The sequence below is a fragment of the Lepidochelys olivacea genome (assembly GCF_965140295.1).
Source record: "Lepidochelys olivacea isolate rLepOli2 genome assembly, chromosome: 24".
In the NCBI taxonomy this organism is placed as follows: domain Eukaryota; kingdom Metazoa; phylum Chordata; order Testudines; family Cheloniidae; genus Lepidochelys; species Lepidochelys olivacea.
The window spans coordinates 18132520-18203238 of record NC_140434.1 but is presented as its reverse complement, the minus strand read 5'-3'; the positions used below and the strand labels follow the sequence as shown (position 1 = coordinate 18203238).

Below are 70719 nucleotides of genomic sequence, written 5' to 3'. Positions count from 1 at the left end.
TGACAACAGGTGAAAGTGTTTTGCCACTGGCCATGAGGGATTTTAGAGCTTCAGGGACAGAAAGGTGGTTCCCCTTCCCTTTATATTTATGACAAGTCCGTTCTTATGTTATTTTAAAAATATATAAAAGTGTCACGGCCACACTGTGACTGACAAATAGCTGCCTTTCTCATTTCCACTGTGTAATTATAAGATAACTCCACTGGGATATAAATATTGTTCTTACAGTTCAGTGGATAGTACATAGAGCTGCACAAACAAGTCATTGTGTCAGGAAATTTTAGCTCGTACTGACTTCACTAGTGCTTTTTATCTGGCCTGTAGTAAAATGAGGCAAACATCAAGATAAGCTGATGTATCACCGTGGAAGACCTGTGTGTACCCCTGGGGTACACGGACCCCTGGCTGAGAACCACTGGTCTCCACGAATACACAAGGAAATTGGCTTCAAGACACATTGGCATCACCTGATCAGCCAGTGTCACATGCAGGGTTGTGAAATCTCCCATCTCCGGTCCCACCAGGATGTCACGGGGCAGCCCCAGCCCATCCCTTAGGGTAGGTATTTGCCAACCTTTCCGCAGAGAAGGACCTGGGGATTACAGTGGATGAGAAGCTGGCAATGAGTCAGCAGGGTGGCCTTGTTGCCAAGAAGGCCAACGGCATTTTGAGCTGCATCAGTAGGAGCGTTGCCAGCAGATGGAGGGAAGAGATTGTTCCCCTCTATTCGGCACTGGTGAGGCCACATCTGGAGTACTGGGTCCAGTTTTGGGCCCCCCACTACAGAAGGGATGTGGACAAATTGGAGAGAGTCCAGCGGAGGACAACGAAAATGATTAGGGGGCTGGAGCACGTGACTTAGGAGGGGAGGCTGAGGGAACTGGGCTTCTTTCGTCTGCAGAAGAGAAGAGTGAGGGGGAATTTGATAGCAGCCTTCAACTACCTGAGGGGGGTTCCAAAGAGGATGGAGCTCGGCAGTTCTCAGTGGTGGCAGATGACAGAACGAGGAGCAATGGTCTCCAGTTGCAGTTGGGGAGGTCTAGGTTGGAGGTCGAGGGGAGGGACGGCATCCACAGGACAGCAACCGGGACCCCAGGGCAGGTCACAGCGGTGAGAGCTCAGCTGCCCGGCCCTGGGGAGCAGCTGGCCGCACGCTGCATGGTGGACGTCTCTTTTTCTTCCATCGGTGGCGGTTGCTACTTCAGGCTGATGGTGGCCAGTGAGGAGCTGGGAAGGCTGGGCTGTGCAGGCCCTGGGGCCCGCCCGCCCCTTCTGTCTGCAGTCCCACCCCTGTTCTGCTCCTTCCCCAGTGGCCCTGCCCCGGTTCCCCCCACAGTCCTGTCCCAGTCCACCCACCCCCTTGCAGCCCCCCCGCTCACGGCCCCAAGACCAGGAAAGATCTGTCCCGCCGCCAACTGGGGGTGAGAGCTCTTCCAGTCCCCGGGCCACAGCCGCAGCTGGGATCCGGGCGCTGGGGCTTCCCCCGCCACCTGGCACTTCTGCCAGGCACCGGGCTTGGGGTGCAGGGGTGCCCATTTTGCAGGGGCCCCCAATGGGCTGAGGCTGCTGGGCACAGGCCCTGGCGGCCCATTGGCTAATCTGCCACCGGTGCACTGCGGGTAGGGGTGCAGGCTCCCCTGGCTGAGCTGCCCTGGCAGGGCAGGGCAGGTGGGGGCAGGGGGCAGGGGGCTCTGTGTGTGGACGGAGCGGGGTTTGGGTTTAAACACGGGTCAGAGCCATGTCCACAGGGAGAGGGGGAAGCCGGCTGGCTTTGAAACAGGGGAGCGTGGCTCCGAACTCGCTTGCAAAGCCACAGGGTGTGACAAGAGGCTCTGGCCCCATAGGGAGCCTGGGGCTGAGCTTTGCCTAGAGCTGGGCCAAGGGCATAGCCAGGTAAAGCGGGAACTCCCGGGAGGCTGCGGGGGCCTGTCCCACTGGAAATCCCGGCCCGGGTCTCCCTTTGTCCTAGTGCCTATGGGCCCTGAGAGCCAGGGCTGGAAAGAATCCGGGACAGGCGCTCACCTTCCCAGATCTGCCCGCTGATGGAAATGCACTGGCTGGCACGGCCCTCGCACTGCAGGGTCTCCGTGCTGGAACAGCTGCTCCGACCAGGGGCAATGCAGATCGGGCACCGGCCTCCCGTCTAGATGGTGTTGATGATCGGCCCTGCAAGACCCCCAAAGAGAGGGTCGGTGGGGGTTGACGGGCAGGGCTGAGGACAGGTGCCTTCTCTACTTTGTTACCACTTATTTCTAGCACTGCAATAACTGAGATCAGGGACCTCCTTGTGCCAAGAGCTGCACAGACTCCCCAGAGCAGGGGCCCTGATTGCACTGGGCACTGCATAGATCCCCCCCAGCCTGCTACTGGGGGCCCCCATTGTGCCAGGCACTGCACGCCTCCCTCCCCTGAGATCAGGGTCCCCCCTATGGCACCAGGTGCTACACGGGACCCCACCCTTCTCCAGAAAAGAACCTTTTCCGAACCAGTTTGACACTCAGTCGGAGCCTGGGCCACTGGGAAGAAGCAGGGAGGGATGCAGAGACGTACAGACAGGAGAGAACCGGGTATTGCAGCTGTTCGTACAGCAGGTCCGGGATTGAATCTTCACAAAGACCCCGTTCCCGAAGAAGAGGGAGATATTCCTGGGCGTGGCGGAGGATACACAGGACAAGGAATAGCCTGCATTTTCCTTCGCTTCTGGTTAGAAGCAAAACAGTCACAAAAATTATTTACAGATGAAACCAGTGCCCGAGGGCTGGTGATTCCTGGGAGCCACCTCGCCCCTTTTCCTGGCGTCCCAGGCCAGAAGGGCCCATTCCCAGCATCTACTCTGACCTGCCGCACAGCCCAGGCTGGAGAAGTCCTCCCTACATTGTGCCCGATCACGTGTATTTGATGAAAGCATCTTCCAGGAGGGCAGCCAGCCTGGCCTGGGGGATGCCGATGGATGCTGCATCCACCACATCCCTAAGGAGCTTGTTAACCACCCTCCCCAGCATGTCTCGCTAAATACTTGTCTGGCACGCATCATCATGGCATCTGAACCTTGCGTCATCTTTAATGTATTATCCTCACAGCCACCTTGTGGGATGAGCAGGGCTGTCACCCCCATTGAACAGATGGGGGAAACTGAGGCACAGATCCTCAGCAGGACCTAACTCTTTGAAGCTCTGGGCCTAAGCGGTGTGTCCCAGGTCACACAGGGCGGCTGGCAGAGAGGGGCCTGGAGCCCAGGTGTGCTAAGCCCTTGGCGCGCGTGTCCCGCCCACAGCCAGCAAACGGTCGGTGCGGAGAATGATGGTGGAAAGTCAGCGCCACCCACCCTTGACCAGTGCGTTTGCCTCCCAGACACCGAGGCAGGTGCTGTGACCAGCGGGGCAGGGCTGGGGCTGAGCACGACAGTTGCTCACAGAATTTCTCCTACACTGGTAACAGGATCTGGTGAGGAGGGAAATAAAGCAGGATTTCCATTTTAATTTCTGGTGCCAGCGTCCCCCCTTTCTCGTCCGACAACAATGTCATTGTGTCAGGAAATTTTAGCTCGTACTGACTTCACTAGTGCTTTATATCTGGCCTGTTGTAAAACGAGGCAAACATCAAGATAAGCTGATGTACCCCCTGGAAGACCTGTGTGTACCCTGGAGTACACGGACCCCTGGCTGAGAACCACAGATCTCCACTAACGCACAAGGGAATTGGCCTCAAGACACATTGCATCACCTGATCAGCCAAAGTCACATGCAGGGTTGTGAAATCTCCCATCTCCGGGTCCACCAGGATGTCATGGGGCAGCCCCAGCCGATCCCCCAGGGGGCAGGTATTTGCCAACCTGCCGGATAAAACCACAGCCAGATGCTTCCTTGCTGTTCTGCTCACTGCAGCTAACATCCAGGCACCATGTGGGTGGCTCTGCCCCTCTGTCTGCTGTCCGCTCTCCTGGCCACAGGTGAATCCCGTCCGTCCCCGGGCACAGGGAGCCGGGTGGTGGGGTCGGGAATTCACTTGGGGAACGTGCCGCTGTGGATGGCGGATTCTGGGGTCAGGATGGAATTTGTGGGTAAAACCAGCAAGAGGAAAACCCGGAGCCACGTCCCCCGGCTGACTTGGGGAGAGCAGGGATTGGAGCCTGGGACTCCCACAGCCCACGCTAGGGGCCTGGCCAGCGGGTCTGAGTCCGTCTGTCCTTCCTTCTTCTCGTTCCTCCTCCATCTCTCGCCCAGGCTTGGGGTCATCCCGATGAGGAGCAGCACCCCCGTCCACATGTCGTCCTGCCTAGAAATGTTCCCCTGCCTGTCAGCGCTGAGATTCCTGCCAGGACTCCTGGCTTCATTCCCCGGGTTTGAAAGGGGAATGGGGGTGCAACGGGTCGGGGCTGGGAGCCAGGACTTCTGGGCTCATTCCCCAGCTGTAGAAGCGGGCTGGGGTGTAGTGAGTTTGAGCAGAGATGGCTGCAAATCAGGACTCCCGGGCTCTGTCCGTGGCTGTGAAAGAGGAGTGGGATCTCGTGGGTTAGAGTGGGCTGGGAGTCAGGAGTGAGGACTTCTCAGCTGTCTTCTTGGTTTTAACCCTGAATTGAAGACATCTTTTTTCTACCTCAGTTTCCATATTTCTTTGATAGGGATAATATAACTTTGCAACCATCTAGGGGCATAGAAGGGGCGGGGAAGGTGTTCTGAGGTTTAATTGATGTTTCCACATGAAAGCTCTAAAAAAACCAAAGTGGGAAAATCTTCCTTTCTTTCTTTCTTAAAACTACCTTATGCTCACATAATGAATTTAAAGGCCCCCATGCTCTGGAGAGGAAAGAGTTGATGCTCCTGGGATCGCTGGCTGGAGATGAACAGCCATTAATCCAGGGGCTTAACAAGCGTGAATTGTATTCTGAAGAAGAGAATTGGCAGGATCAGTGATGAAAAGTGGGCTGAAGTCGAGTGTGGCTCAGCTGATGTAACTCTGAGAGGCAGAGGCCTGGAGCAGAGAGTGACGGCGGGGTGTGTGTGTGTGTGTGTGTGAGAAAGGTTCACCGCAAAGCCAGAAAGAAACCCCTCTTCAGAACAGCCGAATTCTTGTTTTTCTGTCTACACAGATGTCTGGGGTTTGTTCGCAGGCACAAGCTGCACCCCAGATAGCCACGTCAGCAGGTGAAAATGTATTCTAGCCACAGACACTCAGGCAACAAACTGACTTGTCTGTGGTTTTGAGTAAGATACAAATGACCAGCTAGCAAGATGCCTTTCCCCCTCCGGAGCGTTAAATGGAACTGGGCAGAACTGCTGCAAAAGCAGGTGGCATTTCTCCAAGATCTGCCTGCCCACACGTTCAGTGAGGAGGCATTGGTGGTAACAACTCCCACAGCGCCACCTCTTGGTTGCTGGTGGTATTTCGTCCACAGGCACTGCCTGGGAGGGGTGGGGAGCCGGGGTTTGTACTGAGAAGGGATTTTTCCAACCTCCAGGGAGCGCTCTGCAATGCGAGGTGTGTGCGTCCAGAGAGCAATCGTGCTCCGGCCCCCTGCAGCCCTGCGCCCCCTGGGAAGGGACCTGCGTCACCGTCGTGGCAGAGATCAGGCTGGGTGAGTGAAAGAAGATTTCTACTAAGTGTAGACACCATTGTCCTCCTGAAGCCACGGGTCAAACCCAGGAATCCTGGCTCCCAGCCCCTCCCCCTACTCTAACCAATAGTCTCCGCTCCTCTCCAGGAGCAGGGACTGCTCAGTCTGGAATGATAATGTCATTGACGGGGGATGGGATGAGATGGGGTATTGCAGTGGGTGGCTGTGGGGCCTGGATCAGACAGAAGAGAGGATTTTATCACGGGGGGTGGGGAGATGAGATTAGTTGGGGGTGGGGTGGATGGAACAAAAGGGGAGGATGGAGCAGCTGGGGGTCCATTGTGGAGTTCATAGGTGATGCTCTATTTCTCTTCCACAGAGGGATCCTCCATGTCCTACACGGGTAAATTGTGCCTGGAGCCCAAGAACTGTGAGCCCGGCCCCTTCTCACTGACCTTCCCGCACAATGTCACCGTGCGGGCGAACATCGCCTGCTGTGACACCGACGGCTGCAACGCCGGGGCCATCCCAGGTGTGTGTCTGCTGCAAACCTAGAGCCCTGCTCCGGCCATACCTGCCTGGAGAGAACCCAGGAGTCCTGGCTGCCAGCCCAATGCCCCCATCCCTAACCACTAGACCCCACTCCCTTCCCCGAGATGGGATTGAGCCCAATGTGTGGTGACTCCCCACCCTTGGCTGACTATGTGTGTCTGACTGTTCTCAGTGCCAACTGTGAGCTCCGTCCCCAACGGCCGTCAGTGCCCGTCGATCCTCAGAGCGGGGCCATATCACTGGAACGAGAAGGATGTCTTGGCCTGCACCGGCACCGAGGACCATTGTGTTGTGGAATCTGGGATATTTTTTTTTGGTAAGTCCTCCAGATGCGGGCGGGGTCTGAACACAGAGCACGAGGTGGAGCCCAGGTGTCCCGGCTCAGTCCCAGACCCCCTTGCTCTGACCCACTAGACTCCACTCCCCTGGCAGAGTTGCAGAGAGAACCCAGGAGTCCTACTTGCCGAGATGCCAAAGGAGCACCCAAGGAGGATAAGGCCACTGCGGAGAAACTAAATGAATTCTCTGCATCAGTCTTCACGGCTGAGGCTGGGAGGGAGATTCCCGAATCGGAGCCATTCTGTTTTGGTGACAAATCTGAGGAACTGTCCCAGATTGAGGAGACATTACAGGAGTTTTTGCAACAAATTGATAAATTAAACAGTAATAAGTCACCAGGACCAGATGGGATTCGCCCAAGAGTTCGGAAGGAACTCAAATTTCAAATTACAGAACTACGAACTGTGGTTTGTAACCTACTTTTTAAATCAGCTTCTGTTCCAGCTGGCTGGAGGATGGCTGATGACACGCCAATTTCTAAAAAGGGCTCCAGAGGTGATCCCGGCAGCTGCAGGCCAATAAGTCCGACTTCAGTACTGGGCAAACTCATTGAAACTATAGGAAAGAAGAGAACTGTCAGACACATAGATGAACATAATTTGTTGGGGAACGGTCAACATGGTTTCGGTAAAGGGAAATCACGCCTCACCAATCCACTAGAATTGTCTGAAGGGGTCAACAAGCGTGTGGACAAGGGGGATCCCATGGATATAGTGTACTTAGATTTTCAGAAAGCATCCCTCACCAAAGGCTCTTAAGCAAAGTGAGCTGTCATGCGATAAAATCCTCTCATGGCTCAAAAAGAAAAGGAGGACTTGTGGCACCTTAGAGACTAACCAATTTATTTGAGCCTGAGCTTTCGTGAGCTACAGGTCACTTCATCGGATGCATACCGTGGAAACTGCAGCAGACTTTATATACACACAGAGAATATGAAACAATACCTCCTCCCACCCCACTGTCCTGCTGGTAATAGCTTATCTAAAGTGATCATCAAGTTGGGCCATTTCCAGCACAAATCCAGGTTTTCTCACCCTCCATCCCCCCACACAAATTCACTCTCCTGCTGGTGATAGGCCATCCAAAGTGACAACTCTCCACACAATGAATGTCACGGCTAACCTGGTGGCTGAACTTTGTGACTTTGTCCTTACCCATAACTATTTTACTTTTGGGGACAATGTATACCTTCAGATCAGCGGCACTGCTGTGGGTACCCGCATGGCCCCACAGTATGCCAACTTTTTTATGGCTGACTTAGAACAACACTTCCTCAGCTCTCGTCCCCTAAAGCCCCTACTCTACTTGCGCTATATTGATGACATCTTCATCATCTGGACCCATGGAAAAGAAGCCCTTGAGGAATTCCACCATGATTTCAACAATTTCCATCCCACCATCAACCTCAGCCTGGTCCAGTCCACACAAGAGATCCACTTCCTGGACACTACAGTGCTCATAAACAACGGTCACATAAACACCACCCTATACCGGAAACCTACTGACCACTATTCCTACCTGCATGCCTCCAGCTTTCACCCTGACCACACCACACGATCCATCATCTACAGCCAGGCTCTGCGATACAACCGCATTTGCTCCAACCCCTCAGACAGAGACAAACACCTACAAGATTTCTGTCAAGCTTTCTTACAACTACAATACCCACCTGCGGAAGTGAAGAAACAGATTGATAGAGCCAGAAGAGTTCCCAGAAGTCACCTACTACAGGACAGGCCTAACAAAGAAAATAACAGAACGCCTGCACATCCACCAATGTGATCTATGCCATCATGTGCCAGCAATGCCCCTCTGCCATGTACCTTGGTCAAACTGGACAGTCTCTACGTAAAAGAATAAATGGACACAAATCAGATGTCAAGAATTATAAGATTCATAAACCAGTCGGAGAACACTTCAATCTCTCTGGTCACGCAATCACAGACATGAAGGTCACTATCTTAAAACAAAAAAACTTCAAATCCAGACTCCAGCGAGAAACTGCTGAATTGGAATTCATTTGCAAATTGGATACTATTAATTTAGACTTAAATAGAGACTGGGAGTGGCTAAGTCATTATGCAAGGTAGCCTATTTCCCCTTGTTTTTTCCTACCCCCCCTCCCCCCAGATGTTCTGGTTTAACTTGGATTTAAACTTTGAGAGTGGTCAGTTTGGATGAGCTATTGCCAGCAGGAGAGTGAGTTTGTGTGTGTATGGAGGTGGGGGGGGGGTGAGAAGGCCTGGATTTGTGCTGGGGGTGGCCCACCTTGATTATCATGCGCATTGTGGGGAGAGTGGTCACTTTGGATGAGTTATTACCAGCGGGATAGTGAGTTTGTGTGTGGGGTTTTTGGGAGGGGGTGGGGGGGTGAGAGAACCTGGATTTGTGCAGGAAATGGCCCAACTTGATTGTCATGCACATTGTGTGGAGAGTTGTCACTTTGGATGGCCTATCACCAGCAGGAGAGTGAATTTGTGTGGGGGGGTGGAGGGCGAGAAAACCTGGATTTGTGCTGGAAATGGCCCAACTTGATGATCACTTTAGATAAGCTATTACCAGCAGGACAGTGGGGTGGGAGGAGGTTTTGTTTCATATTCTCTGTGTGTATATAAAGTCTGCTGCAGTTTCCACGGTATGCATCCGATGCAGTGAGCTGTAGCTCACGAAAGCTCATGCTCAAATAAATTGGTTAATCTAAGGTGCCACAAGTCCTCCTTTTCTTTTTGCGAATACAGACTAACACAGCTGTTACTCTGAAACCTGTCTCATGGCTCAGTAACTGGTTAAAAGATAGGGAAAAAAGGGTAGGAAGAAATGGTCAGTTTTCAGAAGGGAGAGAGGTAAATAGTGGGAGTCCCCCAGGGATCTGCACTGGGCCCAGTGCTATTCACCAAATTCCGAAATGTTCTGGAAAAAAGGTAAATAGTGAGGTGGCAAAATTTGCAGAAGATACAAAGCTACTCAAGATAGTGAAGTCCAAAGCAGACTGTGAAGAGGTACTAAAGGGTCTCTCAGAACTGGATGACTGGGCAACAAAATGGCAGAGGAAATTCAGTGTTGATAAATGCAAAGTAATGCACATGGGCAAACGTAATCCCAAGTAGACATACACAATAATGGGTCAAATTTACCACTCAAGAAAGATCTTGGAGTCACTGTGGAGAGTTCTCTGAAATCATCCACTCCATGTGCAGCGGCCGTCAAAAAAGCAAACAAATGCTGGGAATCATTCATAAAGGGACAGAGAATAGGACAGAGATCTAACCCCAAAGATCGTGTTGCCTCAATATAAATCCATGGGACACCCACAGCTTGAACACTGCGGACGGATGTGGTCGCCCTGTCTCAAAAAAGATCTATTGGAATTGGAAAGGCTTCAGAAAATGCCAACCAAAATGATGAGGGGGATGGATTGGCTGCCATATGAGGAGAGATTAATAAGAGTGGGACTCTTCAGCTTGGAAATGAAACGGCTAAGGGGGGATATGATCGAGGTCTAAAGAAGGTTGAAGCGTGTGGAGGAAGTAAAGAAGGAAGTGTTATTTACTCCTCCTAACATAAGAACGAGGGGTCACCACAGGCAGCAGGTATAAAACAAACCAAAGGAAGTACTGCTTCACACAACGCACAAGAAACCTGTGGAACTCATTGCCGGGGGAAGTTGTGAAGGCGCAGACTACAACAGGGTTCAAACAGGAACTAGAGAAGTTCCTGGAGGACAGGTCCATCTGCGGCTATTAGCCAGGATGGGCAGGGAAGGTGGCCCTAGCCTCTGTTTGCCAGAAGCTGGGAATGGGAGACAGGGTATGGATCACTGGATGATTCCCTGTTCTGTTCATTCCCGCTGGGGCACCTGGCATTGGCCAGAGGATACTGGGCTAGATGGACCTTTGGGGTGACCCAGGAGGGCCATTCCTCTTCTGTTCTCATGTTGTTCCAGGCTCCCTGCTCTGAGCACTAGACCCCAGTCTGCCTGCAGAGCCGGGTGCAGTCCTGCTGGGAGGGGAGTGTGTGAGAGACCTCATGAGGGTCGCGGGGGGGGGAATTGGGAACCCCCGATCACGTCTCTCCCCCTGTCCAGGTCACATCAAAATGAGGAATACTGCGGCTGGATGTGGCTCCCCTGGCGCCTGCGTGAAGAGAGTGTTGGTGAAGAAATACGCCCAGGGCTTGCCGGAGATCCTGAGCCACGCCAAGTGCTTCCCAGCTCCCAGGGCCAGCGGAGGCATCGGGGAGCCCTGAGCCCCGGCCTGGCATCCTCCCCTTCTGCTGCGTGCCGGGCTGCAGTGAACCTCCCTTCAGCAGCAACTGGCTGCTGCTTGTCTTTGGGGGGGATTGCGGATTCCTTTTGTGCATTGGCTGAATAAAGCGAGTTGTGGGGAAAGCACCCCCCTAGCTCCTTGTCCCCTGATCGTCCCGTACCAGCTCCCCGCCCCCAACCCCTGTCTGTGCACAAGTGATGCTGGCAGGAAGAGAACCCGGGAGTCCTGACTCCCAGTACCCCACCCTTTAACCCACCAGACCCCACTCCCTTCTGAAAGACAGGGATAGAGCCCAGGAGTCCTGGCTCCCAAGCCCCCTGCTCTAACCACTGGACCCCTCTCCCCTTCCAGGGCCAGGGAATGGAACCCAGGAGTCCTGCCTGGACCCCCTCCCGGAAGGCAAGGCCCATGGCTGGGGGAAAGGCACCGGCTGGCTGAGCTCCCCTGGGGAAGGAGGGCTGTGGGAAGGAGAGGCCGTGGCTCACCCAGCTGTCCAGGCGGGCGGGAAAGCCCTGGAGGGGAGAAATGTCCTTCTAGGTTGATTTTGCAGGGCTCAGTTCGTCCCGCTCTCTGGAGCGGCTCCACTGGGAGTGCCGGGCTCAGGGAAGGTGTCAGGAAACAGGGCAGATCCCCCCAACCGGTGGTGCTCGGTGAGCAGATTTCACCCAGTGTGAACTCCTGGATCGCTGCCCCCGTCTGACCCCGGAGTCACAGCCAGTCCCCTCAGAGACTCTCAGACAAGCCGGACTTTGTGAGGAAAGGTCACGTACACCCCAAACCAGCCCACCCAGGTTGTTCCCAGCCCCAGGAGACCGGTCACTTACCCCAGAGCCACGGGACCCCAGATCCTCCACCAAAGGCAACGCTGGCAGCCAGGTCTGTAGGAAACTCGCTAAAGGTTTGTGAGCTAAGGAAAGGGAATGAGGGTCACAAGGGGTTAAAGGCGGTAAAATTCATGCCCAGATGAGTCGCATTCTGTAATTCCAGACGGTGGCGGTGATGGAAGAACCTGCCATTCTCCCAAGTCTTTTCAGGTGCCCCCAGACCGTCTCCGGGGATCCCTGCTTTGCATCTGGTTCTGGTCCCTGTAAGAGTCCAGCCAGCCTAGCGAGGCAGGATCCTTCCCTGAATCCATCCTTACAGCTTCTTCTCCCAGAGAACAAGCTGGCAGGGCCCCCACCCACTTGGGCTTTGCCTTCGATGAGGGAGGGAGGAACGCGGCAGTCAGCACACACGATGGCCCCTGCCTTTGGACTCAGCACTTTCCTGGTGCTAAAGTTCCTCCTTAGCATCCCTCCACTGTCTCTGCTGGGTCAGTGAGTCCCAGGGCTGTGCTCAGGGTGAATGGTTGTTACTCCGCGAAAACAGCAGACGGGGAAGGGAAAACCATACCACGGCCCATTGGTTTTCATGAAATTGAAACTCCAAACACACTGGTCTACCTTCGCCATGCCTTTGATCTAGGCCAGGGGCTCTCGACCTTTCCAGACCGCTGTACCCCTTGTGGCAGTCTGATGTGTCTTGCATAGCCCAAGTTTCCCCTCACTTAAAGCTACTTGCTTCCAAAACCAGACATGGAGTCTAAATTAGCTGTTCCCAGTCAAGAAAGAGATCTTGGAGTCACAGTGGATAGTTCACAGTACGCAGTGCATGTCAAAAAAGAGAACAGAATGTTGGGAATCATCAAGAAAGGGAGAGATAATGAGACAGTAAATGTCATCATATTGCCCCTATATAAATCCATGCTACTCCCATTCTTGAAAACTGTGTGGAGATGTGGTCAACCCAGCATATAAAAGAGATATCGGAATTGGAAAATCATAGAATCATAGAATATCAGGATTGGAAGGGACCCCAGAAGGTCATCTAGTCCAACCCCCTTCTTGAAGCAGGACCAATTCCCAGTTAAATCATCCCAGCCAGGGCTTTGTCAAGCCTGATCTTAAAAACCTCTAAGGAAGGAGATTCTACCACCTCCCTAGGTAACGCATTCCAGTGTTTCACCACCCTCTTAGTGAAAAAGATTTTCCTAATATCCAATCTAAACCTCCCCCACTGCAACTTGAGACCATTACTCCTCGTTCTGTCATCTGCTACCATTGAGAACAGTCTAGAGCCATCCTCTTTGGAACCCCCTTTCAGGTAGTTGAAAGCAGCTGTCAAATCCCCCCTCATTCTTCTCTTCTGCAGGCTAAACAATCCCAGCTCCCTCAGCCTCTCCTCATAAGTCATGTGTTCCAGACCCCTAATCATTTTTGTTGCCCTTCGCTGGACTCTCTCCAATTTATCCACATCCTTCTTGAAGTGTGGGGCCCAAAACTGGACACAGTATTCCAGATGAGGCCTCACCAATGTCGAATAGAGGGGAACGATCACGTCCCTCGATCTGCTCGCTATGCCCCTACTTATACATCCCACAATGCCATTGGCCTTCTTGGCAACAAGGGCACACTGCTGACTCATATCCAGCTTCTCATCCACTGTCACCCCTAGGTCCTTTTCCGCAGAACTGCTGCCTAGCCATTCGGTCCCTAGTCTGTAGCAGTGCACTGGATTCTTCCATCCTAAGTGCAGGACCCTGCACTTATCCTTATTGAACCTCATCAGATTTCTTTTGGCCCAATCCTCCAATTTGTCTAGGTCCTTCTGTATCCTATCCCTCCCCTCCAGCGTATCTACCACTCCTCCCAGTTTAGTATCATCCGCAAATTTGCTGAGAGTGCAATCCACACCATCCTCCAGATCATTTATGAAGATATTGAACAAAACTGGCCCCAGGACCGACCCCTGGGGCACTCCACTTGATACCGGCTGCCAACTAGACATGGAGCCATTGATCACTACCCGTTGAGCCCGACAATCTAGCCAGCTTTCTACCCACCTTATAGTGCATTCATCCAGCCCATACTTCCTTAACTTGCTGACAAGAATACTGTGGGAGACCGTGTCAAAAGCTTTGCTGAAGTCAAGAAAGAATACATCCACTGTATTCAGAAATTTTCAGAAAAGGGTCATAAAATTATTAGGGGGATGGAACAGCTTCCGTGAGGAGAGATTCATAAGAGTGGGAATTTTCAGCTTAGAAAAGAGACGGACAAGGGGGGATAGGAGAGAGGTCTAGAAAATCATGAGTGGTGTGGAGAAAGTAGATAAGGAAGTGTTATTTACTCCTTCTCATAACACAAGAACTAGGGGCCACCAAATGAAATTAAGAGGCAGTAGGTTTAAAAAAACAAAGGAAGTGTTTTTTCACATAATGCACCATCAACCTGTGGAACTCCTTGCCAGAGGAATGTGCAAATTCCAAAAGTAAACTGGGTTCAAAAAAGAGCTAGATAAATTCATGGAGGATAGGGCCATCAATGGCTATTAGCCAGGCTGGGTAGGGATGGTGTCCTTAGCCTCTGTTTGCCAGAAGCTGGGAATGGATGACAGGGGATGGAACACTTGATGTTTGATTACCTGTTCTGTTCATTCCCTCTGGGCACCTGGCATTGGCCACTGTCGGAAGACAGGATACTGGGTTAGATGGACCTTTGGTCTGACCCAGTGTGGCCCTGTCAGGGTTCCTTCCCCACTCTGAACTCGAGGGTACAGATGTGGGGACCTGCAGGAAAGACCCCCTCAGCTTATTCTTACCAGCTTAGGTTAAAAACTTCCCCAAGGTACAAACTTTGCCTTGTCCTTGAACCGTACGCTGCCACCACCAAGCGTCTTACACGAAGACCAGGGAAAGAGCCCACTTGGAGACGTCTTCCCCCAAAATATCACCCCAAGTCCTACACCCCCTTTCCTGGGGAAGGCTTGATAAGAATCCTCCCCAATTTGTACAAGTGAACACAGACCCAAACCCTTGGATCTTCAGAACAATGAAAAAGCAAACAGGTTCTTAAAAGAAGAATTTGAATGAAAGAAAAGGTGAAAGAATCACCCCTGTAAAATCAGGATGGTAAATACCTTCCAGGGTAATCAAATTCAAAACATAGAGAATCCTCTAGGCAAAACCTTAAGTTACAAAAAGACACCAAACCAGGAATATTCATTCCCTCCAGCACAGCTTATTTTACCAGCCATTAAACAAAAGGAAATCTAACACATTTCTAGCTAGATTACTTACTAACTAACAGAAGTTCTGAGACTCCATTCCTGAGCTGTTCCAGCAAAAGATCACACAGACAAGCAGTCCCTTTGTTTCCCTCACTCCCGATTTGAAAGTATCTTGTCTCCTCATTGGTCATTTTGGGTCAGGTGCCAGCAAGGTTGCCTTAGCTTCTTAACCCTTTACAGGTGAAAGTGTTTTGCCTCTGGCCACGAGGGATTTTACAGCACCGGGGACAGAAAGGTGGTTCCCCTTCCCTTTATATTTATGACAGGTCCTTTCTTATGTTATTCTAAAAATACATAAGTGTCACGGCCACATCGTGACTGACAAATAGCTTCCTTTCTCAGTTCCACCATGTAATTATAAAATAACTCCACTGGGATATAAATATTGCACTTACATTTCAGTGGACAGTACATAGAGCTGCACAAACAAGTCATTGTGTCCGGAAATTTTAGCTTGTGTTGACTTCACTAGTGCTTTATATCTGGCCTGTTGTAAAACGAGGCAAACATCAAGATGAGCTGATGTTCCCCCCGGAAGACCTGTGTGTACCCCTGGGGTACACGGACCCCTGGCTGAGAACCACTGATCTCCATGAATGCAAAAGGAAATGGCCTCAAGACACATTGGCATCATCTGATCAGCCAGTGTCACATGCAGGGCTGTGAAATCTCTCATCTCCGGGTCCACCAGGATGTCTTGGGGCTGCCCCAGCTGATCCCGCAGGGGGCAGGTATTTGCCAACCCTTCTGCAGAGAAGGACCTGGGGATTACAGTGGATGAGAAGCTGGCTATGAGACAGCAGGGTGGCCTTGTTGCCAAGAAGGCCAACGGCATATTGGGCTGTATTAGTAGGAGCGTTGCCAGCAGATGGAGGGAAGTGATTATTCCCCTCTATTCGGCATTGGTGAGGCCACATCTGGAGTACTGGGTCCAGTTTTGGGCCCCCCACTACAGAAGGGATGTGGACAAATTGGAGAGAGTCCAGCAGAGGACAACGAAAATGATTAGGGGGCTGGAGCACGTGACTTAGGAGGGGAGGCTGAGAGAACTGGGCTTCTTTCGTCTGCAGAAGAGAAGAGTGAGGAGGAATTTGATAGCATCCTTCAACTACCTGAGGGGGTTCCAAAGAGGGTGGAGCTCGGCTGTTCTCAGTGGTGGCAGATGACAGAACGAGGAGCAATGGTCTCAAGTTGCAGTGGGGGAGGTCTAGGGTGGAGATCAGGAAACACTATTTCAATAGGAGGGTGGTGAAGCGCTGCATTGGGTTCCCTAGGGAGGGGGTGGAATCTCCATCCTTTGAGGTGTTTAAGGCCTACTTGACACAGGCCTGGCCAGGATAAATTCGTTGGGGTTGGTCCTGCTTTGAGCAGGAGTTGGACTAGATGACCTCCTGAGCTCTCTTCCAACCCTGATCTTCTATGGTTCTCCGATTCTCTGAACCTGCCTGCCGTGCCCACAGCCAGCAGCTTCATCGCTGCTCTGGTCACTGCAGAAAATGTCCGGCCACCATGTGGGCGCCCCAGCCTCTCTTCCTGCTGTATGCTCACCTGGTCACAGGGGAGTCCCATCCGTCCCCAGGCACATGGAGCCGGGCACCGATGAGGAGCAGGAAACATTTGGAAATCACAGACAATTCTCAGGAGTCAGGAAAACCGTCCCCCACCCTTGTCATCCTGCTTGGAAATGTTCCCCTGCCCCCTGCGCTGAGATTCCTGCCAGGACTCCTGGGATCATTCCCCGGCTCTGGGAGGGAGTGGGGGGTCTCTTCTGGGGTGTATGTACCCCACGCTGGCCCAGCGAGTGCAGGGAGAAAAGGGCCGAGCAGCAGAGAGGGTTTTGCAGATTCCTGGGCACAGGGACTAGCGTGAGGGCCGCGCTGAGCTGGGTGAGCCGGGACCGCGCCCTGCTTGGCCAGGAGGGGACACTGTTGCACCATCGCACTGACTCACATAGTCTCATTTCTGGGAGCCAGGACTCCTGGGTTCTATCCGCAGGTCAGGGACGGGGTGGATCTAGAATAGGCTGGAAGCCAGCAGCAATTAGGACTCCTTGCTTAAAAGAACAGGAGTACTTGTGGCATCTTAGAGACTAACAAATTCATATAAATTGGTTCGTCTCTAAGGTGCCACAAGTACTCCCGTCCTTTCTGGCGATACAGACTAACACGGCTGCTACTCTGAAATCTGACTCCTTGGCTGTATTCGTGGCTCCGAGTCTGACACTGCCTCTTTCTGCCTCAGTTTCCTTGTTTATAAGATGGAGGTAATGTTTGTGACGAAGTGGGACTGTTCTTGATGTTTCCTCCGAGTGGTGTGGGGGTGCCTCGGTTTCCCCTGGGCAGTTCTTGGGTGTCTAGGGGGTGGGGTAAGGGTGTATGATCATTGCAGAGCCCTAGAGGGCAGGTGTGTGCAGGAGTCCGGACACAGAGAATGGCCGACACCCTGTTTCCTGGCCACTGATGGCCTGGGCCCTTCCCCCCTGCAAGGTGAGAGCTAAAGGGTTGGAGAACAAAGGAATCAGGTGCCCTCCTGGCCTGGGAAAGAGACAAAGCCCAGAGGAGGAGGGGCGGGAGGGAGTTTCAGTTTGGGGCTGGCTGGGACATGGAGTGAAGTGCAGACGTGGTTGCAAAATGGACCCAGCTGAGGGGTCCGGTTCTCTGCACCTGCAAGCTCTGTGTTAGACCATGTTCCTGTCGTCTAATAAACCTTCTGTTTTACTGGCTGGCTGAGAGTCATGTCTGACTGCGAAGTTGGGGGGCAGGACCCTCTGGGTTCCCCAGGAGCCCTGCCTGAGCGGACTCGCTGGGGGAAGCGCACGGAGGGTCAGAGGATGCTGAATGCTCCGAGGTCAGACCCAGGAAGGTGGAAGCCGTGTGAGCTGTGTGTCCTGCAGACAGGCTGCTCACAGAAAGGTGACTGCCCCAGAGTCCTGACTGGCTTCATGGGGAGCAATTCCAGAGCATCGCCCAGGGACTCCGTGACAATGTTCCCTTCCTCCCACCTGGGACCCTGGCAAAGGCAGGGGAAGGCATTTGGAGGTTGAAGTGATGTTTCCAGAGGAAAGCTCCGGAAAAAAACAAAGTGAACCAATTGGTTTTCTTTCTTTCGTCCTTCAATTAAAAACTTATGTTCACTGACTGAATTGAAACTCTCCCAAGCTCTGGACAGGAAAGAGTTAACGATCATGGGATCTCTTCAGCCAGCCCAGAGTTTTTGCATGCATGATGGAGGTGTGAAGCCATCAGTGGCGAGGGTGAACGATCACCAGTCAAATTCGGAAGAAGAGAGTTGACAGGACAGGATGGTCCCCGGCTTTGGAGTCGACACTTTTCTGGTGCTTGCATTTCAGTGAAGAGAATATAGAGCAATATGAACAAGGGGTCGACAGTTTAGCTCGTACTGACTTCACTCGTGCCTTAATGTGGCCTGTTGTAAAACGAGGCAAATATCCAGATGAGCTGATGTACCCCCGGAAGACCTGTGTGTACCCCTGGGGTACCTGGACCCCTGGCTGAGAACCGCTGACCTCCACTAACGCACAAGGGAATTGGCTTCAGTACACACTGGCATCACCTGGTCAGCCAGTGTCACATGCAGGGCTGTGAAATCTCCCATCTCCGGGTCCACCAGGATGTCATGGGGCAGCCCCAGCCGATCCCCCAGGGGGCAGGTACTTGGCAACCTGCCGGATAAAACCACAGCCAGATGCTTCCTCGCTGTTCTGCTCACTGAAGCAAACACCCGGGCACAATGTCACCGTGTGGGCGAACTTCGCCTGCTGTGTCACCGACGGCTGCAAGGTCGGGGCCATCCCAGGTGTGTGTCTGCTGCAAACCTAGAGCCCTGCTCCGGCCACACCTGCCTGGAGAGAACCCAGGAGTCCTGGCTCCCAGCCCCCCTGCTCTAAACACTAGACCCCACTCCCTTCCCTGAGCTGGGATCGAGCCCAGCGTGTGATGACTCCCCACCCCTGGCTGACTGTGTGTGTCTGACTGTTCTCAGTGCCAACTGTGAGCTCCGTCCCCAACGGCCGGCAGTGCCTGTCGTTCTTCAAAATGGGGGCAGATGGCTGGCAGGAGAAGGAGAAAGAGCTCTTGGCCTGCACCGGCACCGAGGACCATTGTGTTGAGGAATCTGGGATATTAACACTGGGTAAGTCCTCCAGATGGGGGCGGGGTCTGAACACAGAGTACGAGGTGGAGCCCAGGTGTCCTGGCTCAGTCCCAGCCCCCCTTGCTTTGACCCACTAGACTCCACTCCCCTGGCAGAGTTGCAGAGAGAACCCTGGAGTCCTAGTTGCTGAGATGCCAAAGGAGCACCCAAGGAGGATAAGGCCACTGCAGAGAAAGTAAATCAATTCTGTGCATCGGTCTTCACGGCTGAGGCTGGGAGGGAGATTCTCAAACCGGAGCCATTCTGTTTTGGTGACAAATCTGAGGAACTGTCCCAGATTGAGGAGACATTACAGGAGTTTTTGCAAGAAATTGATAAATTAAACAGTAATAAGTCACCAGGTCCAGATGGGATTCGCCCAAGAGTTCGGAAGGAACTCAAATATTAAATTACAGAACGACTAACTGTGGTTTGTAACCTACCATTTAAATCAACTTCTGTTCCAACTGGCTGGAGGATGGCTAATGACACGCCAATTTCTAAAAAGGGTTCCAGAAGTGATCCCGGCAGCTGCAGGCCAATAAGTCTGACTTCAGTACAGGGCAAACTCATTGAAACTATAGGAAAGAAGAGAACTGACAGCCACATAGATGAACATAATTTGTTGGGGAAGGGTCAACATGGTTTCGGTAAAGGGAAATCACGCCTCACCAATCTACTAGAATTCTTTGAGGGGGTCAACAAGTGTGTGGACAAGGGGAATCCCATGGATACAGTGTACTTAGATTTTCAGAAAGCGTCCCTCACCAAAGGCTCTTAAGCAAAGTGAGCTGTCATGCGATAAAATCCTCTCATGGCTCAGTAACTGGTTAAAAGATAGGGAAAAAAGGGTAGGAAGAAATGGTCAGTTTTCAGAAGGGAGAGAGGTAAATAGTGGGAGTCCCCCAGGGATCTGCACTCGGCCCAATCCTATTCACCATATTCCAAAATGTCCTGGAAAAAGAGGTAAATAGTGAGGTGGCAAAATTTGCAGAAGATACAAAGCTACTCAAGATAGTGAAGTCCAAAGCAGACTGTGAAGAGGTACTAAAGGATCTCTGAACTGGGTGACTGGGCAACAAAACAGGAGAGGAAATTCAATGTTGATAAATGCAAAGTAACGCACATGGGGAAACGTAATCCCAACTAGGCATACACAATGATGGGTCGCATTTACCACTCAAGAAAGATCTTGGAGTCATTGTGGAGAGTTCTCTGAAATCATCCACTCTATGTGCAGCGGCCGTGAAGAAAGGGAAGAGAAAGCTGGGAATCATTAAGAAACGAACAGAGAATAAGACAGTCAACCTGTGGAACTCCTTGCCAGAGGATGTTTTGAAGGCCAAGACTATAACAGGGTTCCAACAGGAACTAGAGAAGTTCCTGGAGGACAGGTCCATTTGTGGCTATTAGCGAGGATGGGCAGGGAAGGTGGCCCTCGCCTCTGTTTGCCAGGCGCTGGGAATGGGCGACAGGGGATGCATCATTGGATGATTCCCTGTTCTGTGCATTCCCTCTGGGGCACCTGGCATTGGCCAGAGGATACTGGGCTAGATGGACCTTTGGTGTGACCCAGGGGGGCCGTTCCTCTGTTATGTTCTCACGTTGTTCCAGCCCCCTGCTCTGAGCACTAGACCCCACTCTGCCTGCAGAGCCGGGTGCAGTCCTGCTGGGAGGGGAGTGTGTGAGAAACCACATGGGGGACGGGGGAGGAGGGTTGTGGGAGCCCCTGATTACGTCTCTCTCCCCCCGTCCAGGTGGCATCACCGTGACGAAGATTGTGGCTGGATGTGGCTCCCCTGGCGCCTGCATGAAGAGAGTGGGGGTGAAGAAATACGCTCAGGGCGTGGTGGAGGTGCTGAGCCAGGCTGACTGCTCCCCAGCTCCCAGGGCCGGTGGAGGCATCAGGGAGCCCTGAGCCCCAGCCTGGCGTCCTTCCCTTGTGCTGTGTGCTGGGCTGCAGTGAACCTCCCTTCAGCAGCCACCGGCTGCTCCTTCTCTTTGGGGGAGATTGCGGGTTAATTTTGTGCATTGGCTGAATGAAGCAAGTTGTGAGGAAAGCACCCCCCTTGCTCCTTGTCCCCTGACCGCCCCCTACCGGGCCCCACCCCGCCCCTATCTGTGCACAAGTGATGTTGACAGGAAGAGAACCCAGGAGTCCTGACTCCCAGTACCACACCCTGTAACCCACCAGACCCCACTCCCTTCTGAAAGCCAGGGATAGAGCCCAGGAGTCCTGGCTCCCAAGCCCCCTGCTCTAACCACTGGACCCCTCTCCCCTTGCAGGGCCAGGGAATGGAACCCAGGAGTCCTGCCTAGGCCCCCTCCCCCAAGGCAAGGCCCATGGCTGGGGGAAAGGCACCGGCTGGCTGAGCTCCCCTGGGGAAGGAGGGCTGTGGGAAGGAGAGGCCGTGGCTCACCCAGCTGTCCAGGCGGGCGGGAAAGCCCTGGAGGGGAGAAATGTCCTTCTAGGTTGATTTTGCAGGGCTCAGTTCGTCCCGCTCTCTGGAGCGGCTCCACTGGGAGTGCCGGGCTCAGGGATGGTGTCAGGAAACAGGGCAGATCCCCCCAACCGGTGGTGCTCTGTGAGCAGATTTCACCCAGCGTGAACTCCTGGATCGCTGCCCCCGGAGTCACAGCCAGTCCCCTCAGTTACTCTCAGAGAAGCCGGATTTTGTGAGGAAAGTTCACTTCCACCCCAAACTAGCCCACCCAGGTTGTCCCCTGCCCCAGGAGACCAGTCTCTTACCCCAGGGCCACGGGACCCCAGTTCCTACACCAAAGGCAACGCTGGCAGCCAGGTCTGTAGGAATCTCGCTAAAGATTCGTGAGCTAAGGAAAGGGAATGAGGGTCACAAGGGGTTAAAGCAGGTAAAATTCATGCCCGGGTGAGTCGCAGTCTGTAATTCCAAACGGTGGCGGTGAAGGAAGAAACTGCCATTTTCCAAAGTCTTTTCAGGTGCCCCCAGACGGTCTCCAGGGATCCCCGCTTTGCATCCGGTTCCGGTCCCTGTAAGCGTCCAGCCAGCCCAGCGAGGCAGGGTTACCTCAATCCATCCTTATAGCTTCTTCTCCCAGAGAAGAAGGTGGCAGGGCCCCCACCCACGTGGGCTTTACCTTCGATGGGGGGAGGGAGGAACGCGGTGGTCTGCACACGCGATGCCCCTGCCTTTGGGGTCAGCACTTTTCTGGTGCTAAAGTTCTTCGTTAGCATCCCTACGGCATTGTCAAGGTTCCTTCCCCACTCTGAACTCTAGGGTACAGATGTGGGGACCTGCATGAAAACCTCCTAAGCTTACTTTTACCAGCTTAGGTTAAAACTTCCCCAAGGTACAAGCTATTTTACCCTTTCCCTTGGATTTCCACTGCCACCACCAAACTTTATCTGGGTTCCTGAGAAAACGTAGTTTGGAAACGTCTTTCCCCCCAAAATCCTCCCAACTCTTGCACCCCACTTCCTGGGGAAGGTTTGGTACAAATCCTCACCAATTTGCATAGGTGACCACAGACCCAAACCCTTGGATCTTAGAACAAAGAAAAAGCATTGAGTTTCCTTACAAGAAGACTTTTAATAGAAGTAAAAAAGAATCACCTCTGTAAAATCGGGATGGCAAATACCTTACAGGGGAATTAGATTCAAAACAGAGAGAATCCCTCTAGGCAAAACCTTAAGTTACAAAAAGACACACAGACAGGAATATCCATTCTATTCAGCACAGCTATTTTCTCAGCCATTTAAAGAAATCATAATCTAGCACATACCTAGCTAGATTACTTACTAACTTCTAAGAGTCCATTCCTGTTCTGTCCCCGGCAAAAGCATCAGACAAACAGAGACCCTTTGTTTTTCTCCCTCCTCCCAGCTTTTGAAAGCATCTTATCTCCTCATTCGTCATTTTGGTCAGGTGCCAGCGAGGTTACCTTTAGCTTCTTAACCCTTTACAGGTGAGAGGATTTTTCCTCTGGACAGGAGGGATTATAAAGGGGTTTACACTTCCCTTTATATTTATGACAACAGGTGAAAGTGTTTTGCCACTGGCCATGAGGGATTTTAGAGCTTCAGGGACAGAAAGGTGGTTCCCCTTCCCTTTATATTTATGACAGGTCCGTTCTTATGTTATTTTAAAAATATATAAAAGTGTCACGGCCACACTGTGACTGACAAATAGCTGCCTTTCTCATTTCCACTGTGTAATTATAAGATAACTCCACTGGGATATAAATATTGTTCTTACAGTTCAGTGGATAGTACATAGAGCTGCACAAACAAGTCATTGTGTCAGGAAATTTTAGCTCGTACTGACTTCACTAGTGCTTTATATCTGGCCTGTAGTAAAATGAGGCAAACTTAAAGATAAGCTGATGTACCACCGTGGAAGACCTGTGTGTACCCCTGGGGTACACGGACCCCTGGCTGAGAACCAGTGGTCTCCACGAATGCACAAGGAAATTGGCCTCAAGACACATTGCATCACATGATCAGCCAGTGTCACATGCAGGGTTGTGAAATCTCCCATCTCCGGTCCCACCAGGATGTCACGGGGCAGCCCCAGCCCATCCCTTAGGGGTAGGTATTTGCCAACCTTTCCGCAGAGAAGGACCTGGGGATTACAGTGGATGAGAAGCTGGCAATGAGTCAGCAGGGTGGCCTTGTTGCCAAGAAGGCCAAAGGCATTTTGAGCTGCATCAGTAGGAGCGTTGCCAGCAGATGGAGGGAAGAGATTGTTCCCCTCTATTCGGCACTGGTGAGGCCACATCTGGAGTACTGGGTCCAGTTTTGGGCCCCCCACTACAGAAGGGATGTGGACAAATTGGAGAGAGTCCAGCGGAGGACAACGAAAATGATTAGGGGGCTGGAGCACGTGACTTAGGAGGGGAGGCTGAGGGAACTGGGCTTCTTTCGTCTGCAGAAGAGAAGAGTGAGGGGGAATTTGATAGCAGCCTTCAACTACCTGAGGGGGTTCCAAAGAGGATGGAGCTCGGCAGTTCTCAGTGGTGGCAGATGACAGAACGAGGAGCAATGGTCTCCAGTTGCAGTTGGGGAGGTCTAGGTTGGAGGTCGAGGGGAGGGACGGCATCCACAGGACAGCAACCGGGACCCCAGGGCAGGTCACAGCGGTGAGAGCTCAGCTGCCCGGCCCTGGGGAGCAGCTGGCCACACGCTGCATGGTGGACGTCTCTTTTTCTTCCATCGGTGGCGGTTGCTACTTCAGGCTGATGGTGGCCAGCGAGAAGCCGGGAAGGCTGGGCTGTGCAGGCCCTGGGGCCCGCCCGCCCCTTCTGTCTGCAGTCCCACCCCTGTTCTGCTCCCTCCCCCGTGGCCCTGCCCCGGTTCCCCCCACAGTCCTGTCCCAGTCCACCCACCCCCTTGCAGCCCCCCCGCTCACGGCCCCAAGACCAGGAAAGATCTGTCCCGCCGCCAACTGGGGGTGAGAGCTCTTCCAGTCCCCGGGCCACAGCCGCAGCTGGGATCCGGGCGCTGGGGCTTCCCCCGCCACCTGGCACTTCTGCCAGGCACCGGGCTTGGGGTGCAGGGGTGCCCATTTTCCAGGGGGCCCCCAATGGGCTGAGGCTGCTGGGCACAGGCCCTGGCGGCCCATTGGCTAATCCGCCACCGCTGCACTGCGGGTAGGGGTGCAGGCTCCCCTGGCTGAGCTGCCCTGGCAGGGCAGGGCAGGTGGGGGCAGGGGGCAGGGGGCTCTGTGTGTGGACGGAGCGGGGTTTGGGTTTAAACACGGGTCAGAGCCATGTCCACAGGGAGAGGGGGAAGCCGGCTGGCTTTGAAACAGGGGAGCGTGGCTCCGAACTCGCTTGCAAAGCCACAGGGTGTGACAAGAGGCTCTGGCCCCATAGGGAGCCTGGGGCTGAGCCTTGCCCAGAGCTGGGCCCAGGGCATAGCCAGGTAAAGCGGGAACTGCCGGGAGGCTGCGGGGGCCTGGCCCACTGGAAATCCCAGCCCGGGTCTCCCTTTGTCCTAGTGCCTATGGGCCCTGAGAGCCCGGGCTGGAAGGAATCCGGGACAGGCGCTCACCTTCCCAGATCTGCCCGCTGATGGAAATGCACTGGCTGGCACGGCCCTCGCACTGCAGGGTCTCCGTGCTGGAAGAACTGCTCCGACCAGGGGCAATGCAGATCGGGCACCGGCCTCCCGTCTAGACGGTGTTGATGATCGGCCCTGCAAGACCCCCAAAGAGAGGGTCGGTGGGGGTTGACGGGCAGGGCTGAGGACAGGTGCCTTCTCTACTTTGTTTCCACTTATTTCTAGCACCGCAATAACTGAGATCAGGGACCTCCTTGTGCCAAGAGCTGCACAGACTCCCCAGAGCAGGGGCCCTGATTGCACTGGGCACTGCATAGATCCCCCCAGCCTGCTACTGGGGGCCCCCCATTGTGCCAGGCACTGCACGCCTCCCTCCCCTGAGATCAGGGTCCCCCCTATGGCACCAGGTGCTACACGGGACCCCACCCTTCTCCAGAAAAGAACCTTTTCCGAACCAGTTTGACACTCAGTCGGAGCCTGGGCCACTGGGAAGAAGCAGGGAGGGATGCAGAGACGTACAGACAGGAGAGAACCGGGTATTGCAGCTGTTCGTACAGCAGGTCCGGGATTGAATCTTCACAAAGACCCCATTCCCGAAGAAGAGGGAGATATTCCTGGGCGTGGCGGAGGATACACAGGAGAAGGAATAGCCTGCATTTTCCTTCGCTTCTGGTTAGAAGCAAAACAGTCACAAAAATTATTTACAGATGAAACCAGTGCCCCGAGGGCTGGTGATTCCTGGGAGCCACCTCGCCCCTTTTCCTGGCGTCCCAGGCCAGAAGGGCCCATTCCCAGCATCTACTCTGACCTGCCGCACAGCCCAGGCTGGAGAAGTCCTCCCTACATTGTGCCCGATCACGTGTATTTGATGAAAGCATCTTCCAGGAGGGCAGCCAGCCTGGCCTGGGGGATGCCGATGGATGCTGCATCCACCACATCCCTAAGGAGCTTGTTAACCATCCTCCCCAGCATGTCTCGCTAAATACTTGTCTGGCACGCATCATCATGGTATCTGAACCCTGAGTCATCTTTAATGTATTATCCTCACAGCCACCTTGTGGGATGGGGCAGGGCAGTCACCCGCATTGAACAGATGGGGGAAAGTGAGGCACAGATCCTCAGCAGGACCTAACTCTTTGAAGCTCTGGGCCTAAGTGGTGTGTCCCAGGTCACACAGGGCGGCTGGCAGAGGGGGACCTGGAGCCCAGGTGTGCTAAGCCCTTGGCGCGCGTGTCCCGCCCACAGCCAGCAAACGGTCGGTGCGGAGAACGATGGTGGAAAGTCAGCACCACCCACCTTTGACCAGTGCGTTTGCCTCCCAGACACCGAGGCAGGTGCTGTGACCAGCCCCTTTTCCTGGCGTCCCAGGCCAGAAGGGCCCATACCCAGCATCTAGTCTGACCTGCCGCATAGCCCAGGCTGGAGAAGTCCTCCCTACACGGGGCCCGATCACGTGCGTTTGATGAAAGCATCTTCCAGGAGGGCAGCCAGCCTGGCCTGGGGGATGCCGATGGATGCTGCATCCACCACATCCCTAAGGAGCTTGTTAACCACCCTCCCCAGCATGTCTCGCTAAATACTTGTCTGGCACGCATCATCATGGCATCTGAACCCTGCGTCATCTTTAATGTATTATCCTCACAGCCACCTTGTGGGATGGGCAGGGCTGTCACCCCCATTGAACAGATGGGGGAAACTGAGGCACAGATCCTCAGCAGGACCTAACTCTTTGAAGCTCTGGGCCTAAGTGGTGTGTCCCAGGTCACACAGGGTGGCTGGCAGAGAGGGGCCTGGAGCCCAGGTGTGCTAAGCCCTTGGCGCGCGTGTCCCGCCCACAGCCAGCAAACGGTCGGTGCGGAGAACGATGGTGGAAAGTCAGCGCCACCCACCCTTGACCAGTGCGTTTGCCTCCTAGACACCGAGGCAGGTGCTGTGACCAGCGGGGCAGGGCTGGGGCTGAGCACGACAGTTACTCACAGAATTTCTCCTACACTGGTAACAGGATCTGGTGAGGAGGGAAATAAAGCAGGATTTCCATTTTAATTTCTGGTGCTAGCGTCCCCCTTTTCTCGTCCGGTCCCCGAAGGCCTCGGGTTCGTGGAGGTAGCCTTGGCTGGGTTGATCTCACTCCCCCTGTTAAAGCCAGTGCCTGGGATCGGTGCTGGCAGGGGCAGGGTGCACCGGCTGGTGTCTGCAGCAGTTTGGGGCACAGAGGGATGCGACAAAGTGGGAATTGAGCTCCTATTTCTACGATGCCATGGAGTGCCTCAGTTTCCCTCTGTGCTTTGCAAGGCTGTGCAGGGCCGCCCCTCCATCCATCCCCGACACACCTGTGAGGAAGTGGAAGCGTTCTTAATGTTTCCTCTGAATAGTGTGGGGGTGCCTCAGTTTCCCCTAGGCAGTTCTTAAGTATCTAGGTGGGATAAGGATGTATGATCCTTGCAGAGCCCGAGAGGGCAGGTGTGTGCAGGGGTCTGGACACAGAGAATGGCCGACACCCTGTTTCCTGGCCACTGATGGCCTGGGCCCTTCCCCCCTGCAAGGTGAGAGCTAAAGGGTTGGAGAACAAAGGAATCAGGTGACCTCCTGGCCCGGGAAAGGGGAAAGCCCAGAGGAGGTGGGGCTGGAGGGAGTTTCAGTTTGGGGCTGGCTGGGGAGTGGAGTGAAGTGCAGATGGGGTTGTCTGGCTCACTGCCCCCCAAAATGGACCCGGCTGAGGGGTCCTGTTCTCTGCACCCACAAGCTCTGTTTTAGACCATGTTCCTGTTGTCTAATAAACCTCTGTTTTACTGGCTGGCTGAGAGTCCCGTCTGACTGTGGAGTTGGGGGACAGGACCCTCTGGCTTCCCCAGGACCCCGCCTGGGCAGACTCACTGTGGGAAGCGCACGGAGGGGCAGAGGAGGCTGAATGCTCCGAGGTCAGACCCAGGAAGGTGGAAGCCAGGCGAGCTGTGTGTCCTGCAGACAGGCTGCTCCCAGAGAGGAGACTTCCCCAGAGTCCTGCCTGGCTTCGTAGGGAGCAGGTCCAGAGCATAGCCCGGGGACTCCCTGACAACACCCATCCTTCCGTCCGTCCATCCTCCTACACGTCCACCCTTCCCCCCACACACCCATCCATCCATTCCCCTACGAGGCTGTCTGTCCATCCATCCATCTGCCTTCACGCCTGTCCATCCATTCCCCTACACACCTGTCAAGGTTCCTTCCCCACTCTGAACTCTAGGGTACCGATGTGGGGACCTGCATGAAAACCTCCTAAGCTTACTTTCATCAGCTTAGGTTAAAACTTCCCCAAGGTACAAATTAATTTCGTCCTTTGCCCCTAGATTTCTACTGCTACAACCAAACTTTAACTGGGTTTACTGGGAAACGTAGTTTGGACACGTCTTTCCCTCCCAAATCCTCCCAACCCTTGCACGCGACTTCCTGGGGAAGGTTTGGTAAAAATCCTCACCAATTTGCATAGGTGACCACAGACCCAAACCCTTGCATCTTAGAACAATGAAAAAGCATTGAGTATCCTTAAAAAGAAGACTTTTAATAGAAGTAGAAAAGAATCACCTCTGTAAAATCAGGATGGCAAATACCTTACAGGGGAATTAGATTCAAAACAGAGAGAATCCCTCTAGGCAAAACCTTAAGTTACAAAAAGACACACAGATAGGAATATCCATTCTGTTCAGCACAGCTATTTTCTCAGCCATTTAAAGAAATCATAATCTAACACATACCTAGCTAGATTACTTACTAAATTCTAAGAGTCCATTCCTGTTCTGTCCCCGGCAAAAGCATCACACAGACAGACACAGACCCTTTGTTTTTCTCCCTCCTCCCAGCTTTTGAAAGCATCTTATCTCCTCATTGGTCATTTTGGTCAGGTGCCAGCGAGGTTACCTTTAGCTTCTTAACCCTTTACAGGTGAGAGGATTTTTCTTCTGGAGAGGAGGGATTATAAAGGAGTTTACCCTTCCCTTTCTATTTATGACAACAGGTGAAAGTGTTTTGCCACTGGCCATGGGGGATTTTATAGCACCGGGGACAGAAAGGTGGTTCCCCTTCCTTTTATATTTATGACACGTCCTTTCTTATGTTATTACATAAGTGTTACGGCCACATCGTGACTGACAAATAGCTTCCTTTCTCAGTTCCCCCGTGTAATGATAAAATAACTCCACTGGGATATAAATATTGCACTTACAGTTCAGTGGACAGTACATAGAGCTGCACAAACAAGTCATTGTGTCAGGAAATTTTAGCTCGTACTGACTTCCCTAGTGCTTTATATCTGGCATGTTGTAAAATGAGGCAAACATCAAGATAAGCTGATGTACCCCCCGGAAGACCTGTGCGTATCCCTGGAGTACACGGACCCCTGGCTGAGAACCACTCATCTCCACTAACGCACAAGGGAATTGGCCTCAAGACACATTGCATCACCTGATCAGCCAAAGTCACATGCAAGGCTGTGAAATCTCCCATCTCCGGGTCCACCAGGATGTCATGGGGCAGCCCCAGCCGATCCCCCAGGGGGCAGGTATTTGCCAACCTGCCGGATAAAACCACAGCCAGATGCTTCCTTGCTGTTCTGCTCACTGCAGCTAACATCCAGGCACCATGTGGGTGGCTCTGCCCCTCTGTCTGCTGTCCACTCTCCTGGCCACAGGTGAGTCCCGTCCGTCCCCGGGCACAGGGAGCCGGGTGGTGGGGTCGGGAATTCACTTGGGGAACGTGCCGCTGTGGATGGCGGATTCTGGGGTCAGGATGGAATTTGTGGGTAAAACCAGCAAGAGGAAAACCCGGTGCCACGTCCCCCGGCTGACTCGGGGAGAGCAGGGATTGGAGCCTGGGACGCCCACAGCCCACGCTAGGGCCTGGCCAGCGGGTCTGAGTCCGTCTGTCCTTCCTTCTTCTCGTTCCTCCTCCATCTCTCGCCCGAGCTTGGGGTCATCCCGATGAGGAGCAGCACCCCCATTCACATGTCGTCCTGACTAGAAATGTTCCCCTGCCTGTCAGTGCTGAGATTCCTGCCAGGACTCCTGGCTTCATTCCCTGGGTTTGAAAGGGGAATGGGGGTGCAAAGGGGGGGGGCTGGGAGCCAGGACTTCTGGGCTCATTCCCCAGCTGTCGAAGCGGGCTGGGGTGTAGTGAGTTTGAGCAGAGATGGCTACAAATCAGGACTCCCGGGCTCTGTCCGTGGCTCTGAAAGAGGAGTGGGATCTCGTGGGTTAGAGTGGGCTGGGAGTCAGGAGTGAGGACTTCTCAGCTGTCTTCTTGGTTTTAACCCTGAATTGAACACATCTTTTTTCTACCTCAGTTTCCATATTTCTTTGACAGGGATAATATAACTGTGCAACCATCTAGGGACATAGAAGGGGCGGGGAAGGTGTTCTGAGGTTTAATTGATGTTTCCACATGAAAGCTCTAAAAAAACCAAAGTGGGAAAATCTTCCTTTCTTTCTTTCTTAAAACTACCTTATGCTCACGTAATGAATTTAAAGGCCCCCATGCTCTGGAGAGGAAAGAGTTCATGCTCCTGGGATCGCTGGCTGGAGACGAACAGCCATCAATCCAAAGGCTTAACAAGCGTGAATTGTATTCTGAAGAAGAGAATTGGCAGGATCAGCGATGAAAAGTGGGCTGAAGTCGAGTGTGGCTGAGCTGATGTAACTCTGAGAGGCAGAGGCCTGGAGCAGAGAGTGACGGCGGGGTGTGTGTGTGTGTGAGAAAGGTTCACCACAAAGCCAGGCAGAAACCCCTCTTCAGAACAGCCGAATTCTTGTTTTTCTGTCTACACAGACGTGTGGGGTTTGTTCGCAGGCACAAGCTGCACCCCAGATAGCCACGTCAGCAGGTGAAAATGTATTGTAGCCACAGACACTCAGGCAGCAAACAGACTTGTCTGTGGTTTTGAGTAAGATACAAATGACCAGCTAGCAAGATGCCTTTCCCCATCCAGAGAGTTAAATGGAACTGGGCAGAACTGCTGCAAAAGCAGGTGGCATTTCTCCAAGATCTGCCTGCCCACACGTTCAGTGAGGAGGCATTGGTGGTAACAACTCCCACAGAGCCACCTCTTGGTTGCTGGTGGTATTTCGTCCACAGGCACTGCCTGGGGAGGAGTGGGGAGCTGGGGTTTGTACTGAGAAGGGATTTTTCCAACCTCCAGGGAGCGCTCTGCAATGCGAGGTGTGTGCGTCCAGAGAGCAATTGTGCTCCGGCCCCCTGCAGCCCTGCGCCCCCTCGGAAGGGACCTGCGTCACTGTCGTGGCAGAGATGAGGCTGGGTGAGTGAAAGAAGATTCCTACTAAGTGTAGACACCATTGTCCTCCTGAAGCCAGGGGTCGAACCCAGGAATCCTGGCTCCCAGCCCCTGCCCCTACTCTAACCAATAGTCTCCGCTCCTCTCCAGGAACAGGGACTGCCCAGTCTGGAATGATAATGTCATAGACGGGGGATGGGATGAGATGGGAATTGCAGTGGGTGACTGTGGGGCCTGGATCAGAAGGAGAGAGGATTTTATCGGCGGTCGGAGGGGAGATGAGATTAGTTGGGGGTGGGGTGGATGGAACAAAATGGGAGGATGAAGAAGCTGGGGGTCCACTGGGGAGCTGAGAGGTGATGCTCTGTTTCCCTTCCACAGAGGGATCCTCCTTCTCCTACACGGGTAAATCGTGCCTGGAGCCCAAGAACTGTGAGCCCGGCCACTTCTCGCTGACCTACGCGCACAATGTCACTGTGCGGGCGAACATCGCCTGCTGTGACACCGACGGCTGCAACGCCGGGGCCATCCCAGGTGTGTGTCTGCTGCAAACCTAGAGCCCTGCTCCGGCCATACCTGCCTGGAGAGTACCCAGGAGTCCTGGCTCCCAGCCCAAAGCCCCCATTCCTAACCACTAGACCCCACTCCCTTCCCCGAGCTGGGATTGAGCCCAATGTGTGGTGACTCCCCACCCTTGGCTGACTGTGTGTGTCTGACTGTTCTCAGTGCCAACTGTGAGCTCCGTCCCCAACGGCCGGCAGTGCCAGTCGTTCCTCAGAGTGGGGCCATATAACTGGAACGAGAAGGATGTCTTGGCCTGCACCGGCGCCGAGGACCATTGTGTTGTGGAATCTGGGAAATTAAGACTGGGTAAGTCCTCCAGATGCGGGCGGGGTCTGAACACAGAGTACGAGGTGGAGCCCAGGTGTCCTGGCTCAGTCCCAGCCCCCCTTGCTCTGACCCACTAGACTCCATTCCCCTGGCAGAGTTGCAGAGAGAACCCAGGAGTCCTACTTGCCGAGATGCCAAAGGAGCACCCAAGGAGGATAAGGCCACTGCGGAGAAAGTAAATGAATTCTCTGCATCAGTCTTCACGGCTGAGGCTGGGAGGGAGATTCCCAAACCGGAGCCATTCTGCTTTGGTGACAAATCTGAGGAACTGTCCCAGATTGAGGAGTCATTACAGGAGTTTTTGCAAGAAATTGATAAATTAAACAGTAATAAGTCACCAGGACCAGATGGGTTTCACCCAAGAGTTCGGAAGGAACTCAAACGTCAAATTACAGAACTACTAACTGTGGTTTGTAACCTACCATTTAAATCAGCTTCTGTCTCAACTGGCTGGAGGATGGCTAATGACACGCCTGTTTCGAAAAAGGGCTCCAGAGGTGATCCCGGCAACTACAGGCCAATAAGTTTGACTTCAGGACAGGGCAAACTCATTGAAACTAGAGGAAAGAAGAGAACTGTCAGCCACATAGATGAACATAATTTGTTGTGGAAGGATCAACATGGTTTCGGTAAAGGGAAATCACGCCTCACCAGTGTACTAGAATTCTCTGAGGGGGTCAACAAGAGTGTGGACAAGGGGGATCCCATGGATATAGTGTACTTAGATTTTCAGAAAGCGTCCCTCACCAAAGGCTCTTAAGCAAAGTGAGCTGTCATGGGATAAAATCCTCTCATGGCTCAGTAACTGGTTAAAAGATAGGGAAAAAAGGGTAGAAAGAAATGGTCAGTTTTCAGAATGGAGAGAGGTAAATAGTGGGAGTCCCTCAGGGATCTGCACTGGGCCCAGTGCTTTTCACCATATTCCGAAATATTCTGGAAAAAGGGGTAAATAGTGAGGTGGCAAAATTTGCAGAAGATACAAAGCTACTCAAGATAGTGAAGTCCAAAGCAGACTGTGAAGAGGTACTAAAGGGTCTCTCAGAACTGGGTGACTGGGCAACAAAATGGCAGAGGAAATTCAGTGTTGATAAATGCAAAGTAATGCACATGGGCAAACGTAATCCCAAGTAGACATACACAATAATGGGTCGAATTTACCACTCAAGAAAGATCTTGCAGTCACTGTGGAGAGTTCTCTGAAATCATCCACTCCATGTGCAGCGGCCGTCAAAAAAGCAAACAGAATGCTGGGAGTCATTCATAAAGGGACAGAGAATAGGACAGAGATCTAACCCCAAAGATCGTGTTGCCTCAATATAAATCCATGGGATGCCCACAGCTTGAACACTGCGGACGGATGTGGTCGCCCTGTCTCAAAAAAGATCTATTGGAATTGGAAAGGCTTCAGAAAATGCCAACCAAAATGATGAGGGGGATGGATTGGCTGCCATATGAGGAGAGATTAATAAGAGTGGGACTCTTCACCTTGGAAATGAAACGGCTAAGGGGGGATATGATCGAGGTCTGAAGAAGGTTGAAGGGTGTGGAGGAAGGAAATAAGGAAGTGTTATTTACTCCTCCTAAAATAAGAACGAGGGGTCACCACAGGCAGCAGGTATAAAATAAACCAAAGGAAGTACTGCTTCACACAATGCACTAGAAACCTGTGGAACTTATTGCCGGGGAAAGTTGTGAAGGCGCAGACTATAACAGGGTTCAAACAGGAACTAGAGAAGTTGTTGGAGGACAGGTCCATCTGTGGCTATTAGCCAGGATGGGCAGGGAAGGTGGCCCTAGCCTCTTTTTGCCAGGAGCTGGGAATGGGCGACAGGGTATGGATCAGTGGATGATTCCCTGTTCTGTTCATTCCCGCTGGGGCACCTGGCATTGGCCAGAGGATACTGGGCTAGATGGACCTTTGGGGTGACCCAGGAGGGCCGTTCCTCTGTTATGTTCTCACGTTGTTCCAGGCCCCCTGCTCTGAGCACTAGACCCCACTCTGCCAGCAGAGCCGGGTGAAGTCCTGCTGGGAGGGACCTCATGGAGGTCGGGTGGGGGGGGAATTGGGAGCCTCCGATCACGTCTCTCCCCTGTCCAGGTGACATCAAACTGAGGATGATTGCGGCTGGATGTGGCTCCCCTGGCGCCTGCGTGAAGAGAGCGTTGGTGAAGAAATACGCCCAGGGCGTGCCGGAGATCCTGAGCCAGGCCAAGTGCTACCCAGCTCCCAGGGCCGGTGGAGGCATCAGGGAGCCCTGAGCCCCGGCCTGGCATCCTCCCCTTCTGCTGCGTGCCGGGCTGCAGTGCACCTCCCTTCAGCAGCCTCCGGCTGGTGGTTCTCTTTGGGGGGATTGCGGGTTCCTTTTGTGCATTGGCTGAATAAAGCGAGTTCTGGGGAAAGCACCCCCCTTGCTCCTTGTCCCCTGACCGCCCCCTACCGGGCGCCTCCCGCCCCTATCTGTGCACAAGTGATGTTGACAGGAAGAGAACCCGGGAGTCCTGACTCCCAGTACCACACCCTGTAACCCACCAGACCCCACTCCCTTCTGAAAGACAGGGATAGAGCCCAGGAGTCCTGGCTCCCAAGCCCCCTGCTCTAACCACTGGACCCCTCTCCCCTTGCAGGGCCAGGGAATGGAACCCAGGAGTCCTGCCTGGACCCCCTCCCGGAAGGCAAGGCCCATTGCCGGGGAAAGGCACCGGCGGGCTGAGCTCCCCTGGGGAAGGAGGGCTGTGGGAAGGAGAGGCCGTGGCTCACCCAGCTGTCCAGGCGGGCGGGAAAGCCCTGGAGGGGAGAAATGTCCTTCTAGGTTGATTTTGCAGGGCTCAGTTCGTCCCGCTCTCTGGAGCGGCTCCACTGGGAGTGCCGGGCTCAGAGAAGGTGTCAGGAAACAGGGCAGATCCCCCCAACCGGTGGTGCTCTGTGAGCAGATTTCACCCAGTGTGAACTCCTGGATCGCTGCCCCCGTCTGACCCCGGAGTCACAGCCAGTCCCCTCAGAGACTCTCAGACAAGCCGGACTTTGTGAGGAAAGGTCACGTACACCCCAAACCAGCCCACCCAGGTTGTTCCCAGCCCCAGGAGACCGGTCACTTACCCCAGAGCCACGGGACCCCAGATCCTCCACCAAAGGCAACGCTGGCAGCCAGGTCTGTAGGAAACTCGCTAAAGGGTCGTGAGCTAAGGAAAGGGAATGAGGGTCACAAGGGGTTAAAGCAGGTAAAATTCATGCCCGGGTGAGTCGCAGTCTGTAATTCCAAACGGTGGCAGTGATGGAAGAACCTGCCATTCTCCCAAGTCTTTTCAGGTGCCCCCAGACCGTCTCCGGGGATCCCCGCTTTGCATCCGGTTCCGGTCCCTGTAAGAGTCCAGCCAAACCAGCGAGGCAGGATCCTTCCCTGAATCCATCCTTACAGCTTCTTCTCCCAGAGAACAAGCTGGCAGGGCCCCCACCCACGTGGGCTTTGCCTTCGATGCCGGGAGGGAGGAACGCGTTGGTCAGCACACACGATGGCCCCTGCCTTTGGACTCAGCACTTTCCTGGTGCTAAAGTTCCTGATTAGCATCCCTCCACCGTCTCTGCTGGGTCAGTGAGTCCCAGGGCTGTTCTCAGGGTGAATGGTTGTTACTCCGCTAAAACAGCAGACGGGGAAGGGAAAACCATACCACGGCCCACTGGTTTTCATGAAATCGAAACTCCAAACACACTGTTCTACCTTCGCCATGCCTTTGATCTAGGCCAGGGGCTCTCGACCTTTCCAGACCGCTGTACCCCTTGTGGCAGTCTGATGTGTCTTGCATAGCCCAAGTTTCCCCTCACTTAAAGCTACTTGCTTCCAAAACCAGACATGGAGTCTAAATTAGCTGTTCCCAGTCAAGAAAGAGATCTTGGAGTCACAGTGGATAGTTCACAGTACGCAGTGCATGTCAAAAAAGAGAACAGAATGTTGGGAATCATTAAGAAAGGGAGAGATAATGAGACAATAAATGTCATATTGCCCCTATATAAATCCATGCTACTCCCATTCTTGAAAACTGTGTGGAGATGTGGTCACCCCAGCGTATAAAAGAGATATCGGAATTGGAAAAGATTCAGGAAAGGGTCATAAAATTATTAGGGGGATGGAACAGCTTCCGTGAGGAGAGATTCATAAGAGTGGGACTTTTCAGCTTGGAAAAGAGACGGACAAGGGGGGATAGGAGAGAGGTCTAGAAAATCATGAGTGGTGTGGAGAAAGTAGATAAGGAAGTGTTATTTACTCCTTCTCATAACATAAGAACTAGGGGCCAGCAAATGAAATTAAGAGGCGGTAGGTTTAAAAAAACAAAGGGAAGTGTTTTTTCACATAATGCACCATCAACCTGTGGAACTCCTTGCCAGAGGAATGTGCAAAGTCCAAAAGTAAACTGGGTTCAAAAAAGAGCTAGATAAATTCATGGAGGATAGGGCCATCAATGGCTATTAGCCAGGCTGGGTAGGGATGGTGTCCTTAGCCTCTGTTTGCCAGAAGCTGGGAATGGATGACAGGGGATGGAACACTTGATGTTTGATTACCTGTTCTGTTCATTCCCTCTGGGCAGCTGGCATTGGCCACTGTCGGAAGACAGGATACTGGGTTAGATGGACCTTTGGTCTGACCCAGTGTGGCCCTGTCAGGGTTCCTTCCCCACTCTGAACTCGAGGGTACAGATGTGGGGACCCGCAGGAAAGACCCCCTCAGCTTATTCTTACCAGCTTAGGTTAAAAACTTCCCCAAGGTACAAACTTTGCCTTGTCCTTGAACCGTACGCGGCCACCACCAAGCGTCTTACACAAAGACCAGGGAAAGAGCCCACTTGGAGACGTCTTCCCCCAAAATATCACCCCAAGTCCTACACCCCCTTTCCTGGGGAAGGCTTGATAAGAATCCTCCCCAATTTGTACAAGTGAACACAGACCCAAACCCTTGGATCTTCAGAACAATGAAAAAGCAAACAGGTTCTTAAAAGAAGAATTTGAATGAAAGAAAAGGTGAAAGAATCACCCCTGTAAAATCAGGATGGTAAATACCTTCCAGGGTAATCAAATTCAAAACATAGAGAATCCTCTAGGCAAAACCTTAAGTTACAAAAAGACACCAAACCAGGAATATTCATTCCCTCCAGCACAGCTTATTTTACCAGCCATTGAACAAAAGGAAATCTAACACATTTCTAGCTAGATTACTTACTAACTAACAGAAGTTCTGAGACTCCATTCCTGAGCTGTTCCAAGCAAAAGATCACACAGACAAGCAGTCCCTTTGTTTCCCTCACTCCCGATTTGAAAGTATCTTGTCTCCTCATTGGTCATTTTGGGTCAGGTGCCAGCAAGGTTGCCTTAGCTTCTTAACCCTTTACAGGTGAAAGTGTTTTGCCTCTGGCCACGAGGGATTTTACAGCACCGGGGACAGAAAGGTGGTTCCCCTTCCCTTTATATTTATGACAGGTCCTTTCTTATGTTATTCTAAAAATACATAAGTGTCACGGCCACATCGTGACTGACAAATAGCTTCCTTTCTCAGTTCCACTGTGTAATTATAAAATAACTCCACTGGGATATAAATATTGCACTTACATTTCAGTGGACAGTACATAGAGCTGCACAAACAAGTCATTGTGTCAGGAAATTTTAGCTCGCGTTGACTTCACTAGTGCTTTATATCTGGCCTGTTGTAAAATGAGGCAAACATCAAGATAAGCTGATGTACCCCCTGGAAGACCTGTGTGTATCCCTGGAGTACACGGACCCCTGGCTGAGAACCACTGATCTCCACTAATGCACAAGGGAATTGGCATCAGTACACATTGGCATCACCTGATCAGCCAGTGTCACATGCAGGGCTGTGAAATCTCCCATCTCCAGGTCCACCAGGATGTCATGGGGCAGCCCCAGCCGATCCCCCAGTGGGCAGGTATTTGCCAACCTGCCGGATAAAACCACAGCCAGATGCTTCCTCGCTGTTCTGCTCACTGCAGCAAACACCCGGGCACCATGTGGGTGGCTCTGCCCCTCTGCCTGCTGTCCGCTCTCCTGGCCACAGGTGAGTCCTGTCCGTCCCCAGGCACAGGGAGCCGGGTGGTGGGGGCGGGATTTCACTTGGGGAACGTGCCGCTGTGGATGGCGGATTCTGGGGTCAGGATGGAATTTGTGGGTAAAACCAGCGAGAGGAAAACCCGGGGCCATGTCCCCCGACTGAATTGGGGAGAGCAGGGATTGGAGCTTGGGACTCCCACAGCCAACGCTAGGAACAGGACAAAGACCCTGTTCCCGAAGAAGAGGGAGATGTTCCTGGGTGTGGCGGCGGATACACAGGACAAGGAATAGCCTGTATTTTCCTTCGCTTCTGGTTAGAAGCAAAACAGTCACAAAAATTATTTACAGATGAAACCAGCGCCCCGAGAGCTGGTGATTCCTGGGAGCCACCTCGCCCCTTTTCCTGGCGTCCCAGGCCAGAAGGGCCCATTCCCAGCATCTATTCTGACCTGCCGCATAGCCCAGGCTGGAGAAGTCCTCCCTACATTGTGCCCGATCACGTGCGTTTGATGAAAGCATCTTCCAGGAGGGCAGCCAGCCTGGCCTGGGGGATGCCGAGGGACAGCGCATCCACCGCATCCCTGGGGAGCTTGTTAACCACCCTCCCCAGCATGTCTAGCTAAATACTTATCTGGCGCCCATCACCATGGCATCTGAACCCCTCATCATCTTTAATGTATTATCCTCACAGCCACCTTGTGGGATGGGCAGGGCTGTCACCCCCATTGAACAGATGGGGGAAACTGAGGCACAGATCCTCAGCAGGACCTAACTCTTTGAAGCTCTGGGCCTAAGTGGTGTGTCCCAGGTCACACAGGGCGGCTGGCAGAGAGGGGCCTGGAGCCCAGGTGTGCTAAGCCCTTGGTGCGCGTGTCCAAACCACAGCCGGCAAACGGTCGGTGCGGAGACCGATGGTGGAAAGTCAGCGCCACCCACCCTTGACCAGTGCGTTTGCCTCCTAGACACCGAGGCAGGTGCTGTGACCAGCGGGGCAGAGCTGTGGCTGAGCAGGGCAGTTGCTCACAGAATTTCTCCTACACTGGTAACAGGATCTGGTGAGGAGGGAAATAAAGCAGGATTTCCATTTTAATTTCTGGTGCCAGCGTCCCCCTTTTCTCGTCCGGTCCCCGAAGGCCTCGGGTTCATGGAGGTGGCCTTGGCTGGGTTGATCTCACTCCCCCTGTTAAAGCCAGTGCCTGGGATCGGTGCTGGCAGGGGCAGGGTGCACCGGCTGGTGTCTGCAGCAGTTTGGGGCACAGAGGGATGCGACAAAGTGGGAATTGAGCTCCTATTTCTACGATGCCATGGAGTGCCTCAGTTTCCCTCTGTGCTTTGCAAGGCTGTGCAGGGCCGCCCCTCCATCCATCCCCGACACACCTGTGATGAAGTGGAAGCGTTCTTAATGTTTCCTCTGAATAGTGTGGGGGTGCCTCAGTTTCCCCTACGCAGTTCTTAAGTTTCTAGGTGGGATAAGGGTGTATGATCCTTGCAGAGCCCGAGAGGGCAGGTGTGTGCAGGGGTCTGGACACAGAGAATGGCCGACACCCTGTTTCCTGGCCACTGATGGCCTGGGCCCTTCCCCCCTGCAAGGTGAGAGCTAAAGGGTTGGAGAACAAAGGAATCCGGTGACCTCCTGGCCCGGGAAAGGGGAAAGCCCAGAGGAGGAGGGGCTGGAGGGAGTTTCAGTTTGGGGCTGGCTGGGGAGTGGAGTGAAGTGCAGATGGGGTTGTCTGGCTCACTGCCCCCCAAAATGGACCCGGCTGAGGGGTCCTGTTCTCTGCACCCACAAGCTCTGTTTTAGACCATGTTCCTGTTGTCTAATAAACCTCTGTTTTACTGGCTGGCTGATAGTCCCGTCTGACTGTGGAGTTGGGGGACAGGACCCTCTGGCTTCCCCAGGACCCCGCCTGGGCGGACTCGCTGTGGGAAGCGCATGGAATGGCAGAGGAGGCTGAATGCTCCGAGGTCAGACCCAGGAAGGTGGAAGCCGGGCGAGCTGTGTGTCCTGCAGACAGGCTGCTCCCAAAGAGGAGACTTCCCCAGAGTCCTGCCTGGCTTCGTAGGGAGCAGGTCCAGAGCATTGCCCGGGGACTCCCTGACAACACCCATCCTTCCGTCCGTCCATCCTCCTACACGTCCACCCTTCCCCCCACACACCCATCCATCCATTCCCCTAAGAGAATGTCTGTCCATCCATCCATCTGCCTTCACGCCTGTCCATCCATCCCCCTACACACCTGTCAAGGTTCCTTCCCCACTCTGAACTCTAGGGTACCGATGTGGGGACCTGCATGGAAACCTCCTAAGCTTACTTTCACCAGCTTAGGTGAAAACTTCCCCAAGGCACAAATTAATTTTGTCCTTTGCCCCTAGATTTCTACTGCCACCACCAAACTTTAACTGGGTTTACTGGGAAACGTAGTTTGGACACGTCTTTCCCCCCAAATCCTCCCAACCCTTGCACCCCACTTCCTGGGGAAGGTTTGGTAAAAATCCTCACCAATTTGCATAGGTGACCACAGACCCAAACCCTTGGATCTTAGAACAATGAAAAAGCATTGAGTTTCCTTACAAGACGACTTTTAATAGAAGTAGAAAAGAATCACCTCTGTAAAATCAGGATGGCAAATACCTTTCAGGGGAATTAGATTCAAAACAGAGAGAATGCCTCTAGGCAAAACCTTAAATTACAAAAAAACACACAGACAGGAATATCCATTCTATTCAGCACAGCTATTTTCTCAGCCATTTAAAGAAATCATAACCTAACACATAACTAGCTAGATTACTTACTAAGTTCTAAGAGTCCATTTCTGTTCTGTCCCCGGCAAAAGCATCACACAGACAGACAAAGACCCTTTGTTTTTCTCCCTCCTCCCAGCTTTTGAAAGCATCTTATCTCCTCATTGGTCATTTTGGTCAGGTGCCAGCGAGGTTACCTTTAGCTTCTTAACCCTTTACAGGTGAGAGGATTTTTCCTCTGGAGAGGAGGGATTATAAAGGAGTTTACCCTTCCCTTACTATTTATGACAACAGGTGAAAGTGTTTTGCCACTGGCCATGGGGGATTTTATAGCACCGGGGACAGAAAGGTGGATCCTCTTCCGTTTATATTTATGACAGGTCCTTTCTTATGTTATTATAAAAAATACATAAGTGTCACGGCCACATTGTGACTGACAAATAGCTTCCTTTCTCAGTTCCCCCGTGTAATTATAAGATAACTCCACTGGGATATAAATATTGCTCTTACAGTTCAGTGGATAGTACATAGAGCTGCACAAACAAGTCATTGTGTCAGGAAATTTTAGCTCGTACTGACTTCACTAGTGCTTTATATCTGGCCTGTTGTAAAACGAGGCAAACATCAAGATAAGCTGATGTACCCCCTGGAAGACCTGTGTGTACCCCTGGAGTACACAGACCCCTGGCTGAGAACCACAGATCTCCACTAACGCACAAGGGAATTGGCCTCAAGACACATTGCATCACCTGATCAGCCAAAGTCACATGCAGGGTTGTGAAATCTCCCATCTCCGGGTCCACCAGGATGTCATGGGGCAGCCCCAGCCGATCCCCCAGGGGGCAGGTATTTGCCATCCTGCCGGATAAAACCACAGCCAGATGCTTCCTCGCTGTTCTGCTCATTACAGCTAACATCCTGGCACCATGTGGGTGGCTCTGCCCCTCTGCCTGCTGTCCGCTCTCCTGGCCACAGGTGAGTCCCGTCCGTCCCCGGGCACAGGGAGCCGGGTGGTGGGGTCGGGAATTCACTTGGGGAACGTGCCGCTGTGGATGGCGGATTCTGGGGTCAGGATGGAATTTGTGGGTAAAACCAGCAAGAGGAAAACCCGGAGCCACGTCCCCCGGCTGACTCGGGGAGAGCAGGGTTTGGAGCCTGGGACTCCCACAGCCCACGCTAGGGGCCTGGCCAGCGGGTCTGAGTCCGTCTGTCCTTCCTTCTTCTCGTTCCTCCTCCATCTCTCGCCCAGGCTTGGGGTCATCCCGATGAGGAGCAGCACCCCCGTCCACATGTCGTCCTGCCTAGAAATGTTCCCCTGCCTGTCAGCGCTGAGATTCCTGCCAGGACTCCTGGGTTCATTCCCCGGCTTTGAAAGGGGAATGGGGGTGCAAAGGGGGGAGGCTGGGAGCCAGGACTTCTGGGCTCATTCCCCAGCTGTAGAAGCGGGCTGGGGTGTAGTGAGTTTGAGCAGAGATGGCTACAAATCAGGACTCCCGGGCTCTGTCCGTGGCTCTGAAAGAGGAGTGGGATCTCGTGGGTTAGAGTGGGCTGGGAGTCAGGAGTGAGGACTTCTCAGCTGTCTTCTTGGTTTTAACCCTGAATTGAACACATCTTTTTTCTACCTCAGTTTCCATATTTCTTTGATAGGGATAATATAACTTTGCAACCATCTAGGGACATAGAAGGGGCGGGGAAGGTGTTCTGAGGTTTAATTGATGTTTCCACATGAAAGCTCTAAAAAAACCAAAGTGGGAAAATCTTCCTTTCTTTCTTTCTTAAAACTACCTTATGCTCACGTAATGAATTTAAAGGCCCCCATGCTCTGGAGAGGAAAGAGTTCATGCTCCTGGGATCGCTGGCTGGAGACGAACAGCCATCAATCCAAAGGCTTAACAAGCGTCAATTGTATTCTGAAAAAAGAGAATTGGCAGGATCAGCGATGAAAAGTGGGCTGAAGTCGAGTGTGGCTGAGCTGATGTAACTCTGAGAGGCAGAGGCCTGGAGCAGAGAGTGACGGCGGGGTGTGTGTGTGTGTGAGAAAGGTTCACCACAAAGCCAGGCAGAAACCCCTCTTCAGAACAGCCGAATTCTTGTTTTTCTGTCTACACAGACGTTTGGGGTTTGTTCGCAGGCACAAGCTGCACCCCAGATAGCCACGTCAGCAGGTGAAAATGAATTCTAGCCACAGACACTCAGGCAGCAAACAGACTTGTCTGTGGTTTTGAGTAAGATACAAATGACCAGCTAGCAAGATGCCTTTCCCCATCTGGAGAGTTAAATGGAACTGGGCAGAACTGCTGCAAAAGCAGGTGGCATTTCTCCAAGATCTGCCTGCCCACACGTTCAGTGAGGAGGCATTGGTGGTAACAACTCCCACAGCGCCACCTCTTGGTTCCTGGTGGTATTTCGCCCACGGGCACTGCCTGAGGAGGGGTGGGGAGCCGGGGTTTGTACTGAGAAGGGATTTTTTCCAACCTCCAGGGAGCGCTCTGCAATGCGAGGTGTGTGAGTCTAAAGAGCAATCGTGCTCCGGCTCCCTGCAGCCCTGTGCCCCCTCGGAAGGGACCTGCATCACCGTCGTGGCAGAGTTCAGACTGGGTGAGTGAAAGAAGATTTCTACTAAGTATAGACACCATTGTCCTCCTGAAGCCAGGGGTCGAACCCAGGATTCCTGGCTCCCAGCCCCTCCCCCTACTCTAACCAATAGGCTCCGCTCTTCTCCAGGAGCAGGGACTGCTCAGTCTGGAAAGATAATGTCATAGACAGGGGACGGGATGAGATGGGGAATTGCAGTGGGTGGCTGTTGGGCCTGGATCAGAAAGAAGACAGGATTTTATCCGGGTGAGGGGGAAGATGAGATTAGTTGGGCGTGGGGTGGATGGAACAGAAGGGGAGGATGGAGCAGCTGGGGGTCCATTTTGGAGTTCAGAGGTGATGCTCTGTTTCTCTTCCACAGAGGGATCCTCCTTGTCCTACACGGCTAAATCGTGCCTGGAGCCCAAGAACTGTGAGCCTGGCCCCTTCTCGCTGACCTACGCGTACAATGTCACCGTGTGGGCGAACATCGCCTGCTGTGACACTGACGGCTGCAACGCTGAGGCCATCCCAGGTGTGTGTCTGCTGCAAACCTAGAGCCCTGCTCTGCCCACACCTGCCTGGAGAGAACCCAGGAGTCCTGGCTCCCAGCCCCCCTGCTCTAACCACTAGACCCCACTCCCTTCCCTGAGGTGGGATCGAGCCCAGCGTGTAGTGACTCCCCACCCCTGGCTGACTGTGTGTGTCTGATTGTTCTCAGTGCCAACTGTGAGCTCCGTCCCCAACGGCCGGCAGTGCCCGTCATGCTTCAACCTGTGGGGAGGAAACTGTCAGGACAACAAGCCCTTGGCCTGCACCGGAGCCGAGGACCATTGTGTTGAGGAATCTGGGATATTAACACTGGGTAAGTCCTCCAGATGTGGGAGGGGTCTAAACACAGAGCACGAGGTGGAGCCCAGGTGTCCTGGCTTAGTCCCAGGCCCCCTTGCTCTGACCCACTAGACTCCACTCCCCTGGCAGAGTTGCAGAGAGAACCCAGGAGTCCTACTTGCCGAGATGCCAAAGGAGCACTCAAGGAGGATAAAACCACTGCGGGGAAACTAAATGAATTCTGTGCATCGGTCTTCACGGCTGAGGCTGGGAGGGAGATTCCCAAACCGGAACCATTCTGTTTTCATGACAAATCTGAGGAACTGTCCCAGATTGAGGAGTCATTACAGGAGGTTTTGCAACAAATTGATAAATTAAACAGTAATAAGTCACCAGGTCCAGATGGGTTTCGCCCAAGAGATCGGAAGGAACTCACTTATTGTGGTTTGTAACTTAGCATTTAAATCAGCTTCTGTCCCAACTGGCTGGAGGACGGCTAATGACACGCCAATTTTTAAAAAGGGCTCCAGAGGTGATCCTTTCAACTACAGGCCAATAAGTCTGACTTCAGTACAGGGCAAGCTCATTGAAACTACAGGAAAGAAGAGAATTGTCAGCCACATAGATGAACATAATTTGTTGTGGAAGGATCAACATGGTTTCGGTAAAGGGAAATCACGCCTCACCAATCTACTAGAATTCTCTGAGGGGGTCAACAAGCGTGTGAACAAGGGGAATCCAGTGGATACAGTGTACTTAGATTTTGAGAAAGCCTTTGAAAAGGTCCCTCACCAAAGGCTCTTCAGAAACGTGAGCTGTCATGGGATAAAATCCTCTCATGGCTCAGTAACTTGTTAAAAGATAGGGAAAAAAGGGTAGGAAGAAATGGTCAGTTTTCAGAACGGAGAGAGGTAAAAAGTGGGAGTCCCCCAGGGATCTGCACTGGGCCCAGTCCTATTCATAGAATCATAGAATATCAGGATTGGAAGGGACCCCAGAAGGTCATCTAGTCCAACCCCCTTCTTGAAGCAGGACCAATTCCCAGTTAAATCATCCCAGCCAGGGCTTTGTCAAGCCTGACCTTAAAAACCTCTAAGGAAGGAGATTCTACCACCTCCCTAGGTAACGCATTCCAGTGTTTCACCACCCTCTTAGTGAAAAAGTTTTTCCTAATATCCAATCTAAACCTCCCCCACTGCAACTTGAGACCATTACTCCTCGTTCTGTCATCTGCTACCATTGAGAACAGTCTAGAGCCATCCTCTTTGGAACCCCCTTTCAGGTAGTTGAAAGCAGCTGTCAAATTCCCCCTCATTCTTCTCTTCTGCAGGCTAAACAATCCCAGCTCCCTCAGCCTCTCCTCATAAGTCATGTGTTCCAGACCCCAAATAATTTTTGTTGCCCTTCGCTGGACTCTCTCCAATTTATCCACATCCTTCTTGTAGTGTGGGGCCCAAAACTGGACACAGTACTCCAGATGAGACCTCACCAATGTCGAATAGAGGGGAACGATCACGTCCCTCGATCTGCTCGCTATGCCCCTACTTATACATCCCAAAATGCCATTGGCCTTCTTGGCAACAAGGGCACACTGCTGACTCATATCCAGCTTCTCATCCACTGTTACCCCTAGGTCCTTTTCCGCAGAACTGCTGCCTAGCCATTCGGTCCGTAGTCTGTAGCTGTGCATTGGGTTCCTCCGTCCTAAGTGCAGGACCCTGCACTTATCCTTATTGAACCTCATCAGATTTCTTTTGGCCCAATCCTCCAATTTGTCTAGGTCCCTCTGCATCCTATCCCTCCCCTCCAGCGTATCTACCACTCCTCCCAGTTTAGTATCATCCGCAAATTTGCTGAGAGTGCAATCCACACCATCCTCCAGATCATTTATGAAGATATTGAACAAAACCGGCCCCAGGACCAACCCCTGGGGCACTCCACTTGATACCGGCTGCCAACTAGACATGGAGCCATAGATCACTACCCGTTGAGCCCGACAATCTAGCCAACTTTCTACCCACCTTATAGTGCATTCATCCAGCCCATACTTCCTTAACTTGCTGACAAGAATACTGTGGGAGACCGTGTCAAAAGCTTTGCTAAAGTCAAGAAACAATACATCCACTGTATTCAGAAAAGATTCAGAAAAGGGTCATAAAATTATTAGGGGGATGGAACAGCTCCGTGAGGAGAGATTCATAAGAGTGGGACTTTTCAGCTTGGAAAAGAGACGGACAAGGGTGGATAGGAGAGAGGTCTAGAAAATCATGAGTGGTGTGGAGAAAGTAGATAAGGAAGTGTTATTTACTCCTTCTCATAACACAAGAACTAGGGGCCACCAAATGAAATTAAGAGGCAGTAGGTTTAAAAAAACAAAGGGAAGTGTTTTTTCACATAATGCACCATCAACCTGTGGAACTCCTTGCCAGAGGAATGTGCAAATTCCAAAAGTAAACTGGGTTCAAAAAAGAGCTAGATAAATTCATGGAGGATAGGGCCATCAATGGCTATTAGCCAGGCTGGGTAGGGATGGTGTCCTTAGCCTCTGTTTGCCAGAAGCTGTGAATGGATGACAGGGGATGGAACACTTGATGTTTGATTACCTGTTCTGTTCATTCCCTCTGGGCACCTGGCATTGGCCACTGTCGGAAGACAGGATACTGGGTTAGATGGACCTTTGGTCTGACCCAGTGTGGCCCTGTCAGGGTTCCTTCCCCACTCTGAACTCGAGGGTACAGATGTGGGGACCCGCAGGAAAGACCCCCTCAGCTTATTCTTACCAGCTTAGGTTAAAAACTTCCCCAAGGTACAAACTTTGCCTTGTCCTTGAACCGTACGCTGCCACCACCAAGCGTCTTACACAAAGACCAGGGAAAGAGCCCACTTGGATATGTCTTCCCCCAAAATATCACCCCAAGTCCTGGGGAAGGCTTGATAAGAATCCTCCCCAATTTGTACAAGTGAACACAAGACCCAAACCCTTGGATCTTCAGAACAATGAAAAAGCAAACAGGTTCTTAAAAGAAGAATTTGAATGAAAGAAAAGGTGAAAGAATCACCCCTGTAAAATCAGGATGGTAAATACCTTCCAGGGTAATCAAATTGGGTGCATTGGGTTCTTCCATCCTGAGTGCAGGACCCTGCACTTATCCTTATTGAACCTCATCAGATTTCTTTTGGTACAATCCTCCAATTTGTCCAGGTCCCTCTGTATCCTATCCCTGCCCTCCAGCGTATCTACCATTCCTCCCAGTTTAGTATCATCAGCAAATTTGCTGAGAGTGCAATCCACACCATCCTCCAGATCATTTATGAAGATATTGAACAAAACCGGCCCCAGGGGCACTCCACTTGACACCGGCTGCCAACTAGACATGGAGCCATTGATCACTACCCTTTGAGCCCGACAATCTAGCCAACTTTCTACCCACCTTATATTGCATTCATCCAGCCCTTACTTCTTTAACTTGCTGACAAGAATACTGTGGGAGACCGTGCCAAAAGCTTTGCTAAAGTCAAGAAACAATACATCCACTGCTTTCCCTTCATCCACAGAACCAGTAATCGCATCATAGAAGGCGATTAGATTAGTCAGGCATGACCTTCCCTTGGTGAATCCGTGCTGACTGTTCCTGATGACTTTCCTCTCATGTAAGTGTTTCAGGATTGATTCTTTGAGGACCTGCTCCATGATTTTTCTGGGGACTGAGGTGAGGCTGACTAGCCTGTAGTTCCCAGGATCCTCCTTCTTCCCTTTTTTAAAGATTGGCGCTACATTAGCCTTTTTCCAGTCATCCGGGACTTCCCCGGTTCGCCACGAGTTTTCAAAGATAATGGCCAATGGCTCTGCAATCACAGCCGCCAATTCCTTCAGCACTCTCGGATGCAACTCGTCCGGCCCCATGGACTTGTAGAAGGCCAGCTTTTCTAAATAGTCCCTAACCACCTCTTTCTTCACAAAGGGCTGGCCATCTACTCCCCATGCTGTGATGCCCAGCGCAGCAGTCTGGGAGCTGACCTTGTTCGTGAAGACAGAGGCAAAAAAAGCATTGAGTACATTAGCTTTTTCCACATCCGCTGTCACTAGGTTGCCTCCCTCATTCATTAAGGGGCCCTCACTTTCCTTGGCTTTCTTCTTGTTGCCAACATACCTGAAGAAACCCTTCTTGTTACTCTTGACATCTCTTGCTAGCTGCAGCTCCAGGTGCGATTTGGCCCTCCTGATTTCATTCCTACATGCCCGAGCAATATTTTTATACTCTTCCCTGGTCATATGTCCAACCTTCCACTTCTTGTAAGCTTCTTTTTTATGTTTAAGATCTGCTAGGATTTCACCGTTAAGCCAAGCTGGTCGCCTGCCATACTTACTATTCTTTCGACACATCGGGATGGTTTGTCCCTGTAACTCAACAGGGATTCCTTGAAATACAGCCAGCTCTCCTGGACTCCTTTCCCCTTCATGTTAGTCCCCCAGGGGATCCTACCTGTTGCGGTTCAGTGATGAGACAGAACACAGCTTTATGCAAGCAAACAGGCTGGTCAGCGGAGATGGGCTGTTCTGCCCCCCCGCCTTCCACCTTCTCCTTTTATTATATTTCTCCCCCTAAGCATTACACACTGCTACACAAAGGAATGTATGACGTTGATTCATATGCTTAGTTACCATCCTCTATCTACTACAATCCTGGTTCTCAGGCCTTGAGCCCAGGCTCAAGAAACCTCCCACAGTTGCTGTCCAAGCAATCAAGTTCTCAGGGTTCATATCTAGCCCTTGTCCTTGGATAGAGCAATGTGTGCATTGCTCCTAGGAAACAGTCAGGGTGTGCCCCGCCTGCTTCCAGGTGGAATAGCTAGACATTAACCCTTCACCTACCCATCCGTTCCCTGAGGGAGTCGAAGTCTGCTTTCCTGAAGTCCAGGGTCCGTATCCTGCTGCTTACCTTTCTTCCCTATGTCAGGATCCTGAACTCAACCAACTCATGGTCACTACCCCCCAGATTCCCATCCACTTTTGCTTCCCCTACTAATTCTTCCCTGTTTGTGAGCAGCAGGTCAAGAAAAGAGCCCCCCCTAGTTGGCTCCTCTAGCACTTGCACCAGGAAATTGTCTCTTACGCTTTCCAAAAACTTCCTGGATTGTCTATGCACCGCTGTATTGCTCTCCCAGCAGATATCAGAAAAATTAAAGTCACCCATGAGAACCAGGGAGTGCGATTTAGTAGCTTCTGTGAGCTGCCGGAAGAAAGCCTCATCTACCTCATCCCCCTGGTCTGGTGGTCTATAGCAGACTCCCACCACTACATCACTCTTGTTTCTCACACTTCTAAACTTAATCCAGAGACACTCAGGTTTTTCTGTAGTTTCGTACCGGAGTTCTGAGCAGTCATACTGCTCCCTTCCATACAGTGCTACTCCCCCACCTTTTCTACCCTGCCTGTCCTTCCTGAACAGCTTTTAACCATCCATGACAGTACTCCAGTCATGTGAGTTATCCCACCAAGGTTCTGTTATTCCAATCACGTCATAGTTCCTTGAAATCGCCAGGACCTCCAGTTCTCCCTGCTTGTTTCCAAGGCTTTGTGCATTTGTATATAAGCACTTGAGATAACCTGCTGATCGCCCCTCATTCTCAGTGTGAGGCAGGAGCCCTCCCCTCACAGACATTCCTGCCTGTGCTTCCTCCCGGTATCCCACTTTCCCACTTACCTCAGGGCTTTGGTCTCCTTCTCCCGGTGAACCTAGTTTAAAGCCCTCCTCACTAGGTTAGCCAGGCTGCTCACAAAGATACTCTTCCCTCTCTTCGTAAGGTGGAGCCCGTCTCTGCCCAGCACTCCTCCTTCATGGAACACCATCCCATGGTCAAAGAATCCAAAGCCTTCTCTACGACACCACCTGCGTAGCCATTCGTTGACTTCCACGATTCGACGGTCCCGAACCAGGCCTTTTCCTTCCACGGGGAGGATGGACGAGAACACCACTTGCGCCTCAAACTCCTTTATCCTTCTTCCCAGAGCCACGTAGTCCGCAGTGATCTGCTCAAGGTCATTCTTGGCAGTATCGTTGGTGCCCACATGGAGAAGCAGGAAGGGGTAGCGATCCGAGGCCTTGATGAGTCTCAGCAGTCTCTCCGTCACATCGTGAATCTTAGCCCCCAGCAAGCAATTCTTTTCTCAGCCAATTAAAGAAATCATAATCTAACATATACCTAGCTAGATTACTTACTAAAAGTACGAAGACTCCATTCCTTTTCTATCCCCGGTAAAAGCAGCATACAGACAGAGCCAGACCCTTTGTTTTTCTCCCTCCTCCCAGCTTTTGAAAATATCTTGTCTCCTCATTGGTCGTTTTGGTCAGCTGCCAGTGAGGTTACCTTTAGCTTCTTAACCCTTTACAGGTGAGAGGATTTTTCCTCTGGCCAGGAGGGATTTTAAAGGGGTTTACCCTTCCCTTTATATTTATGACACGCCCCCCAAATCTCAGCTAGGGTGAAACGCTCCCTTCTTATTTCTTCCTGGAGCTTTAGGAAAAACAGAGTTAATAAGACACATGCACCTCTAAATATACTACCAAGTACATAAAGACTAACAATCTTTTCCACATCTCAAGGACGATTTTAACCAGTTGATTGTGGGAAACTTTCACGGGAGAGTGCATCAGCCACTTTGTGAGAAGCTCCTGAGATGTGTTGGATGTCGAAATCAAAATCTTGGAGAGCTAAACTCCACCGAAGAAGTATTTTGTTATTTCCCGTAGCGGTATGAAGCCACTGTATTGCAGCATGGTCGGTTTGCAGGTGGAAACGCCGTCCCCAAAAGTATGGGCGTAGCTTTTCCAGGACGTAGACAATGGCGAAACATTCTTTTCCACTGACTGACCAGTTGTTTTCCCTTTCAGACAGTTTTTTGCTGAGAAACACTACAGGGTGGAATTCTTGATCCGGTCCTTTCTGCATTAAAACTGCTCCCACACCACGCTCGGACGCATCTGTGGTTACTAGGAACGGTTTGTCAAAGTCTGGGGCCCTTAGTACAGGGTCAGACATGAGTGTCGCTTTAAGCTGGTTGAAGGCCTCCTGACACTTTTTGGTCCACTGAACGGCATTTGGCAGTTTCTTTTTGGTTAGGTCTCTCAGTGGGGTGGCGATTTGGCTCTATTGCGGTACAAATCGTCTGTAATAACCAGCCAAACCTAAGAAGGATTCAACCTGTTTCTTTGACTTTGGGACAGACCATTTTTGGATAGCATGCACTTTGGCTTGTAGGGGGCTGATAGTTCCTTGACCCACCTGGTGCCCAAGGTATGTCACACTGTTTAGGCCTCTTTGACACTTCTTAGCCTTAACAGTTAGTCCTGCCTCCCTTATGCGCTCAAGGACTTTTTGTAGATGTTCCAGGTGTTCTGCCCAGGAATCTGAAAATATGGCCACGTCATCAAGGTAGGCGACTGCATATTCTCCTAATCCCGCTAGGAGACCATCTACAAGTCTTTGGAAGGTGGTGGGTGCATTCCACAGCCCGAAAGGGAGGACATTAAATTCATACAGCCCGAGATGTGTAATGAAAGCTGACCTTTCCTTGGACCTTTCTGGAACTGTTCCCTTGATTCTGAAGACATCAGTTCCTCCTTGGATTGTGGACCTATGCTTGGTCCTTCTGGAAGCAATGTAGGGGATGGGGCTGTTTCCGTTGACTGTGAACCGCTCTCCGCTGGGAGACTATGTTAGGGTTCAGGCTCTGGCTGAGCCTCTTGTGTAGGGTTATGGGCTGCTGCTGGTTCAGGTTCGGTGGGGCCCTCTGGTGTTGAGGTTGCAAGTACTGGATTCAGTGCTGGCAATGGGTCTGGTGCTGGTTGTTCCTCTGGTTCCGGTTCTGGGACTGGTTCCATCTGGGTCTCTGGGACTGGATCCACTAGTGCTGTTGCAGACATTGGCCTGGGGTCCGGCTCCATCACCTCTGACCGGGTCCTGAGAGAAGTTTCCGGAACAGAGCTAGGCCTCATGGCTTGTTTAGAGTGGCTGCGGGTGACCATTCCCACCCTCTTGGCCCATGATTGGAGTTCACTAAGGAAGTCCTACAGCCAAATTGCCTGTCCAGTACCAGGGCTGGTCAGGAACTTGGACTTTTGCAGTCGATGATGATTATCCCATCCCCATGCTCTTGGGGGAAGACTTGGCCAATCATGTGTATTTCTCTATTTCCTCAGGAACACCCTCTAAGAATTTTTCCATTTGCATTAGGAAGGGCAAATTTACTGGAGATTCTACACTTGCTCCTGATATCCAGGCACCCCAGTGTTTCACAATGTGGTAGGCATGTCTGGTAAATGACCGTCTGGTTTCCACCTTAGCGCTCTGAACCTCCGACAAGAATGCTTGGGTGTTATTCCCATTCTGACTCTCGCCTTGGATTTAAACAGTTCATACTTGTTCATGTGTTCTTTAGGCATTTCTGCCACCACCTCAGCTCAGAGTCCACTGAGCTGTGGCCTCAGCTCTACCATGTATTGGTCTGTAGAGATGCTGTACCCAAGGCAGGCCTTTTTGAAGTTTTCTAAGAAGGCCTCGGTATCATAGCCTGCCTTGTAGGTGGGGAACTTTCTGGGATGGGAAGTGCTACCTGGAGAAGGATTGCTAGGGTTTGTTGGTATATTCTGCTGAGTCTTTACCTTCTCCATCTCCAGTTCATGCTTCCTCTCTTTCTCCTTCTCCTCCTCCACATGCTGCCTCTCTTTTTCCTTCTCCTCCTCCACATGCTTCCTTGCCTCCATTTCCCTCCTGTGGGCAACCTCCTGTACCTCCTTCTCCAGCCGCATGAGTTCTATCTGTCTTTCATGTTCCTTTTGTTTTTCCCTCAGCCTGAAATCTGGCTAATTCCAGCGTTTCTTGAGCCATGGATTCTGTCATCCTAACCTCTCTGTTTTTAACTAACTTTACTCCTGAGGTTTGGAAATAAACAAACAAAACTTGGCTGTAAAATTTTGCTGTGCTGGAATAGGATACCTATTCTCTGATAGTGATTGTCAGCCTACAGAAAAAGACAATTCCCTTTGTCTCTGCTCTGGCCCCAAATCAAAGCAAAAAACCTCCAACTACTTGGAAACCTGCTTATCAGCAGCCCCAAAGGAAAAAATATTTCATGTTCAAATCTGTGCTCCTTGTAAAAAGAAATCAAAATCCTACCCCTCCCCCGCCACCATGTCAAGGTTGCTTCCCCACTCTGAACTCTAGGGTACAGATGTGGGGACCTGCATGAAAACCTCCTAAGCTTACTTTCACCAGCTTAGGTTAAAACTTCCCCAAGGTACAAATTAATTTTGTCCTTTGCCCCTAGATTTCTACTGCCACCACCAAACTTTAACTGGGTTTACTGGGAAACGTAGTTTGGACACGCCTTTCCCCCCAAATCCTCCCAACCCTTGCACCCCACTTCCTGGGGAAGGTTTGGTTCAAATCCTCACCAATTTGCATAGGTGACCACAGACCCAAACCCTTGGATCTTAGAACGATGAAAAAGCATTGAGTTTCCTTACAAGACGACTTTTAATAGAAGTAGAAAAGAATCACCTCTGTAAAATCAGGATGGCAAATACCTTACAGGCGAATTAGATTCAAAACAGAGAGAATCCCTCTAGGCAAAACCTTAAGTTACAAAAAGACACACAGACAGGAATATCCATTCTATTCAGCACAGCTATTTTCTCAGCCATTAAAAGAAATCATAGCCTAACACATACCTAGCTAGATTACTAACTATGTTCTAAGAGTCCATTCCTGTTCTGTCCCCGGCAAAAGCATCACACAGACAGACACAGACCCTTTGTTTTTCTCCCTCCTCCCAGCTTTTGAAAGTATCTTATCTCCTCATTGGTCATTTTGGTCAGGTGCCAGCGAGGTTACCTTTAGCTTCTTAACCCTTTACAGGTGAGAGGATTTTTCCTCTGGAGAGGAGGGATTATAAAGGAGTTTACCCTTCCCTTTATATTTATGACAACAGGTGAAAGTGTTTTGCCACGGGGCAAGGGGGATTTTATAGCTCTGGGGACAGAAAGGTGGTTCCCCTTCCATTTATATTTATGACAGGTCCTTTCTTATGTTATTCTAAAAATACATAAGTGTCACGGCCACATTGTGACTGACAAATAACTTCCTTTCTCAGTTCCACCGTGTAATTATAAGATAACTCCACTGGAATATAAATATTGTTCGTACAGTTCAGTGGATAGTACATAGAGCTGCACAAACAAGCCATTGTGTCAGGAAATTTTAGCTCGTATTGACTTCACTAGTGCTTTATATCTGGCCTGTTGTAAAATGAGGCAAATATCAAGATAAGCTGATGTACCCCCTGAAGACCTGTGTGTACCCCTGGAGTACACGGACCCCTGGCTGAGAACCACAGATCTCCACTAACGCACAAGGGAATTGGCCTCAAGACACATTGCATCATAGATTCATAGATTCATAGATATTTAGGTCAGAAGGGACCATTATGATCATCTAGTCTGACCTCCTGCACAATGCAGGCCACAGAATTTCACCCACCACTCCAAAAAAAGACCTCACACCTATATCTGTGCTATTGAAGTCCTCAAATTGTAGTTTGAAGACCTCAAGGAGCAGAGAATCCTCCAGCAAGTGACCCGTGCCCCATGCTACAGAGGAAGGCGAAAAACCTCCAGGGCCTTCCAATCTGCCCTGGAGGAAAATTCCTTCCCGACCCCAAATATGGCGATCAGCTAAACCCTGAGCATATGGGCAAGATTCATCAGCCAGATACTACAGAAAATTCTTTCCCGGGTAACTTGGATCTTACCCCATCTAAAAACCCATCACAGGCCATTGGGCCTATTTACCATGAATATTTAATTACCAAAACCATGTTATCCCATCATACCATCTCCTCCATAAACTTATCGAGTTTAATCTTAAAGCAAGATAGATCTTTTGCCCCCACTACTTCCCTCGGAAGGCTATTCCAAAACTTCACTCCTCTGATGGTTAGAAACCTTCGTCTAATTTCTAATCTAAATTTCGTAGTGGCCAGTTTATATCCATTTGTTCTTGTGTCCACATTGGTACTGAGTTTAAATAATTCCTCTCCCTCTCTGGTATTTATCCCTCTGATATATTTATAGAGAGCAATCATATCTCCCCTCAACCTTCTTTTAGTTAGGCTAAACAAGCCAAGCTCCCTGAGTCTCCTTTCATAAGACAAGTTTTCCATTCCTCGGATCATCCTAGTAGCCCTTCTCTGTACCTGTTCCAGTTTGAATTCATCCTTCTTAAACATGGGAGACCAGAACTGCACACAGTATTCCAGGTGAGGTCTCACCAGTGCCTTATATAACGGTACTAAAACCTCCTTATCCCTACTGGAAATACCTCTCCTGATGCATCCCAAGACGACATTAGCTTTTTTCACAGCCATATCACATTGGCAGCTCATAGTCATCCTATGATCAACCAATACTCCAAGGTCCTTTTCCTCCTCCGTTACTTCTAGTTGATGCGTCCCTAGCTTATAACTAAAATTCTTGTTATTAATCCCTAAATGCATGACCTTACACTTCTCACTATTAAATTTCATCCTATTCCTATTACTCCAGTTTACAAGGTCATCCAGATCCTCCTGTAGGGTATCCCTGTCCTTCTCTAAATTACCAATACCTCCCAGCTTTGTATCATCTGCAAACTTTATTAGCACACTCCCACTTTTTGTGCCCAGGTCAGTAATAAAAAGATTAAATAAGATTGGTCCCAAAACTGATCCTTGAGGAACTCCACTGGTAACCTCCCTCCAACTTGACAGTTCACCTTTCAGTAGGACCCGTTGTAGTCTCCCCTTTAACCAATTCCCTATCCACCTTTCAATTTTCCTATTGATGCCCATCTTATCCAATTTAACTAATAATTCCCCATGTGGCACAGTATCAAACGCCTTACTAAAATCTAAGTAAATTAGATCCACTGCGTTTCCTTTATCTAAAAAATCTGTTACTCTCTCAAAGAAGGAGATCAGGTTGGTTTGGCACGATCTACCTTTTGTAAAACCATGTTGTATTTTGTCCCATTTACCATTGACTTCAATGTCCTTAACTACCTTCTCCTTCAAAATTTTTTCCAAGACCTTGCATACTACAGATGTCAAACTAACAGGCCTATAATTACTTGGATCACTTTTTTTCCCTTTCTTAAAAATAGGAACTATGTTAGCAATTCTCCAATCATACGGTACAACCCCTGAGTTTACAGATTCATTAAAAATTCTTGCTAATGGGCTTGCAATTTCTTGTGCCAATTCTTTTAATATTCTTGGATGAAGATTATCTGGGCCCCCCGATTTAGTCCCATTAAGCTGTTTGAGTTTCGCTTCTACCTCAGATATGGTGATGTCTACCTCCATATCCTCATTCCCATTTATCATGCTACCATTATCCCTAAGATCCTCTTTAGTCTTATTAAAGACTGAGGCAAAGTATTTGTTTAGATATTGGGCCATGCCTAGATTATCCTTGACCTCCACTCCATCCTCAGTTTTTAGCGGTCCCACTTCTTCTTTCTTTGTTTTCTTCCTATTTATATGACTATAGAACCTTTTATTATTGGTTTTCATTCCCTTTGCAAGGTCCAACTCTACTTGACTTTTAGCCTGTCTCACTTTATCCCTACATATTCTGACCTCAATAAGGTAGCTTTCCTTACTGATCCCTCCCTTCTTCCACTCCCTATATGCTTTCTGCTTTTTCTTAATTACCTCTCTAAGATGCTTGCTCATCCAGCTTGGTCTACAACTCCTGCCAATGAATTTTTTCCCCTTTCTTGGGATGCAGGCTTCCGATAGCTTCTGCAGCTTTAATTTAAAATAATCCCAGGCCTCCTCTACCTTTAAACCCATAAATTCTTCAGTCCAATCCACTTCCCTAACTAATTTCCTTAATTTTTGAAAGTCAGCCCTTTTGAAATCAAAAACCCTAGTTGCAGATTTATTTTTGTTAATCCTTCCATTCAATTTGAACTGAATTAGCTCATGATCACTTGAGCCAAGATTATCCCCTACAACCATTTCCTCTATGAGATCCTCATTACTCGCCAAGACCAAATCTAAAATGGCATCCCCTCTAGTCGGTTCAGCAACTACTTGCTGAAGGAATCCATCAGCTATCGCATCTAGGAAAATCTGAGCCCTATTATTATTACTAGCACTCGTCCTCCAGTCTATATCTGGGAAGTTAAAGTCTCCCATGATCACGCAGTTTCCATTAGTATTTACTTTATTAAAAACATTAAAAAGGGCTCTATCCATATCCAAATTAGATCCCGGTGGTCTATAGCACACCCCAAGCACTATCCCAGGGGAGGCTCTAATAGTTTTCTTCCCCAATTTAATTATTGCCCAGACAGACTCAGTCATATCCATTTCATCGCTTCTTATTTCTTTACATTCTATCTCATCATTGATATACAGTGCTACTCCACCACCTTTACCTTTATTTCGGTCTTTCCTAAACAGCACATGCCCTTCAATACCTGTAGCCCAGTCATGACGACTATTCCACCAGGTCTCTGTTATACCTAGAATATCTGGTTTCACTTCCTGCACCAGTAACTCTAGTTCCTCCATTTTGTTACCTAGGCTCCTTGCATTAGTGTACAAACATCTTAATTTTTGCTGTTTGGCCTCACTCACATTCTGTACCCTATGAGGCACGGTTATTTTACTACCAGTATAACCTATTAGACTTGTATCTACACTGCCCTTCCTCCTACCTACAGCTGTATCCACCTGATCAGCCAATGTGACATGCAGGGTTGTGAAATCTCCCGTCTCCGGGTCCACCAGGATGTCATGGGGCAGCCCCAGCCGATCCCCCAGGGGGCAGGTGAAGGGTTCATGTAGCGTTCATGCACCTGGAAACAGTCAGGGCACACCCTGACTGTTGTGTAGGAGCAATGCACACATTGCTCTGTTCTATCCAAGGACATGGACCATGAAAACATGGACCATCTGGGAAGTCAAAATAAGGACATCAGCCGTGGGAAGCTTCCTCGGCCGAAGCTCAAGGCCTGAGAATGAAGATTGTAGTAGATAGAGGCTAGTAAATAGGAATATTAATCAAAGTCATATTATTTCCTTTGTTGATGCCTTTTGCGGTTGGTTGGGGTATGTGATGCGCAGGGGGGAGAGAAATAAAAGAGGTGGAAAAGCTGACAGGGGTGATCCCATCAGCAGACCAGCCTGCTTGCTTGCCTAAAGCCGTGTCCTGTCTTGTATTGAACCGCCACAGGCAGGTATTTGCCAACCTGCCTGAGAAAACCACAGCCAGATGCTTCCTCGCTGTTCTGCTCACTGCAGCTAACATCCAGGCACCATGTGGGTGGCTCTGCCCCTCTGCCTGCTGTCCGCTCTCCTGGCCATAGGTGAGTCCCGTCCGTCCCCGGGCACAGGGAGCCGGGTGGTGGGGTCAGGAATTTACTTGGGGAACGTGCTGCTGTCGATGGTGGATTCTGGGGTCAGGATGGAATTTGTGGGTAAAACCAGCGAGAGGAAAACCCGGAGTCACGTTCCCCCGGCTGACTCGGGGAGAGCAGGGATTGGAGTCTGGGACTCCCACAGCCCACGCTAGGGGCCTGGCCAGTGGGTCTGAGTCCGTCTGTCCTTCCTTCTTCTCGTTCCTCCTCCAGCTCTCGCCCGAGCTTGGGGTCATCCCGATGAGGAGCAGCTCCCCCGTCCACATGTCGTCCTGCCTAGAAATGTTCCCCTGCCTGTCAGCGCTGAGATTCCTGCCAGGAATCCAGGGTTCATTCCCCGGGTTTGAAAGGGGAATGGGGGTGCAACGGGTGGGGGCTGGGAGCCAGGACTTCTGGGCTCATTCCCCTGCTGTAGAAGTGGGCTGGGGTGTAGTGAGTTTGAGCAGAGATGGCTGCAAATCAGGACTCCCGGGTTCTGTCCGTGGCTCTGAAAGAGGAGTGGGATCTCGTGGGTTAGAGTGGGCTGGGAGTCAGGAGTGAGGACTTCTCGGCTGTCTTCTTGGTTCTAACCCTGAATTGAACACATCTTTTTTCTACCTCAGTTTCCATATTTCTTTGATAGGGATAATATAACTTTGCAACCATCTAGGGGCATAGAAGGGCAGGGGAAGGTGTTCTGAGGTTTAATTGATGTTTCCACATGAAAGCTCTAAAAAAACCAAAGTGGGAAAATCTTCCTTTCTTTCTTTCTTTTTTTCTTTCTTAAAACTACCTTACGCTCACGTCATGAATTTAAAGTCCCCCACGCTCTGGAGAGGAAAGAGTTGATGCTCCTGGGATCGCTGGCTGGAGGTGCACAGACATCTATCCAAAGGTTTAACAAGCATCAATCGTATTCTGAAGAAGAGAATTGGCAGGATCAGCGATGAAAAGTGGGCTGAAGTCGAGTGTGGCTGAGATGACGTAACTCTGAGAGGCAGAGGCCTGGAGCAGAGAGTGATGGCGGGGTGTGTGTGTGTGTGTGTGTGTGTGTGTGTGAAAGGTTCACTGCAAAGCCAGGCAGAAACACCTCTTCAGAGCAGCCGAAGTCTTGTTTTTCTGTCTACACAGACGTGTGGGGTTTGTTCACAGGCACAAGCTGCACCCCAGATATCTACGTCAGCAACTGAAAATGTATTCTAGCCACAGACACTCAGGCAGCAAACTGACTTGTCTGCGGTTTTGAGTAAGATACAAATGACCAGCTAGCAAGATGCCTTTCCCCATCCGGAGAGTTAAATGGAACTGGGCAGAACTGCTGCAAAAGCAGGTGGAATTTCTCCAAGATCTGCTTGCCCACACGTTCAGTGAGGAGGCATTGGTGGTAACAACTCCCACAGTTGGTTGCTGGTGGTATTTCGCCCACGGGCACTGCCTGGGGAGGGTTGGGGAGCCGCGGTTTGTACTGAGAATGAATTTTTCCAACCTCCAGGGAGCGCTCTGCAATGCGAGGTGTGTGCGTCCAGAGAGCAATCGTGCTCCGGCCCCCTGCAGCCCTGCGCCCCCTCGGAAGGGACCTGCGTCACCGTCGTGGCAGAGATGAGGCTGGGTGAGTGAAAGAAGATTTCTACTAAGTGTAGACACCATTGTCCTCCTGAAGCCAGGGGTCGAACCCAGGAGTCCTGGCTCCCAGCCCCTCCCCCTACTCTAACCAATAGTCTCCGCTCCTCTCCAGGAGCAGGGACTGCTCAGTCTGGAAAGGTAATGTCATAGACGGGGGATGGGATGAGATGGGGATTTGCATTGGGTGGCTGTGGGGCCTGGATCAGACAGAAGAGAGGATTTTATCAGTGGTGGGGAGATGAGATTAGTTGGGGGTGGGGTGGATGGAACAAAAGGGGAGGATGGAGCACCTGGGGGTCCATTGAGGAGCTCAGAGGTGATCATAGAATCATAGAATATCAGGGTTGGAAGGGACCCCAGAAGGTCATCTAGTCCAACCCCCTGCTCGAAGCAGGACCAATTCCCAGTGAAATCATCCCAGCCAGGGCTTTGTCAAGCCTGACCTTAAAAACCTCTAAGGAAGGAGATTCTACCACCTCCCTAGGTAACGCATTCCAGTGTTTCACCACCCTCTTAGTGAAAAAGTTTTTCCTAATATCCAATCTAAACCTCCCCCACTGCAACTTGAGACCATTACTCCTTGTCCTGTCCTCTTCCACCATTGAGAATAGTCTAGAACCATCCACTCTGGAACCACCTCTCAGGAAGTTGAAAGCAGCTATCAAATCCCCCCTCATTCTTCTCTTCTGCAGACTAAACAATCCCAGTTCCCTCAGTCTCTCCTCATAAGTCTTGTGTTCCAGTCCCCTAATCATTTTTGTTGCCCTTTGCTGGACTCTCTCCAATTTATCCACATCCTTCTTGTAGTGTGGGGCCCAAAACTGGACACAGTACTCCAGATGAGGCCTCACCAATGTCGAATAGAGGGGAACGATCACGTCCCTCGATCTGCTCGCTATGCCCCTACTTATACATCCCAAAATGCCATTGGCCTTCTTGGCAACAAGGGCACACTGCTGACTCATATCCAGCTTCTCATCCACTGTCACCCCTAGGTCCTTTTCTGCAGAACTGCTGCCTAGCCATTCGGTCCCTAGTCTGTAGCGGTGCATTGGATTCTTCCATCCTAAGTGCAGGACCCTGCACTTATCCTTATTGAACCTCATCAGATTTCTTTTGGCCCAATCCTCCAATTTGTCTAGGTCCCTCTGTATCCTATCCCTCCCCTCCAGCGTATCTACCACTCCTCCCAGTTTAGTATCATCCGCAAATTTGCTGAGAGTGCAATCCACACCATCCTCCAGATCATTTATGAAGATATTGAACAAAACCGGCCCCAGGACCGACCCCTGGGGCACTCCACTTGACACCGGCTGCCAACTAGACATGGAGCCATTGATCACTACCCATTGAGCCCGACAATCTAGCCAACTTTCTACCCACCTTATAGTGCATTCATCCAGCCCTTACTTCTTTAACTTGCTGACAAGAATACTGTGGGAGACGGTGTCAAAAGCTTTGCTAAAGTCAAGAAACAATACATCCACTGTATTCAGAAAAGATTCAGAAAAAGGTCATAAAATTATTAGGGGGATGGAACAGCTTCCGTGAGGAGAGATTCATAAGAGTGGGACTTTTCAGCTTGGAAAAGAGACAGACAAGGGGGGATAGGAGAGAGGTCTAGAAAATCATGAGTAGTGTGGAGAAAGTAGATAAGGAAGTGTTATTTACTCCTTCTCATAACACAAGAACTAGGGGGCCACCAAATGAAATTAAGAGGCAGTAGGTTTAAAAAAACAAAGGAAGTGTTTTTTCACATAATGCACCATCAACCTGTGGAACTCCTTGCCAGAGGAATGTGCAAAGTCCAAAAGTAAACTGGGTTCAAAAAAGAGCTAGATAAATTCATGGAGGATAGGGCCATCAATGGCTATTAGCCAGGCTGGGTAGGGATGGTGTCCTTAGCCTCTGTTTGCCAGAAGCTGGGAATGGATGACAGGGGATGGAACACTTGATGTTTGATTACCTGTTCTGTTCATTCCCTCTGGGCAGCTGGCATTGGCCACTGTCGGAAGACAGGATACTGGGTTAGATGGACCTTTGGTCTGACCCAGTGTGGCCCTGTCAGGGTTCCTTCCCCACTCTGAACTCGAGGGTACAGATGTGGGGACCCGCAGGAAAGACCCCCTCAGCTTATTCTTACCAGCTTAGGTTAAAAACTTCCCCAAGGTACAAACTTTGCCTTGTCCTTGAACCGTACGCTGCCACCACCAAGCGTCTTACACAAAGACCAGGGAAAGAGCCCACTTGGAGACGTCTTCCCCCAAAATATCACCCCAAGTCCTACACCCCCTTTCCTGGGGAAGGCTTGATAAGAATCCTCCCCAATTTGTACAAGTGAACACAGACCCAAACCCTTGGATCTTCAGAACAATGAAAAAGCAAACAGGTTCTTAAAAGAAGAATTTGAATGAAAGAAAAGGTGAAAGAATCACCCCTGTAAAATCAGGATGGTAAATACCTTCCAGGGTAATCAAATTCAAAACATAGAGAATCCTCTAGGCAAAACCTTAAGTTACAAAAAGACACCAAACCAGGAATATTCATTCCCTCCAGCACAGCTTATTTTACCAGCCATTAAACAAAAGGAAATCTAACGCATTTCTAGCTAGATTACTTACTAACTAACAGAAGTTCTGAGACTCCATTCCTGAGCTGTTCCAGCAAAAGATCACACAGATAAGCAGTCCCTTTGTTTCCCTCACTCCCGATTTGAAAGTATCTTGTCTCCTCATTGGTCATTTTGGGTCAGGTGCCAGCAAGTTTGCCTTAGCTTCTTAACCCTTTACAGGTGAAAGTGTTTTGCCTCTGGCCACGAGGGATTTTACAGCACCGGGGACAGAAAGGTGGTTCCCCTTCCCTTTATATTTATGACAGGTCCTTTCTTATGTTATTCTAAAAATATATAAAAGTGTCACGGCCACACTGTGACTGACAAATAGCTTCCTTTCTTTCCACTGTGTAATTCTTCCTTTCCACTGTAATTCTTTCCACTGTGTAATTATAAAATAACTCCACTGGGATATAAATATTGCACTGACAGTTCAGTGGACAGTACATAGAGCTGCACAAACAAGTCATTGTGTCAGGAAATTTTAGCTCGCGTTGACTTCACTAGTGCTTTATATCTGGCCTGTTGTAAAATGAGGCAAACATCAAGATAAGCTGATGTACCCCCTGGAAGACCTGTGTGTATCCCTGGAGTACACGGACCCCTGGCTGAGAACCACAGATCTCCACAAATGCACAAGGGAATTGGCATCAGTACATATTGGCATCACCTGATCAGCCAGTGTCACATGCAGGGCTGTGAAATCTCCCATCTCCGGGTCCACCAGGATGTCATGGGGCAGCCCCAGCCGATGCCCCAGGGGGCAGGTATTTGCCAACCTGCCGGATAAAACCACAGCCAGATGCTTCCTCGCTGTTCTGCTCACTGCAGCAAACACCCGGGCACCATGTGGGTGGCTCTGCCCCTCTGCCTGCTGTCCGCTCTCCTGGCCACAGGTGAGTCCCGTGCGTCCCCGGGCACAGGGAGCCGGGTGGTGGGGGCGGGATTTCACTTGGGGAACGTGCCGCTGTGGATGACGGATTCTGGGGTCAGGATGGAATTTGTGGGTAAAACCAGCGAGAGGAAAACCCGGGGCCATGTCCCCCGACTGAATTGGGGAGAGCAGGGATTGGAGCTTGGGACTCCCACAGCCAACGCTAGGGGCCTGGCCAGCGGGTCTGAGTCTGTCTGTCCTTCCTTCTTCTCATTCCTCCTCCAGCTCTCGCCTGGGCTTGGATGAGGAGCACTACCCCCATCCACATGTAATCCTGCTTGGAAATGTTCCCCTGCCCATCAGTGCTGAGATTCCTGCCAGGACTCCTGGGTTCATTCCCCGGGTTTGAAAGGGGAATGGGGGTGCAACGGGTGGGAGCTGGGAGCCAGGAAAACTTTTCTTTGAACTGACTTAGCCTGTGAAGGGAGGCGTTGCTTGCCTTTGACCTTTGATTTCTTTGTACCTGTCTTGGGGCGTACGCACCCCATGGTGTTCCAGAGACTGAAGGTTTAAAGCGTGCCCTGCTAACCACAGCTGGGAGGAATAAAGGGGCTGGAAAGCCGTGGGGCAGAGCAGCTGCCAGAGAGGAGGGAGCGGCTGGCTGCAAGCCCCCAAAGGTGCAGGGACGCAGAGCCCCGGGGGGAGGTAGGGAGGTGTTCCGGGCTCTGGCAGGGTGGGAGCTCCTCTGAGCCCGTTTATTTCGTTGGAGGGCCCTGAGCCGGCAGTCAGAGGATTGGGCAGGCCTGGGATCCCCCCTGCCCCGGTTGGGCTACATGAACCTTGGGGCTGTGCCACATTTGGCCAGAGGGAGGCGCCATCACACCCCCCACACAGACCGTTTCTGCCTTTTCTGGCTTGTAATCACTTAGCTCCTGCCCTTCCCTGGTTCTCAGTGTTCGATCTAAAGCAGGGTGTGTCTGGGACCTTCCCTTGGGCCGACAGGATCGGGGCGTCTCCTTTCAAGGAATCAGTGATGGACTTTCTAGGAGCTTGTGTTGGCCCGGAGGGCGCTGGGAGTTCTGGGCAGGGGGGTTTGCTGGGCTGGGGGGTTTGCTGGTGTCGCTCTGCAGAGTGATTCTCGGGGGGGTGGGGGAGGGGTCTGGCTGCAATATAACGGGGAGCGATTTGCAGGCTGGAGCAGGGGTGGGCAAACTTTTTGGCCCGAGGGCCACAACTGAGTATGGAAATTGTATGGCCGGCAATGACTGCTCAGGAAATTGGGGGCGAGGGGCTGAGGGCTCTGGCTAGGGATGAGGGGTTGGGGGTGCAGGAGGGTGCTCCGGGCTGGGACCCAGGGGTTCAGATGGAGGGAGGGGGATCAGGGCTGGGGCAGGGGGCTGGGGTGCAGGAGGGGTTCAGGGGTGCAGGCTCCGGGCGGCGCTTACCTCAAGCAGCTCCCCGAAGCAGCGGCATGTCCCCGCTCTGGCTCCTACGCCGAGGCTCTGGGCGCCACGTCGTCCGCAGGCGCCGTCCCTGCAGCTCTCATGGGCCACAGTTCCCAGCCAGTGGGCGCTGCGGGGGTCTCCATGCATAGGAGCCGGAGGGGGGACCTGCTGCTGCTTCTGGGAGCCGTGTAGAGCGGGGCAAGCCCCCCACCCCACTCCTTGGCTGGAGCACCAGAGCGGGCTAAGCCCCGGACCCCACTCCTCGGTGGGAGCTCGAGGGCCGGATTAAACCATCTGGAGGGCCGGATCCGGCCCCCGGGTCATAGTTTGCCCACCCCTGGGGTGGAGAACTGAGGGGCCCTGGCGGGTCATGGGTCCAGGCTGTAGGCTGGGGAATGTCCCAGGGACGCCCTTTGCACAGGAGGATCAAGAGGAGAAAGAACAAAGGAGACCCCTTCCCCCTCCCCGCCTCTTTGGTCTCTGGGAGCTGTGGCTGGGATATTGGATTCAGCTCCAGCCGAGCTTAATCCAATATCCCAGCTCCCGGAGACCGGGGGTGTGTGCCAGGACACCTGGGTTCAGTGCAGATGCGGGCAGCGGTGTGGCAACTTGTCCAAACACACACACGAGCTCTGGGGAATTTCAGTTTAGGACCCAGCTTTATTCAGTGCCTTTACTTCCGGAAATACATAGCGTTAAATCAGGGAGTGCTGGGTGTCAGGGCTCCTGGGTTCTATCCCTGGCTCTCCGAAGGGAGTGGTGTGTCATGGTTAGAGCGGGGTGGCTGGGAGCCAGGACTCCTGGGTTCTATCCCAGCTATGGAAGAGGAGTGGCGGCTGATGGGGTAGAGCAGTGGGGGCTGGGAGACCACGCTGTCCCCACGCTGTCCCCAGTTCTGTCCCCACGCTGGACTCTCAGGGGCTCCTGCAGAATACAATTAGACTCAGCGCTGTTCCACAGGACGTCACTGTCTGTCCAGAGACACACGCGCCCCCTCCTCCCACTCTGGCTCTAATGGGCTTTGCCTGGGGCCCTGACTCCCTGGATCTTTGGAAAAGCAGTTCAGTTTCATTATCCTTTGGGCACAGATGGGGAAACTGAGGCGTGGGTGGGTGTGGGGAGAGGAGAGAGACCCACGGACTATGAGGGCCTCATTCAGCTGTGGGGTGGCTCCCCCTGGCGGAGGGGGGGCAACACAGAGGGGGCGTTAGGAGAGGAATTTCACTGCCAGGAGCCCAGCCAGACTGGGCAAGATGCTGCCCAGGGCGACGGGGCCCAGCATCCGCTGAGCACTGCTGGGCGTGTAACACTCAATCTGTGTTATTCTGTAGGTGAACACTCCCGAATTCAGAATCTCTCCCTTCTTGAGTTCGCAGGCATTCGGGGTAGCGGAGCCGCTGGCTGCAAAGGGTATCGTGATGTTATCTGTGCAGAGAAAGAGACGCTGATCAGACACGGGGCATCCCAGCTCTGCTGAGCCAACGTAACAACCTGCCCCCACAACCCTGCAGCCTGGAACCCCCCCACATTGCATCCTTAGCACAGAGTGGCACCCACGATGCCAATGGTAATTAGTAGGCTTCAGAGTCAACACCTTGTTGAGACAGAACGGGCATGTGTCACCCCCTGGGGCCTCTGGGTTTGAGCCTGCCTGGAGACTCCCTGCTGGTTGCGGGGTTCTCTTGGGCCTGGGGGAAAAGGCAAGTTCTTAACTCCCATTAGCTAAGGCCTGGTGACGTAGGCAGTGGGCCTGTCGGAGTTGCTCTGAATGGAGTATCAGGAACTGGTCGCTGTGACACTGGCAGGCAGGTGCCAGCTCATGGCAGAGCCTCAGGCCGCTTTACTTGTGGGTCAGTGTAGGTCAAAGTGATGGTGAAGCTGGAACAGCGTCTTCGGCATTGAAACGTCCTGAAAACGAATGGGGCATTACCCGCATTGTGTGCGCTGATCCGCCTCCTGTTTTGATGTCAGAGCAAACGTTGACACCATGTCTCCCCTGCAACTAACCGAGAAGGGTGAATTCCAAAGCAAGTGGCCACTGCGTGAGAGGATGGGCAGGTAAAGACTCAGAGCGCGTTCCTCGCTCTCCACCACCGAAGGAAGAGCCCACGTGGGTGGGACCCTGGCGGCTTGTTCTCTGTGAGCGGGAGCTGGAAGTTTGGCTTCAGGAAAAGATCCTGCATCTCTGGCCGGTTTGGCGTCTCACGGGGCGGAATAGCTGATCGCACAGACGGCGATTCCCTGGGGTTATTCGGGGCAGCCCTGAGTGACACGGGAACCTGGCAGGTTGCTGCCGTTGGGGCTCACAGACGGCCTCCCCTGGGCATCTATTGTACCTGCTATAACCGCGTTGACTAGCTACTAAACCTGGAGGTGGTTTACTGCAGAGTTGGCTGCCAGCGTCGCCTTTGCTGTGAGATGGAAAGTACCAGCGGGGCTGGGATAAGTGACTGGGAGCAACCTGCTGTGGGTGAGTTTTGCTGGAAGGGACCATTGCTCATAAGTGCCGTTTGTCTGGGTGGCCAGACAGAACTGGAGCATCTCAGGCTGTCACTCCGCAGCGAGACTGGTTCAGCGAGCCAGGAAATCTCGCCTGGTGAAATCGTATCAGAGAACACGCCATCCGCTCGGGGGGTCTGTCCTGCATCTGTCAGTCCGCCCTGAGATAGGCACTCACGGTCACGAGCCGCCCCAGACAGCGTGACAGCCACCTAGCCGGGTAACTGCCCTGGACAGAAGAAAACCCCAGCAACCGGGCATTGATTTGTAACGCCCGGCGAGGGGAGGGACGGCATCCACGGGACAGCAACCGGGACCCCAGGGCAGGTCACAGCGGTGAGAGCTCAGCTGCCCGGCCCTGGGGAGCAGCTGGCCGCACGCTGCATGGTGGACGTCTCTTTTTCTTCCATCGGTGGCGGTTGCTACTTCAGGCGGATGGTGGCCAGCGAGAAGCCGGGAAGGCTGGGCTGTGCAGGCCCTGGGGTCCACCCGCCCCTTCTGTCTGCAGTCCCACCCCTGTTCTGCACCTTCCCCCATGGCCCTGCCCCGGTTCCCCCCCACAGTCCTGTCCCAGTCCACCCACCCCCTTGCAGCCCCCCCGCCCACGGCCCCAAGACCAGGAAAGATCTGTCCCGCCGCCAGCTGGGGGTGAGAGCTCTTCCAGTCCCCGGGCCACAGCCGCAGCTGGGATCCGGGCGCTGGGGCTTCCCCCGCCACCTGGCGCTTCTGCCAGGCACCGGGCTTGGGGCGCCCATTTTTCCGGGGGCACCCAATTGGCTGAGGCTGCTGGGCACAGGCCCTGACGACCCATTGGCTAATCTGACACCGCTGCACTGCGGGTAGGGGTGCAGGCTCCCCTGGCTGAGCTGGCCTGGCAGGGCGGGGCAGGTGAGGGCAGGGGGCTCTGTGTGTGGACGGAGCGGGGTTTGGGTTTAAACATGGGTCAGAGCCATGTCCACAGGGAGAGGGGGCAGCCGGCTGGCCTTGGAACAGGGGAGCGTGGCTCCAAACTCCCTTGCAAAGCCACAGGGTGTGACAAGAGGCTCTGGCCCCATAGGGAGCCTGGGGCTGAGCCTTGCCCAGAGCTGGGCCAAGGGCATAGCCAGTTAAAGTGTGAACTGCCGGGAGGCTGCGGGGGCCTGGCCCACTGGAAATCCCGGCCCCGGGCCTCCCTTTGTCCTTGTGCCGATGGGCCCAGGGAGCCAGGGCTGGAAGGAATCCGGGACAGGCGCTCACCTTCCGAGATCTGCCCGCTGGTGGAAATGCACTGGCTGGCACGGCCCTCGCACTGCAGGGTCTCCGTGCTGGAACAGCTGCTCCGACCCAGGGCAATGCAGATCGGGCACCGGCCTCCCGTCTAGACGGTGTTCATGATCAGCCCTGCAAGACCCCCAAAGAGAGGGTTGGTGGGGGTTGACGGGCAGGGCTGAGGACAGGTGCCTTCTCTACTTTGTTACCGTTTATTTCTAGCACCGCAATAACTGAGATCAGGGACCCCCTTGTTCCAAGAGCTGCACAGACTCCCCAGAGCAGGGGCCCTGATTGCACTGGGCACTGCATAGATCCCCCCAGCCTGCTACTGGGGGCCCCCCATTGTGCCAGGCACTGCACGCCTCCCTCCCCTGAGATCAGGGTCCCCCCTATGGCACCAGGTGCTACACGGGACCCCACCCTTCTCCAGAAAAGAACCTTTTCCAAACCAGTTTGACACTCAGTCAGTGCCTATGCCACTGGGAAGAAGCAGGGAGTGATGCAGAGAGGTACAGACAGGAGAGAACCGGGTATTGCAGCTGTTCGTAGAGCAGGTCCGGGATTGAATCTTCACAAAGAAGAGGGAGATGTTCCTGGGCGTGGCGGAGGATACACAGGAGAAGGAATAGCCTGCATTTCCCTTCGCTTCTGGTTAGAAATGTAACCCTTCTGCCCGTCAGAGTTGGCAGCAACAAGGGCCGGGTTCAATATCTAGGGGATCCATTCCAACAACACAATGCAAACCGGCTCGAGCCCCCACCCAGTGACCTGGGACAAATATATACCACTCCTGCTGAGCGCCTCCAAGAGGCAATATTCCCCTCTCGCAAGAACATAGTCTGAGTGTAGCAAAAGCCTTTTAATAAGAGAGAGAAACAATGTGGCATTATGTTGGGGAAACACCACCAACAGGATTCATAACACAACCCATGAGGAAAAAAAACCCACCCCAAGCAAATTGGGGCATGCCCCTTTCCCGTTGGTTCTTGAGTCCAGCAACCCCAAATCACCCAAAGTCCCAAAAGTCCAAGGACCCAAAAGTCTCTGTCCCTGGTCAGGGCAGCCCCAGAGTTCGAAAGTTTATCTGCGGAGCCTTACCCCCCAGCCTGGGTGGAGATGGGACAGGGGTAAGAGGCACCTTACAGGATCTGAAGCTGACCGCCCCACAGCTCCATAGGCCTTCGCTCCGCTCCGCCAGCCGCCCCACGAACTCCTTCGCTCAGCTCCGCTCCGCTCCGCGGCCCACAAGCAGCTCCCGCCGTCCCAGGAACTGCTCCACCAGCCGGTCCACAAGGCACTCCAGCCATCCCGCAAACTGCTCCACGATAGAACTTCAGGCTCCGCCACTACTTAACACAACGCTCAGTGATTTCAGCTCTTCGTCAGTTCAGCTCTTCGGTGAATTCAGCTCGTAGTAGGGGAGCCTCAGGGCTGGTGCACCATTAGCCCCAAGTGAGCTCAGCAGCCTGTAACTAGACTTCTAATGAAATCAAAATTAGCCCTGATATTCCACAGTGGAGAGAGAGAAGAAAGCGCAATTAGCATGTAAGGCCCTCACCAAGGGGCTCATACACCAAGGATTAATACTTGTCCCCAACCTCTCTCCATTC

General features: G+C 52.0%; 1 protein-coding gene and 2 pseudogenes across 3 annotated transcripts; all 3 read left to right on the top strand.

Annotated features, from left to right (window-relative positions):
• Positions 1-3855: 3855 nt before the first annotated feature.
• On the top strand, positions 3856-20887 carry LOC311512814 (phospholipase A2 inhibitor and Ly6/PLAUR domain-containing protein-like; annotated as a pseudogene). Its single transcript has 5 exons — positions 3856-3949; positions 5459-5575; positions 5934-6086; positions 18820-18969; positions 20727-20887. The product of its transcript is annotated as a phospholipase A2 inhibitor and Ly6/PLAUR domain-containing protein-like (transcript).
• An 8691-nt stretch (positions 20888-29578) lies between these two features.
• On the top strand, positions 29579-34418 carry LOC311512490 (phospholipase A2 inhibitor and Ly6/PLAUR domain-containing protein-like; annotated as a pseudogene). The gene is made up of 5 exons: positions 29579-29672; positions 31176-31292; positions 31650-31802; positions 31995-32138; positions 34258-34418. The product of its transcript is annotated as a phospholipase A2 inhibitor and Ly6/PLAUR domain-containing protein-like (transcript).
• Positions 34419-38127: 3709 nt separating this feature from the next.
• Positions 38128-58982, top strand: LOC311512489 (phospholipase A2 inhibitor and Ly6/PLAUR domain-containing protein-like; the record flags this gene model as incomplete). Its single annotated transcript, XM_084613700.1, has 5 exons — positions 38128-38221; positions 43438-43554; positions 43913-44065; positions 44252-44395; positions 58777-58982. The coding sequence occupies 5 exons, from the start codon at positions 38128-38130 to the stop codon at positions 58980-58982; spliced, it is 714 nt and encodes a 237-aa protein (XP_084469826.1).
• Between the last annotated feature and the right edge of the window lie 11737 nt (positions 58983-70719).